A 72089-nucleotide genomic window follows, 5' to 3' on the forward strand; every position below is an offset into this window, starting at 1 on the left:
ATAATGAAGCTATAGTTAGTTTCCCGTAAAGCCAGATGCTGGTACAAAAAAAGTGTCTGTACATTTATTTCAATTGGCTCTGTACAACTTTACAAATTGGCTCTTTCGTGCTTTACAAAGCAACTGAAAGAAGTGGATCCTTCCAGTGGCGTATCATCAATGCGTGTAATGTAATTAACAATATTAAAATATATATTTTAGCGCTGCATTACTAATATTGTACATTTAAACCAGAGAAAGATCTCAGAAAGGGGACTTTTGAACACTTTCTTGAACAGATAAAACTTTTTTAGACTTTTTTCTGACCTCTGGAACAGATTAATTGGTTTTCAATGCATTTACGAATTAATTTTTAATCATATCCCTGTACAGTATTTATGCCTTTATAGTGCACTCTATAAAGAGTTTTGAACAGATAAAAGACTTTTTTTTTACTTTTTTTTTTTACCTCTAAAATGGATTAATTGGTTTTCAATGCATTCCTATGGGGAACCGCAATATGAAAAGTCCCGCAGAACGAATTAAATTCGTAAACCAAGGTACGCCTGTACTTAAAAGTACAATTTGTGTCAATATAAATTGCAACGCAAAGATTAGCATAACCTATCCAAATCGCATGCAGTTTTCCCACTGCTCCTGTGTGAAACCAGAGTTCACGCAGGAGCAATGTGGGAAACCTCACTGCAGGGATCCCATGCTGAATGGAGAGTGGACATGTGGGGATGTATACTATGGAAGCAGATGCTCAGTGGTATTCTCAGTAGTAGGAGAGGAGAAAAAGCAGTGGGGATTTGAAATCCCCACTGCATTCTCCCCTTTCCTTGCAGGAAGGACAGTTTGGGCTAGAGGACTTTTGATTGGTCAGCACCATCACGTGGGCGGTGCTGACCAATCAGATGCCATCTAACCCATTCTGTCATCGCTATGAGGAGAGAAAATTGCAGGGATTTAAAATCCCCAAACCTGTGAAGCGGCTTTCTCTCCTTTCATCCATGTGACGGTACTGACCAATTAAAAGCCGTCTAACCCAAACTGTTACCCCTGCAAGGAGAGGAGAGAAAGCGACAGGGCTTTGAAATCCCTGCTGCTTTCTCTCCTCTCCTACCACTGAGAATATGGAGCATCTGCCACCATAGTATATATCCTCACATGCCCATTCTCCATACATCTTGTATTGATGCAAATCATGCCACAAACTATTGGTAATTGGTATCGGCGAGTACTTGACCAAAAGTACCGGTGCATCCATAATACTATATATGCATATGCTGTATAGTAATCATTGATTCTTGGTGTTTTAATAAACTGTATATATACACAGTTATTGAGAATATCTGTAAAAGTGGTAATTTTTTTTTAGGACGTTGGAAGATTGTTTTTTTTTTTATTATTACTTACTTATATATATATTTTGACACATTTTGGAATATGTTGTGGGAGATATTTCTGAGATTTTAACAGCTGCCCTGCATTTATAGTGAAATACATATATTTAAAGGTGTGGGATTGCATAACTGCTGGAGGCAACATACACACATTTTTTTTTGTAATTAACACATTGCTGATTGCTCAGGTGTTTTCACTTATTATATTCGGTTAAGCTATTAACTAGTAGTATAAGTAGATTGGGGCAGAGCTAAAAACTGTGTCAGGTTTTTACTGCCATCTATGTCTTTCTGTACAAGTAACCCCAATTCTACCTGTTTTGTTGCTGTTGTCCAAAAATGTTAACCAATTAATAAGGGAGCACAGAAAAAAAAAAGTGTGTGGGGAGGAATGGAAGAATAAGGGGAGGAGTGTTCCAGTACTGCAATAAATTCTAACCTTTCCCCATGCTATTGAAAATGAAACAAAATGTTTGCCCTTTCAGTAAATGTTTCTGCTGTAGCAGATTTCAAAGAATTTAGGAGAAACACATATATTGCATATATATAGTGTAATGGTAAGTGTTATCATTCAGTTTGTTCAGTGCATTGTACAACAGCAGCACCTTCTGTTGGTTAGTAAGTATCACAAAAAATCCAAATCATTTTTTATCTATGTTACAAAGGAAGCCACAAATCAATATACAAGTAGGTAACAGCACGGTACAGTGTACATGTTTATGGAATAAACACAAGTAAACAATTATGCATTTATAAGCGGTTTCAGCTATTTTCCAGCGAAATTCTTTTTAAACCAAGGGTGCTCAACTTGTGACCTGTGGAGCCCTCTGATGTGGCCTGTGACCTTAATCCAGGGAAGAGCATGCCTGGGGTCGGCAAACTGTTGATCATGATCTAGGCTTACGAATGAGGCATCCCAGAGCACTAGAGTGCAATGAGCCAGCGCTGGCAGCGGACGCAGATGGAGCAAGAGCCACATAAGCCGATGCTTCCTCTGTAGGGCCAGCTCCTGTACCAGGTGGAGTGACACCAAGTGCACTCTGCCTCTAAACCTTTCTAGTAGCCTGGGGAGCGATGGCAGCAGAAGCTGGAAGAGAAAAGAAGGTCAGAGTATTAAACAACATACACTGCGCTTTTGAAATGAGCATATAAGCACCTATAAAAGGGTTAACAACTATAAGTCCTCATGCACACTAGATGTTTTTACAGCTGCTGTTTTTGGCTTTTGACATTTTTTTCTACAGCCAGTAAACTCCCCAGCATGTTATCCTATGTGTCCATGTACACATAGACTTTAATCAACATTTTTTGGCAGGGGCATTTTTTGGCTAAAAAAAAAACAAAAGTAGTGGGTTTTTGGAGGAGTTTTTTAGCTGTAAAAATGCTCTAAAGCTGAAAAACGCAGTAAAATGAGGCAAACTGGAGTTTTTGGATTTTTTTTGAGCAACAAACTTTCAGAAAGTGCACCACACCCGCAAGATATAATAGAATGCTTTGGCAAAGCACGGCTAACCCTACAGGAAAGTCTTAGGTGCATTGCACTGCATTAATGTGAAAGCAGCCTTATAGGGCACTCAGGACAGTAAGGACTACATTTGCAGTTTGGGTGGGGAAACCCTATGGTTGAGACAAGTTTTAACCAAACCACCCCCCCCCCCAAACCACTGATGTAGCTTCAGGGGTCGCAATGGCGACCCCACCCCATGCTCCAGACACTTGGACAGGAGGGGTGGGACAAGAGGGATCTTCTTAGTTTTCCTCCTTCAACTCCTTCAACCTCTCCTCTCCCTCCCACCGGCATCCAGTGGCTACAGGAGGAAAATGTTCATTACACTATTCAAAATAAAAAATTTGAAATTTGGAACCATTTCATTTCATTGTGGTTCGCAACTTAAGTAAGTGGCCCTCACTCTTCAAAAGGTTGAGCACCCGTGATTTAAACAGTAGTTAGCAAGGATGTGTCTAGTACAACTTCACACTCAGCTGCTCCCTGCACAATGATTATCCAGCTAATGCTCTACAATCTGTGCCTGCAGCCTGAATGCGCTTGTTACTGGGTCGGGTTAATCACGCAACTAACCCTCTACTGCCACCACCCCTTTTTGTACAGAGAAAGGGGAAACTCTCCTTATCAATTAATACACTATAATGATTGAAATAATGGTCGGTACAGAGATTAAAATAAACAGTAGCGTCTCTTCAAAGGCAGGAATTCGTGAATTGCAAGTAAGCGCTTAGAAACAGTTTAACACTTTCAGAAAGAAAGATTTATTACTAAAAGAGTCAAACAGGTGCAATAAAATATTTACAAAGAAGATGTAACTAAGATATATATATATATAGATATGTATATATACATATCTATATATATATACATACATAGAAAACAACACAGCACAGCAAACAGCATGTTAAGCCTTGAGGTAGCAGATCCAAGTTACAGAGCGAAAGGGTCTTTGATCTCCCAGGTGATATATTGATGTTAAAATTGGGAGATGTGTTTAGCTTACTTTTTAGGCTTGCCAGCCTGTCTTTTAAAGTCCCCCAGCAGGGGGGGTGGCTCGGAGTAACTGGCCAATACCCTGTTTTGGGCGGGATCGTCGGATGGACTCTGCATTAAAACCAACAGGTTCATAATCCATGATATGAAACATAGGTGACAACTGGATCTTTTAAAAATGTTATCTGGTTTGTGCTTCTGGGGAATGCCTTGAACTCTTGAGAAGGCTCTGTTATCTTTTTCCCAAGGTGTGAAGTTACACAGGTTTTTGGGACAGAGAGTCTCTGACTCTATGGGGGGGCTTTGTAGACTGGGCCCCCAGCTGCTCTAGCTGCCAGTGACTTTTAAGACACACACACTCATCTGTCACTGTGCCTCTCAGGAAGGGACTGGGGAGGAGAATAAAGGATTGAGGGAGAAATGTGTGCTCTTATCAAAATGGATGTGCCTTGACAAAATGGTGGCACTGCGTCCATCTCTAAGCGCAAGATTGCTACAGTAATGTATTAGCCTAATTATTTAAAGGTGTAAATCATACTTGAGCACTACAAAAAGTAAAAACAGGATGGCACAAACACCTATTGCAATACCAGCAATTTATTTGATGTAAAATCCAATAGGTGCCAAATGAATACTCACAGAAGTGGAAGAAAAATAGCATTAAAACACACAAGATGCCACAGTGAATGGAAATCACATGTAGTTATGCAACCCTGCCAAGCTGGCAAACTGACACATTTCAGAAGCGCGCCCCTTCTTCAGAGGTAAGCTATGTAATGCACTAGGTGTTTTATGCCATCCTGTTTTTTCTTTTGGTAGTAGCTACGGGTTTCCCCATCTGAGGAGGGCTGCACCAGCTAGGCATTACCGATGGTACCTATGGATATCCATTATGGCCCCTTCTGGCAGTGGCAGACCAATTATTAGGTACCTACTTTGGTATTGTAGCTAGTGATGTAACTGTGGGGAGTAACCTTTATAGAGTATCTTGCCCTGTAAACCTATTTCCAGAACAGAATGTCTGAAACTCCTCAACATAATAAGAATTCTGCAAGGCCTGCTATGAGATTTCAGATCATCATATTATGTACATCAATTGCACTATGGCTTAGAAAGAAGGTACATCTGCTACTCTTCAGATGATTTATAGAACTTTTGCTATGCCTTATAATTTACACAATATAAAAGTATGATCTGGGAAATTAGTTAAAAATACCACCATAAACCTTCCATGGAAAAAATATATTAAATTATCGTTATAGACAGATATTCACCCAAGGCAAACCTTCCTACTCCTACAACAGATATCCTAGCCCTAGAAGTTGGTAACAACATTATGGAGCTTACAATTACAATATAGATGACAACCACAGAAAAATATGGTATGAGTTATATAAGGAATTTTTAACACTCTTTTAAAAATAAGTAAATGTCCTGAAACCTACTTTCTTCATGTAAAGATATTGCCTGGAGTGGGATTGGTCCCTGGTTTAACATAAATAAACCCTCCTCTACTTTACAGCCAAGGAATTTCATGAAAAGTAGAGATATGTACAAGTAGAGGAACTGATGGCTTCTCACCACAATCAGGAGGAAAATATTTGCAGCACATGGTTTCGTTGGACAGAATTAATTTACTCCTTGATGTACAAAATTGGGAGAAAGATTGTTATAACTTTGTAAAAATGCAAATGAAAACAGTCTGGGGACAGATAGATTTTTACTAAACCTCTTATAGTTTACAAACCTCTTCTCCAGCAGGAGAGTGGGCAGAAGGGCCACTTGTGTGCAATGGTTATACCCACCCTACCCCCTTACCAACTTGCATTGGCCCTTTCCCCTCATCCTCCCCCTTCCTACTGATCCTATCTGACCTAACCTAACCTAATATTCAATTTCAGGACCCCAATTCAAAAAACAAAATAGACACACTACGTACACGGCCAATATAGTGGAATTTCCCACTCCAGGTAGGTACGATTGAACTATCACTAACCAATAACTTTATTTTTGTCTAGATGTGTACATTAATTGTATGCCTGTTATGTTGGATATATACAGTACTTGCACACATACTTTTATGAATGCCATGTTTTCAGATTCTAACATACCGTATATCAGATGTGTCTGAAATAAAGAGTTAAAAAAAAATGAAAATGAACATATGCTCCGATTCCTCCCACCCTTTTACTAGCTAGTACAAAAATACTTTCTGAAGCCTTTTTTACCTCACTTTTTTAACTCACTGGTGGATCCATTGTTGCATTTTCTACTAAGCACTGGCCAGTCAACTTTTCATGATGTCATCATACTGCTGCAGTCTTCTTAATGCTGGGATGATCCTACTGCTGGACAGCCAATAGTACATTTTCAGTTCACCCAGGCAGCAATGTGAAAACCCGAATAAGGTTCCTGTTTCTCTGCAGTGAAAATGAAAAAAGACTTGAGATCAGGTGAATAACATGATTATGGGTTTAGATAAGTAAAGGGGCATTTTTAAAAAAAATGAATGTAGTGACTTGTTAGGGGTGAATGACAAAGGGGCAGTGTTCAGCTTTAGATATAAAGGTATCTTAGATAGACATAGTATATGTCTGGAGTTTCAAAGAATTATACAGCTTGCTCTTGCTGTTTGAGTCTTTTCAATTTTTATTTTTTTGTTCCAAGCCCTGATAAAGGGGAAGTGTTGTTGCCTCCGATAAGTGTTGGTTGCTATTTTTGATCTAATTATAAATTGGATTTTGGATATTTTTCACCCTATGGTTTAGAGCCAATTAATGTATGTTTACAATTTAAATCAGCTTCCCTATGTCATATTTAATAGGCTCATGTCAGTCTTTTCCACCACCAGTACATAATAATTCTGTGTCTCTCACAAGGAAGAGACTCCTTTTGGGCTAGGAGGCCATTATTATCAGGCACCCATAGCTGTCACACCCCACTTCTTAGGAACCTCTTTAGCCTATGCATAAAACAGTCTTGGGCGTGGTCTGCCGCGGCTGGAAGATGGCCGCATAGAGAGGGAGCTCCCGCCGGCCGGATCCCTCTATATCGCCGCACGACGGAGCGGGGTGAGAGTGAGCTGTCAAACAATGGGGAAGACTGACCGGACCTCATCCGGTACCCGATCGCGCTCCCCACGGGGCCAGGGTGTGCAGGGGAGACACATAACGGAGCTCTTCCGCTCCCAACAGCAAAGGGAGGGGCCGCAGCCATCTCCTTCTCCTGCTGCGTCCCCCTCCGCCCCCCTCCTCCTCTCCACGGCTGCTAATGCTGTTAACCCTTCCTGCTCTGAAATGCAGGCAGCCACAGATACAGTGCCTCAGCATGATGTCCCCTCTGCCTCACAATCTCTGTCCCTGAGGGATCTTCAGGCTGTGGCTGCTGACATTAAGGCCACCCTGACAGCCACACTCACTGCAGCATTAGGGGACCTGCATAATGATTTAAGGGCCATGGGTTCACGATTGGATCACGTGGAATCCGCATCCAGGCAAAATGGTTCTGCGATTCTTGATTTACAACATCGGTCAACGATACACGTGTCAACTATCAGAGAGCTCCACAGGCATATTGAGGATTTAGATAACCGTGGCCGCAGGCGTAACATCAGGATCCGCGGTCTCCCAGAATCAGTAGAAAATACCGATATTCCCAAGGCAGCAATGGCCATATTCAATAACCTCCTTGGTCGCCCGCAAGCAACCCCGATTGACATCGAACGTGTGCACAGAGCGATCCGCCCCAGGAGGGGAGATGCAGACCCACCCAGGGATATCGTTTGCTGCCTAGTCAGCTTCCCGCTCAAAGAAGATGTCCTCCGATGTGCTAGAGACAGAGGGCGCCTTCTATATGAGGGGACAGAAATACAACTTTTTCAGGACTTATCCAGCACCACCCTACGCCAACGGCACGCTTTACGCCCTCTTCTGGACACGCTCCGATCGCGTAACATTCCGTACAGATGGAGGTTCCCCTTCTGTCTTTCTGTACAAGTTAGTGGTCGTTCTTACAACCTGCGCACCCCTGAAGAACTGCCCTCTTTCTGTGCCTCCATAGACATCCCGCTGATTGACCTGCCTGATTGGTTCAGCTCCATGAGATTGCCGCTATCCCAGGATTTGGCAGCCGAGGATAATGCTATGGATTGGTGCGGTCAGTCTTCTCGTAGAGGGCGGATGGCCCCATCGACCCCTCCAAGACCCCTCATGGGGGACGCCACGACTACCTTCAGTCCGACGGCCTCGCCAGCACACAGGAGGCCAAGACGCGACACCTAATGGTCCCTGTTCTTCCCTTAACATTGCTACTTTGATGCATACCCTGCTGTGTACGTTCTACTGTTACTGCGCACCTTTTTTCGTCCACCCGCCCCATATGTTCTAGTTGCGCACTTGCGCTCTCTGATCAATGCTCGTCGGACTCCTACTTTAACACCTTTACTATTTATCCGTCAAGACTGCAGCCTGTGATCCATGGAACTCTGTCACTGTCCTATGCGCACATAGTGGGTCTCCACAGCTCATTCATGCCTTACAAGGTGTTGGGAGTTGGCCCCATTCTAGCTGTCTCGTCCTCATACAAGGGGGATCAGTTTTTAGGCTCTGCCTTCCTAATCGTCACCTAATTCTCCGCACTCCACAGCGCGTCCTCCGCTTCCAGTTGGTTATCGATTGGTGCCTTCTCCTAGCCTTCTATTTCCTATTACCATCTGGAGGCATCCTGGGCGATGAACATCCTCCGACATCGTCTTACTGGCAAGCTCTGAACTTCGCCCTCACATCTTTGTGGACGTCCTGCTGTTCGCTTGGGGCTGTTCGGTGATGGATTGTTCGCCCCCCATATCCTCTCCGTGCACATTGGAACGCCTGGCCTTCCCGATCCTATGGAAGTGATCCCTGCTCAATTTGTAATGTATAATTTCTGCGTGAATATGTTAGTGTCTCTAAATTTCGACCGGGGGGTGGTTTGGGGGGAGATGGTTATTGTTTGCGGGGACGGAGAACTGCTTTTTTTTCGGGGAGTGTAAATGTTCTTTTAGTCAGTGGAATCTGATTGTGTGGACGAGCATCACCTTTTCCCGCTACTGGCTAGACATTTCAGAATGGCACCATGTCATTCTCTTCAACCCGGCTTTGACTTGGCCGAAATGGCATACCTGAGGGCCTGCGTGCCTTTGATCACTCCCATGCTCACTTCCCTCCTCCTCCTCCTCCCCACTCCTACGCTATTTCGAGAGAGGTGATGCTCGTACCCTTTGTTTCCCTGGGGACGCTAGGTACTATCCTTGTGTGGGGGGGGGGGGGGTAGGGGGAGGAGGGTTTTCTATGTCTTATTTAGTCCCCTTGATACTCATATATTTGTGGGATGATGACGGGCCTTGATCTTAGGGGACTCATTAGTAACGGTTGCATAGGGGCTTATTGATGTTTTATCTGATTTTGTCATGCTCATTCATGTTTTGATACTGTTGATTTGTTACGTTTGTGCCTTGTGATGTGGTTTGCCTGTAATATGTGCAGGGGTCTTCCGATATTCTCCGTTCAGTGAGGTGCCCCTTTACTATCTCGCGCCCACCTTGGCGTGGGCTGCTCTTCTCAATGCAGTCACTCTGTCAGTGCCTTACACTTATTTAATACTAAGCGTAGCTAGACCCCTCGCTCGGCAACATTTCACGTGTGATACTCCTACTAAAGTTGCCCAGGTCTTCTTCTTATGCATGTCACATACTACTTCATCTCCCTTGGAAGACCGGTACCCAAACCTTTATATGCCCCACCCCTGCGGACTTCTGACACCACTTACATCTCTCGAACCCCGCCCCCCTTGTTTTTGCCTTTTGTTTTAAAATTTCTCATAGGGGGCTACCGGCCGGCGGATGCGCACTTCCTGGTTTCACGCCGACCTCGTTCCCCACACAGTGAGCTCGGTGAGCTTCCACTGATCCTTTGCATTCGGCTTCTATCCGTCTCTTTTTTCTGAGCTTCTCTTCTTTCTTTCTGCTCCTCTTCTTTTTCCCCGACCCTTTCCCCTTTTCCTGTTTTCTTTCTCTCACGTAGAACAGCGGGTCTGTTCCTCTAGCCGTATACTATCTATATTCCCCCCTTTTTTTTTTTTTTTTCCCCTTCCCCCCTCCTGTTCCCATCCCCGGTTCCTCGGCATACCGAAGCCCCGGACTCAGGCTCCGCCTTCCAACAGCCATGCTTTCTTCCACTTCACAGACGGGACAACTGTCTCTGAAACTCCTTTCACTCAATGTCAAAGGTTTGAACATACCCGAAAAGCGCTCCATGCTCCTCTCTTACGTACACAAACAGAAAGCGGATGTGGTCTTTTTACAAGAAACGCATCTTCGGCAAGACTCCATCCCAAAGCTTTACAATTTCTACTTCCCCACGGTCCTCCACGCCGCCAACCCCCTGGCTAAGTCTAAGGGGGTTGCAATACTGTTCGCCAGACACCTCCAGTTTCATATAACGGATTCCATGGTGGATCCTGAGGGTAGATACCTGTTTATAAAGGGAGTGTTCGCTAACAGACCTATCACATTCGCCAATGTCTATGCCCCCAATGTTCAACAGGTCTCCTTCATGCGCTCAATCGTCTCTGCCCTAGCTGCTTTCCAGGAGGGGTTACTGGTACTTGGAGGCGATCTGAATGTCCCTTTAAGCCCTCTGCTAGACTCCTCCTCGGGAAGTTCTTTTCTGCCCTACAAGGCTCTCAGGCAAATACATATACAATTACAGCTTCTACAATTACATGACACCTGGCGTACACTTTACCCCACTGTTAAAGATTATACTTTTTTTTCCCCACCACACAATAAGTATTCTAGGATAGATTACTTTTTTTTGTCGCAACCAGATCTCCCTCTCCTCCATGCTGCTACTATTGAACCGATGGTCCTTTCCGATCATCATCCCATCTCCATGACGCTACGGTTCCCCATCTCGCACCCGCGTTCCAAATACTGGCGTTTGGATGCTTCCCTTCTTACGGATGTCGCTATTGTGCAGGAGCTCCGCTCTAATATGGCTGAATATTTTTCCTTGAACAGCTCGTCAGACACCTCACCCATCACACAATGGGAGGCCCACAAGTGTGTCATACGGGGTAGCCTCATTGCCCTTGCGACGAGACGTAAGAAAGCCAAACAGGAGCGTCTGAAGCTCCTCTCAGATAGGATCCGCTCTTTGGAGAGTGTACACAAACGGACTCTGGCTGCGTCGACCCTTTCGGAACTCACGCATGCACTCACACAGCTTCTCACGGAACTGGGTAAAGTGGTTAGAAAAAGATACATTCTTACACATAAGCTCTATTATGAGTTCACAAATAAGAGCGGGAAATTTCTAGCTAGAGCTCTTCGGGAGAAACCGGCTAGTATGATGGTTCATAAAATCAGAGGCTCTGATGGCATTGAGGCTACATCTAACCCCGATATTGCCGCCCATTTTGAACGCTACTATAAATCTTTGTACAACCTCCCTCCGGAACGTCCCCCCATACACTCGGACAAATCTAGAACTACCTTGATCTCTGAATTTCTCCATCTCTACGGTTCACCCGCCCTCTCCGAGGATCTGGTACACGCTATGGAAAATGATCTCACCCTACTTGAACTGCAATCTGCAGTGAAACAGATGAAACCGGGGAAGAGCCCGGGCCCTGATGGTTTTTCAGTAGCCTATTATAAATCATTTTTAGATATACTGGGTACTCCATTTCTTGCTGCTTTTAACACTCTTGCTCAACCTTCAGGGCCGCCTAACCACCTGTTGGAGGCTCACATTACAGTTATCCCCAAAGACGGGAAGGACAATACCCAGGTTTCCAATTATAGACCCATTTCCTTGCTGAACGTGGATGTCAAATTATTCGCGAAGATCATTGCTAATCGTCTTCTTCCCTCGCTTCCCTCCATGGTCGATTTGGACCAAGCAGGATTTATCCCTGGTAGAGAAGCAAGGGACAACACTATCAAGGCCCTTAATCTCCATCACTGGCTTCGCAGGTCTAACACGCCGGGTTTTTTCCTCTCCTTGGATGCAGAAAAGGCCTTTGACAGGATTGCCTGGGATTACTTGAACGCGTCTTTGGTGGCACTGGGTTTGGGTGAGAAGATGCTCAACTTTATCATGGCCCTCTATTCTGCCCCTACTGCCCGGGTCCGGGTGAACGGCCATCTGTCAAACTCCTTTCATTTACGGAACGGCACACGTCAGGGATGCCCCCTCTCCCCACTTTTGTTTGTCCTATCCCTTGAGCCCCTGTTGCGGAAAATTCGTTTAAACCCTGATGTTAAAGGAATCACGGTGACAGACAAGAAATATAAGCTTGCAGCTTATGCGGATGATATTCTTTTGTTCCTGACGGACCCTCACATCACTCTTCCGAACCTACTGAAAGACTTTGCCCTTTTCAGATATTTGTTAAATTTTAAAATTAATTTCTCCAAATCTGCCGCCCTTAACATTACTTTGTCTGCTGAGCTAGTCTCTGCTTGTGAGGCCCAATTCCCATTTCACTGGGAAAGGGATTCCCTAACTTATCTTGGTATCCAGCTCACCAGCAGCCTTGATGACCTTTACGTGAAAAACTTTCTTCCCGCTCTTCGCTCTATGCAAGAAAACCTCAATAAATGGCACCGTCCTTGTTTCTCGTGGTTTGGAAGGGCAGCGATCATTAAAATGAATGTACTTCCCCGTCTCCTGTATCTCTTCCAAACATTACCAATTCACTTGCCTCTTGCTTTCTTTGCTTCTTGCAAAAGACTGTGTTCACTGTTCCTTTGGAGCCACAAACGTCCGCGTATTGCCTACTCCCAATTAACCCTCTCTAAACTTAAAGGGGGTATAGGATTCCCTGATCTTTACCGCTACTATTGGGCGTGTCATCTTTCCCGGATAGTTGATTGGCACGTTCACACTGCCTCTAAAGACTGGATTTCTATAGAGAATGCTTGCTCGCCCTTCCCCCTGGCATCGGTTCCTTGGCTTTCGCCGAAACACACGCCACAAGTTCTTCTCACCCATTCCGTGGTGGGACCTACGTTAAAAATTTTCCGTTCGGCTTGTAGATCTGCAGCCATTTCTGGCATACCCAACCCCCTGACCCCCATACGCCTCAACCCTGACTTTCCCCCTGGAACGCATAAAGACTTTTTAATGAAACACTGGCCACACGAACAGATCTTAGTGCAACATTTTCTCCACAAGGGCAAGGTGAAAACACTCCGAGAATTGCAAGAAAGCCTGGGTATTCGCAAATTCCCTTTCTGGGTTTATTTCCAGATCAGACATTATCTGCTCTCTCATAAACCCCCTCATAACTGGCATCGCTCTCTTACCCCATTTGAATCTGCATGTGCGAAGGCTGAACCGCGGAAACATCTGATCTCGGAGATCTACCCACTTCTAGTGGAGAGCCGGTCTTATGACTCCCTCCCAGCATGTCGGGCTTGGAAGAGAGATCTTAATGCTGAGCTGTCGGACTCAGACTGGGACCTGGTCTTCCAATACTCTCATAAATGTTCCCTCAATGTCTCGACACAAGAAAACAGCTACAAAATAGCCTCTAGATGGTACCGAACTCCCTCAAGAATTCATCATTTTAACCCCGCCTTCCCCAACAGCTGCTGGAGATGCGGGACCCCGGATGGGTCCTTTCTCCACATTTGGTGGTCTTGCCCGATTCTTCAACCATTTTGGCAGGAGGTACATAGGTTAGTAGTGTCTATAAGTACCTTACCCTTAGCTCTCTCTCCTGCTCAATTCCTCCTCCATCATTCTTCCCTTCCCAGGGCTCAGTACTTTAAATCATTAGCCATGCACATGATCAACGCAGCCAGACTCTGTATTCCGGTTCTGTGGGGCTCCACTCGCTCTCTCTCTATACGTGAATGGCTCACCCGAGTGGGTAAAACGGCGGACATGGAAGAACTGGTTGCGACTGCTCTCGACACTCCTACGAAATTCTCTCACGTATGGGCCTGTTGGACCCATTTTCTGACTACCCCGGAGTATCGATCCCTCATGGACCAGCCCGTCTGAATTTGATTTGGACTTCTCGATAGTGTTATTTAGTAGTATTTGATCTGAGGGTGCCATCATGCTCCCCCCTGTGTTCCACGCGCATTCTTTCGACGCCGATGAAAGCGTAGGTTCCACCCACTCCCGCTACTGTTTGTATTGAGGATAAGGTATTTTTGACGGTTGTCCCATCTCTTATTTTACCCTCCATATTTGCTTCCCTTCCTCCCCCCCCCCCTCCTTTTTTTTTTTTTTTTTTCTCTCTCTCTCTATCTTTCTTTCCCTTTCTCTTTCTTTCCCTTTTTTCTCGCCTTCTCTTTTCTTTTCATATGCTTACACACGTTTCGGACAATTTTTCCAATAGAACATTGAGTAGGTGGTCAGCATCACCTCCCGCAATTCGTCAGCGGTTCCCACGACAATTACTCCTACATTCGCACAATTCCATCTTCGTATTCTGTAGTTTTGACTTCTACTTAGGCATCGTATTTGCTCGTCTCCCCCCTACAGATTTTTACCGCAAGACAATATGGTAGGAGGCCAAACGTCTCTTTCTTTTTAGCACTTGACAAGCATACCTGAATATTACAGGCACATCCCTATCGTGGCCTAGTTCATCCACACTGTTTGGTTTTGCATTGGACCTCTTTTGCCTTTGTATGATACATGCTTTGTTGTATGTCCTATGTACACTTCATCTGTACATTTTCGTGTGATCATTTGTATCTTGTTTTCAATAAACTTTGTTTTTTGGAAAAAAAAACAAAAAACAAAACAGTCTTACCCAAGGTTGATGTTTTTCTGTTTGCAGGGGTAGCCAGCTTTCCAAGGGAAACCATCACATCCAGTGTCTTTTGATCTGCCTATTTCACCATTGTACCTTAACTGGCAAAGCTCGGATGTAACAGTCACAGGCCACTCGCTCCACAGTCTGAGAAGGGCTGAGTTGCAACTCCTTGCTTGTAAGGTGGAACAAAGCATACATCAGGGGCCTGACATGTAGTTAGGTGCACATTTTCCTCTGTCCAGTAGGTGGCACTGTGCCATTGTACAGAGTGGAAACTATAGAGGAAGTTGTCCTCTCCTGGACTCTGTGTCTCAGAGGTAGCAGCTGTCTGTTTGGATACTGCAATGGCTGGTGAGGTCTGGCAGCCATCTTTGCATACTACCTTATAAATTAGGGTACCCGTGTCATTCTGGCACACCTGGAGTGAGTGGTAGGTCAGGGAAAAGTTCCTGGTAAGTAGGATCAGTAGGACAATGCCTGTGCAGAAGGAACATTCTAGTATCTAAAGAAGTGAAGAGGGGCTCCTCCCAGAAGCAGCAGTGTGCCATCCCAGTATACTGAAAATTGCCACCCTTCCAGCGAAACCCATTCTCCAGTAATACAGGCCCTCCCACACTGGGTACCCCAGCCCCAGGCCCTGCCTACAGGCAGGCTTCCCAGAAACACATAATTTGCCCAGATGGCCATTGTAACCCTGAGCCTGGCTAAGATTTCTCCCCGGAGTTTAGAATATTCCTTATCATCCTACGTTTGTAAGTCAAGTTAGGCCCCCTAGTAGGCTCCACTGTTAAAAAGGTTGCTAGGACATTAGTCCACTGGAGTGGGAATCTAGGGCAGAGGAGTAATGAGAATAGGCTACCTCTGGAATACAACATGTAAGCCTGGAGCCCATCGGGGTAGGCCCATAGAGACTCTGTAGCAGAACCCATCTATGGGGGACATATGGTATATATTGAGGAGGATGTTTGTTTATATGCTTGTACACTGTGGTGCATTATTGCAGCTGGACTTGAAGTCATGAAAAAGAAGAATGTGACGTGCAAATCTGTTGAGATTGTGGACATTGTTTTATTTCCAGAGGTGGGAGTCAGGCCAGGAGAAAGTGAGCAATCCAGGATAGTGGGGTTATTACCTCAATAAGTGTTTGCATACCCTATCTTGTCTTGCACATGAACAAGTTGGGAGGTATCCTGGCCAGCTTGACAGGATCTAGCAAAAAATCATGGTTCTGCTAACATGTATATGCATTGATTACAAAAAATATTAATGGCATGTACAGTCATTTCCTGTGCATGCTGATAAAAGGACTAAATGCAGAAAGGCCTAGTTACTTCATAGTATTGGGGGATTCTATCATCAGGAGGACCGATGACAAGGGCACTAAATAATTGTCACCAGGATCACTTCACCTGAATGATTTGAATGATGCCCGCCTCACCACCTGCCCCCTTGACCCTATCCCTTCACAACTCCTACAACCTCCTTCCCCCTCCATCCTATGCTCCCTCACCCACATTTTTAATCTCTCCCTCTCCTCCGACACTTTCCCCTCCCCTCTGAAGCATGCACACATCACCCCCATACTTAAAAAGCCCTCCCTGGACCCCAATGACCCGAACAACCTCAGACCCATCTCCCTGCTCCCATTCACATCCAAACTCCTCGAGCGCCTAGTCTACATCCGCCTAAGCTCTCACCTCAACGACAACAACCTCATCGATCCCCTACAGTCCGGCTTCTGTCCCCTACTCTCCACCGAAACTGCCTTACTCAAACTCTCCAACGACCTGCTAACCGCCAAAGCTAATGGCCACTATTCAGTGCTCCTACTCCTTGACCTTTCTGCGGCCTTCGACACAGTCGACCACCCCTCCTCAAAAAAAACTACACTCCCTCGGCCTCAGAGATTCTGCTCTCTCCTGGCTCTCATCCTACCTGTCACAACGCTCTTTGAGCGTTACCTATAATGCTGCTACCTCCCCCTCACTCCCCCTCTCTGTTGGGGTCCCTCAAGGCTCCGTCCTCGGGCCACTTCTCTTCTCCATCTACACCTCCTCCCTTGGCCAACTCATACACTCTCACGGCTTCAACTACCACCTATATGCCGATGACACACAAATCTATCTCTCAACCCCCCACCTCACCCCTTCGGTCTCCGCCCGAATCATACACCTACTGAGCGACATATCAGACTGGATGTCACTCCACTTCCTTAAACTGAACCTCTCCAAAACCGAGTTTATTGTATTCCCCCCAGCCCGGACACCACCCCCCATTGACTTCTCCATCATGTCCAACAACGCCACCATCAAACCCGCCCCGCAGGCCAGAGTACTTGGTGTCATTCTGGACTCCAACCTATCCTTCCAGCCCCAAGTCCAATCTTTAACAAACTCATGCAGACTCCACCTCCGCAACATCGCCAAAATACACATGTTCCTAACCCCAGAAACCACTAAACAGCTCATCCACTCCCTCATCATATCACGACTCGATTACTGCAACTCGCTCCTTACTGGCCTGCCTCGCCGCTGGCTATCCCCGCTTCAGTCGATCCTGAATACGGCTGCCAGACTCATTCACCTTTCCAACCGCTCTGTTTCCGCCACCCCCCTCTGCCAATCCCTCCACTGGCTTCCGATTGCACAATGGATCAAATTCAAAATCCTAACACTGACGTACAAAGCCATCCACCATACTGCCTCGAACTACATTACCGACCTAATATCCAAGTACCACCCAGCACGCACACTCCGCTCCTCACAAGACCTCCTTCTCTCTAGTTCCCTGGTCTCCTCCTCCCATGCCCGCCTCCAGGACTTCTCCCGGGTGTCACCCATCCTCTGGAACTCCCTGCCCCAACCCATCAGATTATCACCTACTCTCCTCTCGGCGCACCCAGAAAACCCACCTCTAACTTGCCGACCTTCTCCACTCTTCCTACCACTCCATCCCCCACAGCTTTCTCCTCCTGTGCCACCATCCCCTCCCTCCTAGATTGTAAGCTCGAAAGAGCAGGGCCCTCGATCCCCTCATGTTTTTCATTGTATTGTTATTGTTCTGTCACATGTTCTGTCCCCTTTGTAATGTACAGCGCTGAGCGAACTATTGGCGCTTTATAAATACTGTATAATAATAATAGTAATAATGATTTGCTGTTTCCCTGGTGCCAGAATTTGAAATGTTGTATATGGGGTAAACAAATTATTGGGAGGGGTTGGGCATAACTTCTGGGTTGTAACTTATAATGTAATAACCATAATATAATTGTTGTTAAAATTATTTTGTTATTGCAAATTATACATTGTAATGTAACACACTGCACTGTTATTGTTTGCACAATGTTAAACCACAACATGGTGGTTTTCCACAGTTTAGCTATTACAGACTTGTTATGCATGGAGAGGCTGAAGGCAGACTACATTTCCCAGAAAAGCTGGCGAAGGGGCGGGAGCCAACATAATCAAAAGCCCAGGAATTTCTGGGAGGGAGGAGAGAGACTGTGTGAGAGGAAGGACGTGTGATGGACACTGATGATGAGGGTCCAGGCCGGATCGAGTTGCATCGAAGACCCGGAAGGAAGGACACAGATTGCTGGTGTTGCTGACAAGCAGGAGAGCTGACCCTGCAGGCAGACAGATTGTGGAATCATGTCTGGTATTGTTCCCATCCCAGAGGGTCCAAGAGGATCCCGGAGCCCCCCCCCCCAAACAAGAGACCATTCTTCACTCTACTAAAGCTAAAGACTTGGTGAGAGGATTCCACATCCCAAATTGTCTTCAATTACCAGATATCCTGCTGTTTTTCTCAGTTACTTTAGTGCAGCACGCTTTGCATTACAGTCTATCACTTTAAAAAAGACTTCATAACCCAATTCAGTACTGCAGCCTACTGCTTTAGTGCCCCCCCCCCCCCATTGCTCTAAATGCAGGGCTACTCCTGCAGCACATGTGCTTTTGTGGACAGTGACACTGTTAATACCTAATCTCCACTAAAATAGCTATAAGGAACTTGCTTTATCAAGCCAATTCTCCACCTATTGGAATACAAATTCTACTGGAATTTACTCCAACCCCTTCCTCATCTATAGTAACCTTTTGTCTTCACCTATCTCCACAAAGGGACCTTTTCAAGTTTTACTACCAAGAGTCAGGGTAATTTTCCTGCTACTTTGCTTTCTCTTTTTTAACAAATCCTGCTCTCAAATAGGAAAGGGTCTGAACCTGTATGTGCACCAACTAAGGCCCTGACAAGCGCACAGAAGAGTTGTTGTTCTTATATTCTGGGTTGGTATTAAAGGGGACATTATTATCTGCATACAAATCTTCAGAGTTAAACCTTGTTCTCATTCATTGAGAACCCAAAAGTGAGCCAAAATTCTTGATAGCCCATTTCAGCTAATTTTTGGGAAAATATATCTCAGTGCAGGGATTTAAGTTTAAACGTTGGTGCTGCAGGACATTTTGGATTTGTTTTAAAGTGGTACCATGTTTGATCATTTGGCTGACCCTTGCAGAGTGTCTAACTGTTGTACATGCTCACTGTTATCACTTTTGTGCTTGTACTATTTCTTTTACTTGATCTCAATACATTCGAAATATTGGTTCACCTTTATGTTTCAGGGCTAGGGGATTCTCCTGGCCAAGGTGGTGTCAGCAGGGGCTGTGCTTCCAATTAAGGCTCAGGACAGACAGGGAACCCAAAAAATATTTAGTGGCTCTTAAGGGGGTAGTGCTACAGTACTAATACAGTGTATTTATACTATACATTCTATGTCTATTTTGTTATTTTTAGTGTATACCTAGTCAGCCTTATCTTGCTGTTTGGCCTCTGTCTGCTATGTGGGGACCATATAAGCACTCTGGTGTCATATTTGCTTTCTTGGGGTCTCCACTGGGGTATGAGCATGCACATCTTTTATGTAAGTTGTAGATGGGTCACTCTTTTTATGCGCTGTCTTAAGGAATAGGATTGCTCAGTCTGTCCACCTGCTGTTGCTGCCATGTCATGATGTCGATGAGTGTGCACCGCACTCCAGACATCATGATGTTCCTGGGCACAGAGCAGGAACAAAAAGGAGGCAGCCTGTCAAGAAGTTCAAGTCCATGGCTGTGTCCCAAGATCTGTGCATGTGCATAATACAGCCTGTTGCCCAATACATATAGCAATCTGCACCGATGAGTTCATGAATGAGCGTACATGTTTGACATTGGCATTGGTGCAGTCAAAATAAAAAACAAAAATTAGCACAAAGGATATAACTTATAGTCACTAGGATGTGTCCTTTGTGCTGATGTCTCTTTTTTAGGTGAAATCTTCCTCCACTCTTGCCGCCATAATTTGTGGTCGACGTCTAACTTTTGAAGGATATTTGATGTAGTTAATTCAGAATGCACCCATGACTGGAATATCAGTTTTAGGTTTGACAATAAAAGTATCTTTGCAGTCTAAACAGACCTGAATTTACTAAAGAGAAGTGTACACATGCTTTTTGAGAATGCCCGAGCCACCCCTGCCCGTCTGAACAGTTCTTAAATGTTTTGCTGAGCACAGCGGAAAGCTTTCAAGATGAACCTCTTCTTTTTCAGGTTTCAAGAAAGCTGCAGATGGGCCTTTTATAGCATCCTTCCTTCTGTGTTCAAGTATCTACCCTGCTATTTCTGACAACTGCAAGCTCTTTTTCTTCCAGGCCTGGGTGATGTACATGGAAGTTTCTCTTTTAAAGAGACAGGCTAGTCTCCTGTCTGATAAACCGTGCAGGGACAGGGAGCAATTGGAGGAATTGTTTGTTCTGCTCAATACAGAAAGGTAGGTTGTCACTGGTGGCATTCTGTTTACCAAGAGGGGTACAATCTGGATAGGTCATAACTCTTTTGGTAATGAGGATGCTGCTGGTAACAACTTCTCGAGCAAGTTGGATGCTCATTTCAGCAAGCACTACCACTGACCATAGTGAGTGGGCTCCTATGAAAAAGAAAGGTTTTGCTGAGCCACTGGCACACACTTCTCTCTTCAGAACATTGTGAGTGCACTTATAAAGGGGTTTACTAATAAATCCTTGTCATACGACACAAGATCGTGTGCTCTTTCTCTACTTTGCATTTTCAGAGATAGAAACATACTAATCTACTTGAACAAACTGTATATATTAATTTATTGCAGCACAGTGGCTAAAAGGTTAGCACTTCCGCCTGGTAGTACTAGGGTCGTTGGTTCGAATCCCAACCACGGTACCACTTGCATGGATTTTGCATGTTCTCCCTGTTCCTTGGGTTGGTTTTCCTCCGGGTACTCTGGTTTCCTCCCACACTCCAAAGACATACTGACATACTGGTAGGTTAATTGGATCCTGTCTAAATTGGCCCTAGTATGTTTATGTATGAATGTAAGTTAGGGACCTTAGATTGTACGCCCCTTGAGGGTTAGATACTGATGTAAATGTACAATATATATGTAAAGTGATGCATAAATTAACGACGCTATATAAGTTCCTAAAATAAATAGACCTCAACTACTCTAGTGCTACCATTTGGGGAACTGCTAGTATGAAACAACTATGTTGCTATGAGCACAGGCCAAGTGTTTTGAAAGAAAGGTATTGTTTAACGTTACATAGTAGAATCCATATTACTACATAGATTTCAGTCTATAAGCCCAGTGTGCTGTAACAGAAAACATTTTTTATAGTCAGTAAAAAAAAATTAATACATTCAAAAATGTAAGCTATCAAACAAAATGTCAGCACTTACTGGGTCACAAAACAAAGCAAATCGCTGAGAACAAATTTTAGGGTTAAAAAATATGGCACATACATTCATTTATTGACAATAATATTAACAACATATCCTTAAAATATGATCTTGCCAATCTTTCATGAAAAGCATTTACGTTACACTTATTTACATGCAAAGTGTATATTATAAATGATGTATATTATAAATGATGGATACATAACTATGGCAGTTGTTGAAGCCTTGTGAAATCTTTTTATCTGCTCAGAGAAAAAAAATAAATACAATATTCATCTTATACATATAATCAAAGCCAAGGTCTACCTACAAAATATAGAAGGCAAACTCAGGTAACTGTGCAAATGATAAGCTGGTTCAGGAAAAATGGACCCTCTTCTCCGCAACCCAGTATTCTAGTACTCAAAGCTCAGACATAAGCTGTATCCAAATTCTCAGAAGGGTAGCCATAAATATGGTTAGAGACAGACCTGCAGACAGAAGGATATTGTCAAACAAATCTTGGGGATAGTAGAATGACACAGAGTGGTAAGGCAAGACATTTTGGTCGAGATTTTCTAAAACTGGTGCACACAGAATCTGGTGCAGGTGTTCATTGTAACCAATCAGCTTCTAACTTCAGTTTGTTCAATTAAACTTTGACAGTAAAACTTAGAAGCTGATTGGTTACACAGCTGCACCAGATTCGGTGTGCGTCAGTTTTAGTAAATCAAGAGTTTGTGTACAAGTATTGTCAGTACTTCTCTAGAAATGTGCATTCCACACGACTAGTTCTGAGACTCATAGCATAGCCCCATTCTATTCAATTAAGTATAGAAAAAGAGAAGGAGAGTCTGGTCATATGGGCTTTCAAAGACAAATAGGCCTCCCTAGTCTTCTGCTTCAAGTGTATCTATAGCCAAGACTTTTTTTTATTTTGGATAGAGTAGGGAAGGGTTAAAACCCCCATCAGATTATTTTTTGGTGTCTGTGAACCACTGGAGAAATTTCCTGTCCCAGAGACACAGCAGGAGCTTAGAAGAAAATTTCCCAAAGTGACTGGAAATCATCATTAAGGGTCATCATACTTGTTACAATCTTTGCACAATCAACTTTAGATTAACAAAACTATTTATTGTAATATCTACATAAACTAGTCAATCAATTTGTATTCAATCATACAGGTCCTTGAATGACATAGTTGTTGGTAGATATAAAGCAGATTGTCCAGTGTATGGTATGCTTTAGACAGATTTCCCCTTACCTCTTGTTATGGGGACAAGTATAAAATTTTGTATTTCCCAATTTCTTTCTCGCGACAAGGGGTATAACCTTACCCCTTATTTGAAAATGAAAAAAAAAAAATTTTGAATAGAGATACACTTTAACATTCCTGCAAAATACAAATCTATTGCATACTTAAATAGTTTAAATAGTTTACTGTGTTTACTAATTAGATGGATTGATATAAAAAAGAATTTGAATACACAAAGAGTATGGAATGTTGTTTCTTCCATTCAGTGGATTGGTCACCCACACCAGTTTTTCTCCACTTTTTGAGGCTACATGCACACTAGCATTTTTTTAAGCTCAAAAAGCATTGGAAAACATGCTGGATAAAAACGCTGGTAATTGCGTTTATTAGCATTTTTGCAGTACACATAGAGGAAACAAAAAGTGTTTTAGTAGCGTTTAGCAGAGTTTAGAAGCGATAAGCATTTTTTTCTGCTTCAAAAACACTCCAAAAAACTCTACAAAAACTATTTTTCTTCTGCTCCTAGACACTGAAGCTCAAAAAATTGCCTATAATAGTGTTCATGGACACATAGGATAACACTATTTAGCTTCTAGGAGCAGAAACAAATGCTCTTAATAGCTTCTAGGAGCTTAAAAAATACTAGTGTGCATGGAGCCTTAGAAAACTACCTACACTTTTAAAGAGAAACAGTGTTTATCTATATATATTATGGTACAGGCCATTCTAAAAAAAAGGCATATTTTTGCTAAGCTCTGGTTTAAAACAAAATAATAAGTATGTATTTTTACTCTCAGCCCTCTCCAGATTCATTTTTTGCTGCTGTGATCTGACTTCCTTCCTTAGAGGGTAGCTACATTCATCCTCCATAGTCCCACTGTATGTAGGAACACAGCTACCCTTTCTTGCTCACTCCCAAGATGGACTAGTGACTAAAGACTAAGGGATTTTAGAGCAGTGCAAATTACTTCAACTAACATGCACTGCTCATTCCAAACAAATGGAAGTGAGGAAAAAAAGGTTGGAAGCTCACAGTGGATGTTACAAGGAGGCAGAAAAACACAGTTTGAAACTATTTCATGTAAAATAGATTACAGTCCCATTAAGCACTGGATGTTTATGGATTATGTTTGGAGAATAACACACAGTGTCATTTTAAGTTTAACTGGTTGTAAAGGTTGTTTTTGTTGCACAGAATGGCCCCAAACCTCCTCTTCTGGGGTCCCCCACTAGCTCTGTTGGCTCTCCCTCTTCATCATGTGCCTCCATAGCACATGTGGGTTCAGTCCCAAGCCAGGCTGTGTGCATTCATCTGAATCTCACTGCTCCCAGCCAAGCTTGTGAGAGAGGGGAGAGAAGACCCACAAGGTGGGCACAGTGCTGGATTGATACAGAACTCAGGTAAGTTTTTAAGGGCGGGCTGGGGGACACTAGTATTGGAAGGTTATTTACCTTAATGCAGAGAATGCATTACAATTAAAAAAACCTCATTTCCTTCACAACTACTTTAAGATTAGCTCTAAAAACTGGAGATCCACTACTAAAAACTCAATTGCACTGCACCTATGACAAAATATAAGATTACATAGAAAGAGGGTGGGTCTCTGAAAAACAGCATGCATAACAATTGTTCTTTTGATGATAAATTCATGTTGCATTCCTTAAAAACTCATGTGTATGTTAAAGTCTACCACAGCGTTTGAATTTTTCAGAAAGCATATTTTCAAGTTTTTCTTACCTTTGTGGGAGACAGCAGAACTGTCCTCGGTATCTAAAGACAAAATATTATTATTATTATACAGGATTTATATAGCGCCAGCAGTTTGCTCAGTACTTTACAATATAACGGGAGACAATACAGCAACAATACAGTTCAATACAAGAGGGTTAGGAGGGTCCTGCTCCTTGGAGCTTACAATCTAAGATATTAAAATATTTTACCCATCTTGGTGTTTGCACTTTTCAGAGCAACTAGGAACTCCGTTATCCCAAAGCCCAATTTAAGCCACACTAAAAATAACAAAACAGGTTTATACCCAGCTAGCAATCTCTAACTTGTACCTAAAATGTAAACATTGCAACACACAGTAATATTCACCTTAATCAACAGTCCCACGATCTTGCGCGTCAACGGCTCCAGTTGTGATGACTGGTGTGTTGAAGCTGCTTTTCATGTCATTCTCTGAACCAGTCTTATTTCTGACATTCTAACCAATATCATCATGCATGCATGCACTGTAATCAGTTCCACAAAAGTGTACACCTCAACACATTGGGACATGGCCACTGGTAAGGGTACTAGCGTTCCACCATGAAGACCAGAGGTTTTCATGGAACTGTTGCATAAGATAAGTTTTTAGGCTGGCCATACATTATACAATTTTCTTGAGAATTTTGTTTAGATTGACCGAAAACCATATAATATAAGGTCAAACCTAAAGAACACTTTCAATTGTATCTAATTAGGCAGTCCCTTGCACTACATAGTTGAAGGTACATCTAAAGGAAATTGGGTAGAAATTGGACAGAAAATTGTATAGTGTATGGCCAGCCTGAGTATCCATACTTTAGAAGGGAACTAGAGCTTGTTCAGGAGCTGGAAAGGAGAGGGGTTTGGGGTGTAAGGCAGGATTTTTTGTTTTAATCTAAAGTGGTCATATTTCAGGTTTATGTATAGCAGAACAAAACCTATCAACAAAATATCAACAGAATAGGGGTATATTTTGCACAAATCTAGCAACCTTTTATTTACCAAAATTGTTTACTCTGCATTTATGACTCCTACATTTGCAGTCAAGAAAAGCCATTTCCAACAGTTTCTGTGCTAAATTCACCAATATGCACGCAATAGTTTTTCACTTGAAACACGCACAAAGTATGGTGTTGTCAGGGATATATTTTATATTGCCATTCTGGCTTATTGCACAGCAAATTTAACAGATCTCCTTAAACAGTCACATCTGCATGCCTCAAACTGACAGGTCAGACAATCACGTTTATGCTTTGGTAACAAAGCAAACTTTCCTAATGCCATATCATATGTGACAACTTGCCAGCCACAGATTTCTTAAAAGAGAACCACCATGATGTCACTCCATAGCTGTTCTCTTGTCAGGAAGGGATCATCTGCAACATTTTAACCAACCAGCCATATAAGCAGGTGAGTGGTTTCTTTATCAAATTGCCTCCATCCTCAGGATCACTAATGTGACATGGCCCCTTATAATGTATTATTTAAAGCTTGAAGTAAACCTTTGCAAGCCAAGGGCAAAACTCCAATGATGTCACTACTTGTAAAGCACTTTAGCAAGCTTAAAGGGACACATACTGAAGATTCACTATTGTCCCTTACTGGTTTCAAGCCAAAGTCTCTTCTTAAATCACACCAGTAATTCATGGACCCCTTATGTTTGTTGTAGCTCTACATTGCTAACATTTTTTTATTTATGTGCTGTATAAGACCTCCCTGTCCTGACCACCCCTGTCTCTACAATTAGTTGCAATACATGGAGCAGGGTTGGTCTCCCTTGGCCACCACCTGATATGCCAGGGGCTGGTCAGAAGGGATGAGTGGAGCATTGGAGTAGTACTTTTTTTTTTTAATTCTGCTAATTTGGAGTAAACTTTGCTGCTCTTTTAAAACAGAGCTGATTTAAATCTAAGCAGCTTATATAAGAAAACACTTACCTATACTAATCAAAGACTCATCATGAATTTTAGCAATGTTAGTATTGCCACTCTAGGTCTGGAATGTACTTTAGACATATTATATTAACTATGACCTAATTAGATTTAAATCTGGATGGGGTCAAAGCTGTAGCAATTTTAAATAAAGAGTACAGAGTGCGTGGTATGGGCTGTAGCCCATACCACTCACTCTGTAATCTTTATTTATTTGCATAAAAATGTCATGATGATATGTGTGTATCCACCTATTCCTTGTTTTAATGATTAAAAACTGCCTACTCTGCAAAGATACTTTACAAATTGGCTTTGTGTTCAGGCAGGTTGGTAGATGAAGTTTTGATTAAGTCATTTAACAATGTAATTTTCTTTGTCTTTCCTGGATTCTTGCTGTCTTTATTGCATCTGTAACACTTTCACAATTTTGTTATTTTGTAAAAGGATAGTAATAGAAAAAAATGTCAAATTTACAAAACATGAAATTCAATGCTCCACCACATGTTGTGCACAACAAATTTAGCAACATGCCTTCCTAGAAAATATAGCTTTCATACATTTTGTCATATTACCAGTGTTTATTTCAGTAACACGTCCTCTTGTATCTACAATGCACTAGGAATATAGAAGGTTTAAATCAATCTAGGTGGGGGCAATGGGGCTGATTTTCCACAAGAATATACTGATTTATGTACCTGTCTCTGGCAGATACATGAGTAGGGTGCAGGCACCGACAACTTTTATGGGACGCCCTGTCAGAATTCTAAAGGGTGTCTACAGCACCCTTTATGAATTCCCCCCGGTAATGTACATATACACAGTTATTTTATATTCCCTTTGTAAAGTGAATAAAAATTGTTGGTGCCTGCACCCGACTCATGTACCTGCCAGAGACAGGTACATAAATCAGTTAGGGCCGGGCACTGGGATCAGAGTGTCCATACTGGAGACACCTTCCCCAATACACTCCATTCCTAGTCACTGCGCCCATCTGTCAGGAGCCTGATGGGGAACTGAGTAATTGGCTGTTGAGGCCGTTGAATGACAGCACACAGCAGTGGGCGGACCCATAGCATTTTTTAGATGCAATAGTGGCTTTCAAAGGTTGTCAATAAAAAGTAAGGGTGACCTGATGGCTATCTAGCTTCCAAGTGACCCATTAGGCTCCTCCCACCCAATGACACAAGTTATTTCCCAAATACGGGAATTGCCATATTTGGGTAATGACATCACCACATCCATGAATGCTTCATAGCAAAGACATCTGTCAATCTGAGCACTGGTGAATTTGTTGCCCATATTGGTAATGTTACTGAAACTGGCACAAATGCTTGCCTGAATTAGGTGAAGGTCGTTCTAAAGGAAACTACTGCCAGAAAAGTGACACACATATTTTATTGCATTTCACAGATTAAGTTTAGTAAGTAAAATGAAGCTATGTTAACTTCAATCAACCAGTTGTGCATTAGTAAAAATCCTCACACATGACTTGGTAAGTAAACACAGGGTCAGCTAATTTATCATCATTTATTATGCAAAGTCAATGCATACTTTTCAAAGGGAACATGCATTTGCAAAGTGAACAGTCTCTATTTTTTTAGTAAATCAACACCAAATCATCAATACCCATAATTACATAATGTAAAATTACAGCCATCAGTGTAAATAAGAAATATTCTAAAGACCTTAGGGCATGGGTGTCAAACTGGCAGCCCTCCAGCTGTTGCCAAACTACAAGTTCCACGAGGCATTGCAAGATTGACAGTTACAAGCATGACTCCCAAAGGCAGAGGCATGATGGGACTTGTAGTTTCGCAACAGCTGGAGGGCCGCCAGTTTGACACTCTTGCCTTAGGGAGTCAGGCTTTGAAGGCTTGAAAAAAGTCAGCAAAGCTCAAATATAAGAAGTAAATGTATGTAATGTGTTCCAGGGAGCCTTATATAATTAAAGATACAGCTTGATGGGACTATACTTTATATAATGAACATCACTAGGTGAGCTGGGAGAAAAAAAAGAGTCTAATGAACAGCAAATTATTGCTAATGTATCAATGAAAAAATAAATACTTACCAACAAAAGAGAAAGGGCCCACAGAGAACTGTTTAGGCTCTTCAGAAACATCACGAGAAGATACGCACTACAAATAACAACAGAAATGTAAAGATGTTGCTAAATATTTTTCAATTGCATGTCATATACTGTAGATATGGAGTGATAATATATCAATAACAAATTCAAAGAACACTTACTGATGAACATGTTAAAGATGCTTTGTTACACAGCCGAGCAGTACAGAAAATGTAGACAGAGTCAAAATTCCTGAAGGAGAAGGAGGATATGCTGAAGCGGACCTCACTGGATAGACCGTTTCCTATGACTTGGAGACTAACTGCTCCTGTTGAACAGCTGAAATAAATAAGGCCTCAAATCAAAAATCTGGGTGTTTTTAAATGGTCTGCCTTAGAACCATCCATGATATATTTATTCTGACTTACCCTCCTTGAATCAGCTGAAGTTTGATGGTGCCAGAACCATCAGATGTTGGGGTTGCAAAGCATTGCTCAACTCGCAAAACAAAAGAAGGGTCAGGGAACTGGGTGCTCATCCCAAAATAAAGACTTGATCCTAGAGGCAAGTTTTGTTGTTGTGATTCTTGTACAGGCACAGAATATGAAGGGTTGGAATAAGCTGCCAATGATGTGAGTGCACTGGCACTAGTGCTTCCAGAGTTCAGGTTCTGTGTGCTGTGAGAAGAAGAAGAAGCTATTTAAAAGCTTGCCTTTGTTATCACAGTCGCAGTAGTATCAAAATACAAAGTACTGTTTGTAATGTGACATTAGTACTGAGCAAAATCAAACCTACTGTATTTTTGTGAATATGTAAACATCACTACTGTAACTGCAAAATGTTTAAAGGGGAAGTGGATACAAAGATCTTTTGGCCCTACTTCTCCTGTTGGTCACAGGAGTGCACAGTTCTGCACCCATATATAGGTGACAGCATGCTAAAGTCTGTTGTTGGGTGCTGTCACTCAGCTGGTCCAGACTCTGGAGGAATCATGACTGTAATGTTGGGATCCATCCAGATTCCTGACTGGCAGCTGGCTCAACCTCTCAGTGCATCTCTGAGAGCTCAAGCCAGCCGCTCCCACCCCTTCCACAGCCTGGTGCTCCAGTGAGCACTGGAGGGGCAGAGCAGAGAGCCAGTGACTATGTTTTTCCGCCTCCTTGTACTGTTCTCTCTGAGCTCCCAAACTACTGCTTTTCCCTCTCACTTTTGATTGTTTGGAACAAGCAGTGCATAGTAGTTGCTGTCATGTGCTCTGCTCTATGCACATTAAGAGAAGGTGGCTACCTTCCTATATATAGTAGGACCATGAAGAACAAACAGAACCACCCTTTGCAGGAAGTCAAAACACAAAAGCAAATAAAAGAAAGGAATTTGGAGATTCGGAGGAGCCTGAAAGTAAAAGAAGGTACTTTTTTGAGTTAAAAATACATACATAAAGGCTAATTCCACGGTCATGGGAAAAACTAGCAAATAAAAAAAAATTGTATAGCATATACAACTGCTACAAAAGACATATCGTAATATATTTTTTTTAAATTACATGTCCTTTTCCGTATACAGCTCTGAAAATGCAACACCATACTCTAAAATGCAAACTCTAAAATGCAACACCATATTTCATCCTGGAGACCTTCTGTACATGGTGTATAGAACATCGCCAAGAAAAGCCATTTCCTGCATGTGTAATTGGCTCACTGATTTTCCCAGACTAAGATACAAGTCAGACTTTGGGCATCTCCTGCAACAAAAATGTCATTTAAAGTGAGATACACCCAATGGGAAATCTCGTCTAAAGGGGTCCAGACCCTGCCACTTTCCTCATTAGAGCACTGCAGGTGCACATACACACACAGCACATACAGTTTCACTTTTCATGTGGACACATTGATTTCTTCAGAATAACAAATGGTGGGAATCTGCAACAAAGTGTGTTAAAATCCTTGCAAAGTACATAGATTACCCAGAGTTACTCTTTACATGGTTTTTTAAAGCAGAATTTTGTGTCACCCCAATTACCTTAGTAGCTGCATTTTTAATCTACTGAATGAAGAGGACCTGTAGTGTTTTAGATGTACATGTACCAATTCTAAAAACAATTTAACAGGTGCTTTAAAAACCTTGTTTCTATGAAGTTTGTAGTTTTATATGTACTTGGGGGCAGCCATATTTGTTTCTTACATTTGCATTCTCTTTTAGCGTTGCACAAATGGAATAGTAAAATATATTTTGGATTGTTTTTTGGTTGTGGTTCATGGTAATGGCAATAAATACACAGCTAAAGTTATAAGTATATACTTTTTTGCTATTATGGGACAATTTTTCTTTGATAATGTAACAAATTTGAAGATATCCATTACCATTTACCACCAAATTTGCCCTGAAATTTGAATAAAACAAGTTATAATCTATGTGGATACACAAAGTAGTTGTGAATATATGTATACATTTGTTGCTACATGCCACAGTTCCAAAGTCGTATTCAGATTTTAAATTGTATTTCCACTTTTGCAACCATATTGGAATAGCACCAACTTTATATTAGTTACATGTTCCTTTAACATAGCAGAACTTAAAAAAAAAAATCTAAATTGCTGGTTACCTTTTTAACCAATAGACGCCCGGCCAATAGCCGTTTGGCGGCCGGAAAAAATACATTAGATTTCCGGGTGGACGCCATATGGCGTACTCCCAGGCATGAACAGTTTGCACGCTTGCATAGCCACGCAGCGGCGCGATCTGTCACCGGCCGTGTACCTTGGACACGGCCGATGACAGATCTGAGTACCGACCCCGTTGCAGGTACCATGTGACCTGCTGTGACCAATCACAGCAGGTCACATGATAGTTGTATACAATGGATGGCTTCATTCATGCCATCCATTGTATACTAGTGTCTAGCTGTTAATGGTCACATGTCATGTGATTAGCTGTAGCCAAATCACAGCTAAGCACAAAAAAAAAACCCCTGAATGAATCGATGTCATTCAGGTATTTACTTGCTTATAGCGAAGTAATTCTTTGCTATAAGCAAATTGTGTAAAAAAAAAAATACTGATCACTTCCCCAAAGTAGTATAATCTTACTATGGTAACATTGTACTACTTTGGTCATAGTGAAATATGAAAAATAATCTTAAAAAGAAAAAAAATATAATAAAAATGTAAAATTAATTAAAAAAAAAATTATATATTTTTTTTTCATACTGTCAGTGTCCCTGATCACCGCCATGCCAGTTATATGATGACGCTGTACTGCACTGGTGACAGTATGTAAAAAAATAGTGAAAATAATTTTTTATATTTTTTAATTTTAGGAAAAATTCTGACAAAAAAATACAACTTAAAAAAACTCACCATGCCACTTTTGTAGTACATCGGACTGTCTACTCTGCAAAAAGAGGTCATTTGGGGGATATCTGTACTGTTCTGACATTCTTGGACCTCAATAAATTAGATTGGCCGTCAGTACTTCAGGTTTGATCAATTTTCAGATCTATACCATAGTTTGTGAACTCTATAACTTTCCTACAAACTAACAAATACATCCTAATTTGGGTTATTTTCACCAAAAATATGTAGCAGATCACATCTTGGCCTAAATTTATGAAGAACAATTATTTATTTGCAAACTTTTATAACAGAAACAAAGAAAAACGTGTTTTTTTTTCAAAATTTTCGGTATTTTTTTTAATTTAGCAAAAAATAAAAATCCCAGCGGTGATTAAATACCACCAAAAGAAAGCTCTAGTTGTGTGAAGAAAATGATAAAATTTTAGTTTGGGTAGAATGTTGTATGACCGCGCAATTGTCATTAAAAGTGTGAGAGCGCTGAAACCTGAAAAATGGCCTGGGCAGGAAAGGGTAAAAGTGCCCTGTATTGAAATGGTTAAGTGCATTTTTCTTGCTTAAAATCCTTACATGTTTAAGAGGGGGCTGTAGAATATTGTTTTACATAATTAATTCTACTGTACGGTGTTAACAGTTCTTCATTATTAGCTGTAAGCTAGATTTGAACATTGTCACTCCTAACAAAGGTTAAAAATGTAGAAACCACCATCCTGGATTGTATGGTAATGAGGTATAGCTTAAACTAGCCATAGATGGACAAACAGGTTCAACAGAAACCAGACAAATTTTGATCCATCTATGGGCAGGCTGGTTGTACTGAAGTTTATCTATTGCTCAACTTCAGTACAAGCAGCCTATCGGGTTTTTTTCATCCTATCACTGCTGGCGGCTATAGCCAGCAGCCATGATCATTGTATTCTGCCAGAGGAGAAGCCTCCCTGCTGGCAGAACACAATAGTGCTGTGGGAAGGATTCCCCCATCCACACTGACTGTGTTAATGGGGAAATTGAGCAGTTTTCTTTCTTTCAACTCGTGGTTGAAGGAAAGAAAATTGCATAAAGTATGGCCTGCTATATGCCCCATATACACGATCAGAAAATTGGAGGACAACAAATTGTTATCGGAGGGATAGTATGATAATCTGATCATTAGTACACAGCTTTTAACAGCCAATCATGACAGTTCATGCGACAATATCCGAAGGAACAAGCACAAAGCTTTTTCTCGTACGATAACAGTGCAAATGATTTCCGTTCAATCAGTACATTATTCATACGAAAAAAATCGAGAGACCAAGACCACGCATACTCAGAAACTAAAGAATACAATACAATACATTACATTACTTCCAAAGTTGTATGCTGTCGTAGGAGAATTTTTGTAACTTTAGTAACCTCTTCATTTTTGATATGAGACTAGCATGCAACAAAAAAACAAAAGAGAAGTCATCCAATTATCTGATCGTGTGCACTAGACATTAGACTGTGTGGGGGCAAAGACACTGTGCGCTCAGTTCACAATGAGTTATTTTCCTCTTAAAATATGAGATAAAATAACTCATAGCTTTTTTCAAACTTTTTGTTTGCAATTCACAAAAATAAAGCATGAGTTATTTTATCAAAATGTGAGGTATTTTACTCATGAAACCATTTGGTATTTTATCTCAAGTGATATCCAGTGGAATGGATATCAGTTTCTATTGCTAATAAAGAGGTAAAATGGTTTAAACTGTAGAAATATGCCAACTCAGTAAATCAGTATGGTCCCTGAAGCATATGCGTTATTACAAAGAAAAGAGGTGACTGGAATACCAGTCAAAGGGATGCTACTTTCACAGGACACACGTGGTGTATCAAAAAAACAACTAAATTCAATTGAGTAAATAAAAAATATCTTTATAAATCTCAAATATTGAATGAAAAATCACACACACATAAATACCCTTCTTCCACCAATTAAAAAACCAACTAGTGTTCCCATTGGAAGATTTCCCATTTATTACTTTTCTGGGCATAATCCAAAATTTGGGATTCTCTTTCACTTTCAATTAAATTGGTAAACAGGACAAATAGAGAGGGTAAAAGTTCCTAACAAGGGGTACAGACAGCAATAAAAATCTGGCAGGGGGTCTAATCGATCTCAACTCTATCCAAAACAAAAAAAAAATTGCCTTTAGTTATACTTTACGTACATCAGCCCCAATGATTCTGTGTTTTTCCATATTTAAATTTCCACGCATTACTGTTGCGAGAACTGATCCGAAAAGGCAGAGACCATTCCAAATTGGCAATTATATTTTTACATTCCTTAAATACCTCATGCCTGGACCACTGCTTATTCAGCTTATGCATTTATTTATTTATTTCCTTAAGGCTCCATTTACACTGCACTGAGCATTTTTCAGATGTGTTTTAAAGCATTTTTTTCAGGTGTTTTTGAGTGTTTTTTTTTAGCAGATTTGCAAATATTATAGGTATTTTTCATTTAGGCATTTTTGCTGTGGCCAATAGAAATAGAAATAGCTGCTGTTTGGACTGAAAACACTTGAAAAAACACTTGAAAAAACGCTTATTCCCACTGCGCAGGCATTTTCCATTCAAGTCTATGGGGACAAAATGCTCAGACCTGCCTGAAAAGTAGCGCAATAACTTTTTTGAGCGACAGGTGTTTTGCTACAGGCAACAAAAAGCTCAAGTGTGACCAGGGGCCATTGACACCTGTCACTCAAAAACATTCTTGCGCTACTTTTCAGGCAGATCTGAGCATTTTGTTCCCATAGATTTGAATGGAAAATGCTTGAACAGTGGAAATTAGCATTTTTTCAAGTGTTTTTTCAGATGTTTTCAGCTCAAACAGCAGCTATTTCTTTTTCTATTTGCCACAGTAAAAACACCTAAATGAAAAATGCCTGAAAAAACACCAATATTTGCAAATCTGCTAAAAAAAAAGCTCAAAAACACCTGAAGAAAAGTTTTAAAAAATACCTGAAAAATGCTCATTGCAATGGAGCCTTGACTTTAGCACGAGTTATTTACCTCATGTTTTTGGTTTGTGAGGTAAATACCTCATAAGGCGATAGTGAATTGACATTTTCATTAGCTCATGACATAATTGGAAAAAATGTGTGACATGATTCAATTATCTCAAGAGATATTCTTTAGTGAAATAAGCCCGCTGATACTGTCCAGAAATTCTTAGAACCAGCCATGACACTTTCTCCTTAGAAACACCTACAGGTAAAATGAATGAAATATATATTTTTAAAAACATTTTAGGCATGCTGTATGAACGGGAACACATAACAAACATATATTGGGGTTTTCTCAAATTTAACTGCAAAAGTGGAAATAAGCTTTAGGATTTGTTTCTCCTTCCACATTGGGGAATTAACTAAAGTACCAAACTGTCATGAAAATGTGACACAATGATTATGAACAAAATGTGAAAATAATTTAATAAAATTACTTCTTTGTATATTTAACAGCAATAATAAATACGTACTGCAAAAAATACTTTCAGTGCTGTGCAATATAAAAAAGGTCCTTCAAATGGTGTAACCTAATATACAGCTGTGTGACTCAAACAGTTTTTTGTATGATACACACATGAAAAGGAATGAAGACAATGCACTCACCTCATAACTGGCTTAAACACTGTGAACAGAGACGTCCACATGGAAATATTGTATGAGCAAGTAAAAGCAATACTAACATTAGGAACTGCCACAATTCCTTTGTCAGTGTTTGCAGGAATGGTAATAGCATTTGTGTATGACACAGTAGTTGTATTTTTCTGTAAATGAAAATGGTAAAAAGTTATTTAAAATGCTATAAAGTCTTACATATAATAATCAGCATTATAAAAGCACCCAAACAACTGAAGAGGTACAAGCAAATTTCACCGTGTGTTATATAAACAGTAAAACAATAAAAATGTATAATAAAATGAGTTATACTCTGTAAATATTCAGTAATCAAATATGATCTAGAACAGGGATGTCAAACTGGCATGCCTACAGTTACAAGTCCCATCATGCCTCTGCCCTTGGGAGTCATGCTTGTAACTGTCAATCTTGCAATGCCTCATGGGACTTGTAGTTTAGAAACAGCTGGAGGGCCGCCAGTTTGACACCCATGATCTAGAATATCATCTAGAGTCATGAGAGAAGTACCCATATTTATTTATTTCATTATGCTTAAAGTGGTTGTACCTCTGTTATGAAAAATGAACAAAGCATACCCTTCTATTGTGTGTACCTGCTTCAGTCTAAAGCACTGAGTGTGATTTCTGTCTGCTGTCTGGTTCCTCTGCATGAGTCATTTCTGACAGGTTGTGCCAAGTCCAAGGGATTGATGGGGAGAGGGCCTCCAGCAGACAGCCTGTGTTTTACAGCCTTAGCTGTGCATTTTCCCCTATGAGGTTGTGTAGTGGGGGTGTGTCCCTTCACTCAGGTGTCAGATTACACTCAGCTCTCCTCCCTGGCTCTGGAAGCTCAGAAAAGCTGTGTAAATTCTGGACATTAACAGCTGTATAGAAGAGAGGGCTGCAGAAAGTAAGGTACAACATACTGTATGTAGGAGGATTTGTTTCATCTCTGTATATCACCTGTGGCTAGTCACTTCATTGGGTATATGTAAGGATTTATAACCACTTTAACAAAAACTGTATCTGTTTTATATTGGCATAGTTTCAAAAACCCCTAGATACTCCAGAAAACAGCTACATTCTTTTGTGTAATATGTCTCAACAGAACAAAATCCCTCATGATCTCAAGCATTGTTCAGAAGTTTGAAGCTACTTTTAAGACCAATGTCAACAGGCTTTGTTCATGTCAGAAATGTTTTGCATTACTATAGGAATGAAAAGCTTGATTACCTAAAACCCATGTCAAACTGCCTCCATCAACACAGGCCCAAAGCCCTTCAACACAGGCATGTAATCACCTTAAAGTATGCAGCTGCCACTACATTTTATATGGGTTAATCAATTTACAGAGAAGTTATATCCCTGGTTAAGAGTCTCTTTTTGAATGTAAGTTGATCTAGTTCAACATTTAAAAAGATTTTTTAATATTCTTTGGTGAAGTGACTTCGTCACTGCATGTTCAAAAATAAAATAAAGCCAGATGCTACTGTATTTACTTACTTTTCCAGTGGCCTTGGTTCACACTAATGCGAATGTGATGCGGTTTAGAATACTCCGATTCACATGTCAAGTGATTTTACATACTGTTGTATGGAGGTAGTTCACATCCATGCGTTAGGCATATGATGCGTTAAAAAAAACCCTCCTGTGCGTGTGGCTCTGGCCTTTAGTGATCCCCAGCAGCAGCGCTTCTTTATGTAAATATGAAGGCTCATACATAACTACAGGACATAAGAGCCAGTAGAAAGAAGCAAAGCGTTGGTGGTGGAGCAGATTTTTCTTATTTTTCTTTTTTTTTTTTACACACCTGAAGTATTGAATACCTGCAGCAGGGCACAGTTTTAACACATGACCACTGGAAAGGTAAGTACAATGTAAATAGCATCTTTTTTTTGCAAGCTAGCTTTATGTTACTGCATGTGCCTTTATAGGATAATTTTTACCTAATTACCGTTGTCTATTGCTTCCATTTCCAGGGTAATTTTTTAGGTAGTATTTAAAAATGCTGCCTCTTTTGCATTTTTTGTGCTGTTTGATGCAAGACAATATTGTTTTGCTTTAGACACTGTTGATTGGCACAGAGCCATTCAAAGTAACTTCTGAGATATAAATATTTACTATCTGTAATATAGCACATAGGATGGGAAGATTCGATCAAATACCTGCACCTGTCCATGCACTTTGGGCTCGTTCACAGTTGACTTATTTCTAACTCTTGTCAAACGCCCATATAGCATTTGACAGGCGGTAGACAGGCGTTTGGGAAGTGTTTTTAACGCTCCTCAAATGCTCCCCAAATGCCCTATGCGTGGTTTTGAGGCATTTGATAGGCGTTTGCCAAGCGTTAAAACCGTACCACAAACGCCTATAATGAAGTTAAATGGTATTAACGCTCCACAAACACCTCACAACCGCCTCACAAATGTCTGCCAGGCGTTTGAGGAGCAGCACCATAGACTTGAATGGGAGGCTTCAACTCCTCCTGACTTGACATGAGGCGTCAGTTTTGCTGGGACGCGACACTAACGCTTCAGTGTGAACAGCACTGTGTGCTGCCATGTGCAGAATTTTCATAGGCATTTGAGAAGCGTTAAAAACGCTTCCCAAACTCCTGTCTGACGCCTGCTGACAGGAGTTCACAGCTAGTGTGAACGTAGCCTTAATCTCCCAGATTGTCATGGATCCCAAATTAGCTCTATGAAGGTATGGTTCATTAGAATGGACTGCCTGATATTCAGTCCAAGTTGGACCAGGTGGAATACTCTGCTAATTTATATGAATTGTGCTTTACTAATATGTTGACATTGTATAAAAATAAACAATTACACATTACTATTGCTTATACCTTTAATTTCCCCACTTACCACCATATTATTGCCACAGACGCCAATACCGGTCTGCACAGTCAATGAATACACACGCTGCCCATTCAGTATACTTTCTACAGCTCCAGAACAGTTGGATTGCAACAAATTGGATGCAGATGGCTTGTAACCGAGGATCTCCAGCAAATTCTTACCCACAGAGATTGTCATGTTTGAACTGTCACACTGCACTGAATAGCTTACATTGTACACATCTGTCAATAACAAAAAAAAAACAGAGAAAGTTAACCAGTCAAAGAGCCAAATAGACTATATCTAATTGTAGAACAATCTAACCAGATTAAGACATGTAATAGGTATTTTACGTATGGGAAGGAAATATGGAAAAGCAACTTACTCAGACCTTGAGATGTATAGTAAGTCGCATTAGCCACACAAACTGCTGTCTGATTGACATATTGACAGATTTCATCTGCAAGGCATGCTGGAGAACAGTATGGATCCGCTGTTATGTGATACAAGGAAATACAAGGTTAACAAGGTCCACATACGGAAAGGATTCTTCACAGTAAGAGCTGTGAAAATGTGGAATAGACTCCCTAAAGAACTAGTTCTGGCCAGCTCAGTGGATTTGATTTTAGATTGTTTTAAAAAGAGCTGGATCCATTCCTAAATGCACAAAATATAACTGGTAAAAATATTTACAGGACATAACACCAAAGATTGTTGATCCAGGTAATATCAGATTGCCTTCAGGGGATCAGGAAGGATTTTTTCTCCATGTTTGAGCAAATTGGATCAAGCTTTATAGGGATTTTTTGCCTTCCCTTTTGTATTTTCTATTTATTCTATTCTATGTTTTTTTTTATATATTTGCTGAACCAGATGCCCACTAGTCCTGATTCACTATTGTACCATGTGATCCAGTGCAGGCAACCGCACTGCGTTTGCAACCAACCTTTGGGGTGTCATTAAGTTAACACTGAAACCCACTGCAGATGGTAACTGCAATGTGTTTTTAATGCAGTGCAGGAAAAGTGCATAGAATGCAGGTTACTCGCCCAGCATTCTGATGTGAACACGTCCTTAAAACTAAACTCAACAGGTCTAAAAACAAAATTTATTCCACTTATTTTTTCATTTAAAAATAAACACATTTTGCATACATCCAGCATAAGTATCCGAATGTCTCCTGAACTGTATTTGAATATTTCCCTGTAACAAATCTCAAAACTAAGGGGAGGGGCTCTACAGGAGCCAATCAGGGTCTTTTTCAGTGCCAAGTGCTTTCTATCCAACACTGGAAGCATTCTGACAGGACAAGAAAGCAGAGTTACATCCTTATTAGTGTGTTGCTGCAACTCCTTCCTTGTCCAGGTACAGAATAGGATGGATGCTCAACTGCCAGGGGGACCAGTAGGCTTTTAGTGTAAGACTCATCCCTTCTATGCTTACATGTAGCCTGCATGCAGAGGGTTTCATATACTTACCTAATACTCGGCTCCAAGTTCAGTCCCAGTGTACGCTATATGATATGTATGCGTGACATGATAACTGAAATCAGCCATGTCCTATGCTGAGTGACTTTCCCTTCGCACATTGACCACAGGAGGACATCTCACTTGGCACTGCTGCCTTTTAAAGGAGGTCTTGTATTTTTTTCACTGAATACAAGGCATCTTCTGAACTGGAGGTTACTTCCCCTCCTCTCCAACTTGTCCAACCAGAGAATGACTTATATTCATCAAAAAAATTACAAGGTGTTCTGTGAATGGTGGCAAGGCTGGATTGGCAACCCTCTGAGGTCAGTGTGCAGAAGGCACAGGACATGAAGGATCCTGGTTTTCACTGCAGTACATATTAAAACTAAACTCCATGTATCACTGTACAGCCAACTTTTGCAGTGATTGTCAGCTTCCTCAGCTCCCTTAAGGTATGTCGTATGTATACTTAAAGAGGGGCTCCAGGCTCCCCTCGAAAAAGTAAAAGTCAGAAGCCAAAAATACTGTAGCTGCTGACTTTTAACATATGCACACTTACTTGTCTGGGGGTCCAGCGCTGTCATCACCTGGGCTAGTTCTTCACTAGTCTTTGGGTTCCTGGCACCAGGATTGCAAATACGGGAAACCTTGCGGCTTCACAGACGGTTTCCTACTGCTCATTGGCAAGTTGTGCTGCTCCTTGTGATTGGTCCCGTAGTCTTCTGGGATCTGTGAAGTGTCCCAGAAGAAGTGGGAACTGTTACCTGTCAAAACAAGGTACAGGCTCCCAAAAGTGACAAATGTGGAAGTAGAGGAGAGAGGGTGCAAATAAGCAGAGCTTTAAACTGGCCATAGATGAATCAAAATGCAGCAGAACCGATCAGTGTGTGACTGTCCCTGTTCAACAGAAGTCACAATCATTTGATTGTTAAAGGAGAGTCCTGAAAACTGTTCTTGATCTGTGGCTGCAGCCAATATAACACAATGTCACCTTGTTTGTGTGGATGGAGGAATTTGTTTTCAGCCAGCAGGATGAACAAAAAGAAAAGTTAACCATTTATAACCATTTTGACATTGTGTTACATTGTGTCAAGTTGGACCAATGTAAGTATACACTACAAATCATACATAGAGTTTTGTTTTATTATTTGAAAAATTAAACTAGAAATGAGTGTTTCCATAGATTATTAGGTATAGATAATGAAATTGTAGAGGGTGTCATTAGTATTTTCCAAGGCCATGATGCTTTTATTTCATCCTTGATGTTAAATAGATGTTCCCTGCCTCTTATCTGAGTCAAACAGCTAATAATTAGATTACAATCTGTAGACTCATCCAAACATCTGAGTATGTATGTAGAGTAAAAGAAATCTGTTTATAAATGATATCAAAAAAACTAGTTCAGTGATGCATGAATAATATATTTTCTTGTATCCTTCATTCACCTGTGCAACAGTTCAAATTTGGGTTCCAGGAAAGATTCACAGGGCAGCAAGAGGAGGAATTTAAGGGGCATCCTACATCAGGTAGACATGATGTGGAATTTGAGCATATGCACCTAGAACTTTGCGTACATGTCCCACTGCATGTGGAACACAAAGGAGGATTCCCATTTACTCCAGCTGAAAGAAAGAAACAAGCATTAGTACAATGCTCATACATAAAATATAGCTTGTATGTGTTTTATTTGTGTATTTGATAACGCACAAATGGACATTTTACTACAAAATGAGATCACGTCAACTGTATTACTGAGCTGAGTGGGAAGTTAGGATATGTATGTATGGTTTTATATAGATATGTATGTAAGTTAGGATATGTATAGTATAAAGCTGGCCATGAACCAGTGAATTTCCAAACAAACATTAAATCCAATATTTGTAGGAACATTCATACACAAATTCTCAATACTTGACGTTCCAAAAATCTTTCAGTGTTGTTCTAAAGTATTTCAAAATTCCATTTGCTTTTAATATTTGATTTTAACGTGAAAGGACTTTACCCCACGAAAACCACACACACTGTTGAAAATCTGTTCATTGGAGAAACATTTTCCATCCTGTTTTTTTAGATTTTCTCATCACTGCAGTAAAAATTGAAAGTCAACTTGACCCCACTAATGAAAATAAAATCAAATGAACGTTGCTATAATGAACCATTTCAAATAAAATTCAGCTAGTGTATGGCCAGCTGAAGTCTCTCTTTCCTCTTTGACACCCTTTACTGCTGCATCTGTACCTGTACATACTGTGTGTTATAAAATAAATTGACTCTAAGAGAATAGCTGGAGACTATGATTTCCTTTAGTAATTTACATCATCATCCTGTTTACATTTTCCTTTTTTAAAGTGCTATTAAACCAAAATGTTATTAATTAATTTGCAGCATACTGATTCTTAGATACAGTATGGTGTAAAACCTTTATCCCAAAAGGAAAAAAGCTGCTTTAACTGCTTGTAAAGTGTTTGGAGAGCCATAGATGATACAATCTTCTTTCCTGCAACTCTGCCAGGGGAAAAGGAAGGAGGAATGCTACCCTGCTGGCAGAACACAATGATTAAGGCTGGTGGCTATAGCCAACAGCAGTGATTGCATGGAAAACATCTGACAGGCTGGTTGTACTGAAGTCAATCAATAGGTTGACTTCAGTACAACCAGCCTGCCCATACATGGATCAAATCTCAGCCAGTTCCTGCTGAAGTTGAAGTTCAGCTTCAATTTGTTAGTCAAGTCCATCTAAATTTGCTAGTTTAACATGACCCTCTCTCTAGGCTGCTAATGCTGCTGTCCAAAGGTGTCTGTACACTGTAACATGCCTCAAGGCAGTGCTATGGCATGAACAGGGCACATAGAAAACAATTGTTTGCTTGCTGTTCTTGCGGGCAGCCTGCGTTGATCAATGCAGATCAGTGAAGCTCAACAGACATTTGTGAGCAAGCCCTAAAGGAGATTGTACAATCCGATTGTAATGTATAGGGCAATACCAGAGTTGGGAAAACTAGAAGCAAGGAAGAGTATTTCAGTTATACTGTCATATTGTAATACCTATAGAAAACATTATAGTATACTGCACGTTTTAAAATAGATAAAAACAAATTATGTAGGCTCAATTTAAAGTGAAGCACCATTCAAAACATTTTTGGATAGAGTGGAGGATGATAAAAAATTGTGGTCAGGCTTTTACTCTGTCATGAAAAAGTGTTTTTACTTCACCTGCACGAATAAATATGCAAGTAGAGTTATTGTTGTTACAAAATTATTTGTTTAGTATGTAACTGCTTTTATACTTACTGTAACACGATGGGGCAGAACCTGTTAATAAAGAGAAATAAAAACTGTCATAATAAGTACAAAATGCTTACATGAAAATGGTATTTTTTTAAAATTCTTACATAGGCAACTTTTCATATTTTTAAGCAACCATTATTAACTTATCTTTCAAGAAAACCTGTGTAGTGAGATACATTACTCGGAGCAAACTAGATTTTACTTAAATTGCATATTTTGAAGATTTACGTTTAAGTCAGCACAGATATTTTAACTACAAATATTATTTTATTAAAATTGTAATAAATTAAATAAAAATTTTGCTTGACTCTAAATGATCAAGGAACGCAATGGAGACAAGACATTGGGGTTGATTTACTAAAGGCAAATAGACTGCAGTTTGGTAGTACAGTTAGACTAATTTTCCCCAAAACTTTGTGAATGTGGTAAAGCTTCACTTTTAAAGAATACCCAATCAGGTGCAAAGGAAATTAAAGAAAAAAAAAAACCTCAGAGCTTCCTCACATTCACTAAGTGGGGAAATGTGTACAACTGCATTTGCAAAGTGCACAGTCGATTCTCCTTTAGTAAATCGCCCCCAATGCCTCACTTGAAATTAAGCAGTCACTACAGGAAGATTTGATGCGTGCTGAAAACTCTTAAGGCTGAATGTTTACAACTGAAACTTTATGAAACATTATGAACGGATACTTACTATACTTAAAAATAGATAGACCGTGCACTCTGCAAGTAAAGTTGCCCAGAGCTTAGTAAAACAGGGTTAAGCTATGCTAACTTCCATCATCCGATCATGTAAGGAAAAAATTCTGTTTTTACTTTTCTTGCATGTGATTGTTTTTTCTTTCCAAAATGAAGCTTCGCCTCATTTACTAACCTCTGGAGCAACTGCACTTGTGAAGTGAAAAGTCTATTTGCCTGTAGTAAATCAAACCCAATTCTTTCCCACCTGCTGCTTACAATATGCAGCATTTAGACAGCAAGGGGTCTTCCTGATACAGTCAGAGAAGGAGTGACAAGTACAAGCAAGGCAGTGTTCTTTTCACATTTTAGCGATCCTTTACTTCTCACCAGTGACAGGACCACAAGTGTGACATGAGACAAGTTTCCAGGTCAGCACAATGGCTGTAGCCTTTATGAGTGGCTCCAATTTTTTTGTTGTTGTTGTATTTTATTGTTATTGTTATGAAAAAAACACCAGGAGATGCTAAAACAAGGAAAGATGGTGAGGGAACACCAAAACTCTCAGGTGGATGGGAATTATTAGAGAGATTTAGCTTTTGGAGTATCTATTGTTATTGTTATGAAAAAAACACCAGGAGATGCTAAAACAAGGAAAGATGGTGAGGGAACACCAAAACTCTCAGGTGGATGGGAATTATTAGAGAGATTTAGCTTTTGGAGTATCTAAAACTTGTAAGATGCCAGGGGCTGACTCGACTTATCAGGCAACACCATTAACTAAAATATCCCTTTTGACTGAACTGACCCTTTAACAGAAGGGAACTTTGACTGAATCCAGGCTGCTCTAAGGTTGGAAACAATCTAGACCTTTACAGAAGGGTAAATAAAATATACTTCAAGAGCCTGACATACTATACACCCTAACATCAAGCTCCAATGGCTGATCCATTTTAATATGTTGCATTTACAAGCCTATGACCTACAGTAAACTTATCTGCATGCGTCTACATTATTACGGAACCCAAGGTGTAAAAGTGAATTTTTTTGTAGCACTTGTCATAAAAGAGCATGAAGCATTCAAAACATGTCCAACATAAAGTAACAAATATGCATAGCCTCACTCTTAATATCTTCCGTGTCTACCTCTAATGAACAAAGGACTGCTTACATTCACCACAACTGTATACTGTACTGTATTGTAAATATTTTACTCAAAACAATTTAAGCAGGGCTAGTGACAGTTGGGTAGTCAATAGAAGTCATTGAAACTGAGCTCTGATGTCTGAATCAGCTTTCAATCATGCTTGAAAAGCTGTTATGAATTATAAAGCAAGTTTCCATTATTATCTACCATCCATCACTTGTTAACTTCTCGATTTCTTCTGTTCATGTTAAATGATGGCTTCTGTTACATTTTAAGCAGCAGTAGATACAAAATATCCCCATGAAAACTCATCACTCTAAATTGGCAAATCTAACTCTTTGTTTTAGTGACACATCCATAGACATGATCCACATCTGGTACACATTCACCAAAGATTCATTCCTTGATTTGTATATATCCACGTAAATATTCTCTAGCCAGGTTTATAAGCATTGGCAATGTTCCTGAAGAACCCTAATTTCATAACCAAAACCCCATTTGGTAATGTCAACCTTTCAGCTAGCTAATTCATCGCTATATTTACTAATCACTTTATTATCTCTCTCTCTCTCTCTCTCTCTCTCTTTCTATATATATATATATACACACACACATACATTTTTTAAAATTATTATTTATATATATATTAAAAGTGAGTGAAAACATAAATCATAAATTACTTTTTTGTACCCTTTTTACATAAGATCTCTTTCCCTGCTGCTCATAACCTATTCATTATTTTTTATGCTTATAGTTTTAAGCCTATTTAATATTTGGAATTCTGACAAAGATAAACCTTTCTGAGTTATTAAAAAAAATGCAGTTAATTTTCTTTCAGCCAACTGCGGTATCATCTTTTAATATTACTATTACTAAAAGTCTTAGATTTCACTGCTTTTAAAATAGTTGAAAATTAGATTAGATTGCAAATATTCAAACTTACACGTATCACAATCATTCAGGTGCTGTTCTTTTGTTCCATAGAACAAACAATTGTGTATTTTTAAATATTTAAAAAAACTATATTTTATTAAATAGTTTAATAACACAGGTCCAAATTAATATATTTAATTTTAGTTAGCACTCTGTTAGACTACTTTTATATTAGTAAGTCTAGATATATGAAACTATTACATACCAGCAATCCCCAGTGCAGCAAACAATGTCACAAAGCCCAAGAACAACATTTTCCTGTGTCTTGATTGAATGGTAAGTAACAAGTGACCCAGCATGTTTCTCTTATACTTTTCCAGTGTCCCTGAGAGGGTGGGTCTTAACAGAAATACCTTTTTAGCACACAATAAACTTAAAAAATAGCTAGGGGCAAACCCATATGCAAATACAAAGTAATACCTATGATTTCCAGAAAATAACACCCTTTTGAAAATTCTGGCCTTATAAACTTCTTGAAACAATTAGTTAAAAATGCCTCTGGCTTGACGCCAAACTTTTTTTTTTCTTTGGGTAGGGAAGAGAATTGTTGAAACTCTTGACATTTTTTTTTAAATCTGTGCCCCACTCAAAAGGTTTGTCTTTACTGCTGTCTTGAGGCACAACAGGAGATAAAGCAAACCTCACCAAAGTAAGGAAAACCCTTTTTATGGATGGTACACATGGGCTGAATATTGGTCTGTTCAACAGAAACTGGACGACATTCAGCCAGTGTGTACAGTCGCCTGTCTTGTTTCTGTTCAACAGGCATGCTGGAAAACCAGCATCCAATAAATGCTGCCTGCGAGTGCTGGTTGGTGTGTTCTGCTGGGGGCATTCCCACTGTCAGAACTCAATAACTCAGAGGGGAAGATTGCCACGCTAACATCACATGGTATACCAACCTCTCCGGGTTTTTTCTCCCAGCCCGCTGTTGAATGATAAAAATTTAGCATGTGTACCTAGCATTAGACAGCTTTCACTGGTATGTGCCTCCTTTGGAAGATTTCCATTTTATGCCTGATCCAGAGACAATCAACATGTCTGATTTTCTTTCACTTTCAATGCTGGTGACATTGATGACAAAAATTCTGTACTTACAGAATTACTTTTCCCTGACATATTTTAGGTTTCCCATACATAGCTCAGTTTTTCTCATTCAGCTGTTTCTCCCATCCACACATTCAGTTTGGATGAGAGATTCCTCCCCACTTTGTCATATTCTGACAGCAGGGAGACTCCCCCCCCATCAGGATACTGGCTTCATCACTGATGGAACAGAAAATTTTCTAGCAGACCTATTCCTGAGAAGTCAATTGATAGATCAATTTTTCAGGACAGCTTGTTCTGTTGAAAAACAACAGACTTACTAGCTGGATCAACAGGTGATCGAAAACTAATGCAGCTATCACATCTAAAAACTGATAATCTGCAATATAATAAATGTTTGCATTGGGGTTTAATACTACTTTAGCCCAGGTCCACACTGATGTGAAGCAGAATTCGTACCAGTTTCTGTGTGATTTCCGCAAAGCATCATGATCGCACCACTGTTCATGTGAACTGCTGCGGGTGTGTATGTTAACAACACCCCAAAATCAGTTTGCAAAACGCGATGTGATGTGCAGAATTGGATCGCATGGGTGTGAATACCCATGCGATCCAATTCTGGTGTGGACAAAAAAAAGGGTCCTGCACTATTTGGTGCAGATGCAGTGCAATCTGAGCTATACATAATGTATGGCTCAAATTGCACCGCACAGAAATTGCATGTGATTTGCACAGGAATGCAGTGCAGTTCCTTTGTGAATCATATGTGATGTGCCGCACTGCATCAGTGTGAACCCAGGCTTAATCTAGATTAGAAACATAATTACAGGTATTTGTGCAATTCACTTATCAGGGGCGTAGATAAAGGTGGGGGTCAGGGAGGTCTGAATCCCCCCCAAAGGAGAGTTGCCAACCATCCCTACAGCCCTTGAAATTTCCACTCACCCACGAGTGGAAATAAGGTGGGGGCGGCGAACAGTGCCGGGACTAGGAGTGTGTGGGAGGGGTGGCGGTGACAAGCAGTGATCTCCTGTATGGCTTTCAGTAAAGCAGCTGGAAGCTGCAGGAGGGAGAGGAGGAAAACCGGCTTCCAGTTGCTTCATGTCAAGCCATACAGGAGATCGCTGCTTGTCACTGACCCACCACAGCACAGAATATACCTGATGGTTAAGTTTTCTTTCTGGCCCCCCTCCCACTGCTGCTGTGTTCTTCTCACTGCTCAGCCCCTCCCTCCATCCTCTGCACCTATAGGAGAAGAGGGGAGAGAGGCTGGATCTACTCTGCCTCCCCCTGTGCCCGACCACATTCCAGTCGGTGCAGCTTCAGAGGAGGTGAAACTAAACACAGCAGCTGACAGCTCTAATGCATCTGCAGGAGTCATGGTGATTCAGACATAACCTTCCTTCCTTCCTTCTACCCACCCCTCCCTTCCTTCCGCCCACCCCTCCCTTCCTTCCTTACACCCACCCACACCTCCCTTCCTTCCTTACACCCACCCACCCCTCCCTTCCTCCCTTCAACCCATCCCTCCCCTCCCTTCCACCCACCCCTCCCTTCCTTCCGCCAACCCCTCCCTTCTCTCCACCCACACTTCCTTTCACCTACCCCTGCCTTACTTCTTTCCACCCACCCCTCCCTTCCTTACACCCACCCACCCCTCCCTTCCTTACACCCAACCCTCCCTTCCTGCCACCCACCCCTCCCTACCTTCAACCCATCCTTCCCCTCCCTTCCACCCACCCCTTCCGCCAACCCCTCCCTTCTCTCCACCAACCCCTCCCTTCCTTTCCTCCACCCACCCCTCCCTTCCTTCCACCCACCCTTCCTTCCACCCACTCTTCCTTCCATCTACCCCTGCCTTACTTCTTTCCACCCCTCCCTCCCTTCCTTCCTTCCGCCAACCCCTGCCTTCTCTCCCTCCACCCCTCCTTCCACCTACCCCTGCCTTACTTCTTTCCACCCACCCCTTCCTTCCTTCCACCCCTCTGTTCCACCCACCCTTCCTAAGTGAATATTAGACTGTTCAAAAAAATAGCAGTGTTTGTATTCTTCTTTACAAACTCAAACATTCACTATATAAACTGAAAAATGCTTGAAGATTTTGCTTTCCTTTGAATCACTTAATTAATATTTAGTTGTATAACCACTGTTTCTGAGAACTGCTGTACATCTGTGTTGCATGGAGTCAACCAACGTCTGGCACCTGTGAACAGGTATTCCAGCCCAGGATGATTGGACTACATTCCACAGTTCTTCTCTATTTCTTCGTTTTGCCTCAGAAACTGCATTTTTGATGTTACCCTACAATTTTTCTATTGGATTAAGATCCGGGGATTGGGCTGGCCACTCCATAACGTCAATCTTGTTGGTCTGGAACCAAGATGTTGCACGTTTACTGGTGTGTTTGGGGTCGTTGTCTTGTTGGAACACCCATTTCAAGGGCATTTCCTCTTCAGCATAAGGCAGCATGACCTCTTCAAGTATTCTGATGTATTCAAACTGATCTATGATCCCTGGTATGCGATAAATAGGCCCAACACCGTAGTATGAGAAACATCCCCATATCATGATGCTTGTGCAACCATGCTTCACTGTCTTCACAGTGTACTGTGGCTTGAATTCAGTGTTTGGGGGTCATCTGACAAACTGTCTCCGGCCACTAGACCCAAAAAGAACAATCTTACTTTCATCAGTCCACAAAATGTTGCGCCATTTCTCTTTAGGCCAGTCAATGTGCTCTTTGGCAAATTGTAACCTCTTCAGCACGTGGGACTTTGCGGGGGCTTCTTGCAGATAGCTTGGCTTCACATAGGCGTCTTCTAATTGTAACAGTACTCACAGGTAACTTTAGACCTTCTTTGATCTTCCTGGAGCTGATTGTTGGCTGAGTCCTTGCCATTTTGGCTTTTCTTCTGTCCATTCGAATGGTAGTTTTTTGCTTTCTTCCACGTCTTTCAGGTTTTGGTTGCCATTTTAAAGCATTTTCAATCATTTTAGCTGAGCAGCCTATCATTTTCTGCACTTCTTTACAGTTGCAAGAAAAAGTATGTGAACCCCTTGGGATTACGTGGAGTTTTGCATGAATTGGGCATAAAATGTGCTCTGAACGTCATCTAAGTCACAACAATAGAAGAACACAGTCTGCTGAAAATAATACTACACAAACATTAGATGTTGCCATGGTTTAATTGCACATAACATGTAAACATTTACAGTGCAGGGAGGAAAAAGTATGTGAACCTTTGGACTTAATAACTGGTTGACTCTCCTTTGGCAGCAATAACCTCAACCAAATATTTCCTGTAGTTGCAGATCAGACCTGCACAACGATCTGGAGTAATTTTGGACCACTCCTCTTCACAAAACTGTTTCAGTGTAGCAATATTCTTGGGATGTCTGGTGTGAATCGCTCTCTTAAGGTCATGCCACAGCATTTCAATCGGGTTGAGGTCAGGACTCTGACTGGGCCACTCCAGAAGGCGTATTCTGTGCTGTTGCAGCCATTGTTTTGTTGAATTACTTGTATGCTTTGGGTCATTGTCCTGTTGCATCACCCATCCTCTGCGGAGCTTCAGTTGGCGGACAGATGGTCGTACATTTTCCTGCAAAATGTCTTGATAAACTCTGGAATTCATTTTCCCATCAATGACAACAATCCGTCCAGGCCCTGAGGCAGCAAAGCAGCCCCAAACCATGATGCTCCCTCCGCCACGTTTTACAGTGGGGATGAGGTTTTGATGTTGGTGTGCTGTGCCTTTTTTTCTCCAAACATAGTGTTGTGTGTTCTTCCAAACAACTCAATCTTGGTTTCATCTATCCACAGTATATTTTGCCAGTAGTGCTGTGGAACATCCAGGTGCTCTTTTGCAAACTTCAAACGTGCTGCAATATTCTTTTTGGACAGCAATGGCTTCCTCCGTGGTGTCCTCCCATGTACTCCATTCTTGTTTAATGTTTTCCTTATTGTAGATGTGTCAACAAAAATGTTAGCATGTGCCAGAGATTTCTGTAGGTCTTTAGCTGACACTCTGGGATTCTTCTTTACCTCATGCAGCATTCTGCGCTGTGCTCTTGCAGTCATTTTTACAGAACGACCACGCCTAGGGAGAGTAGCAACAGTGCTAAACGTTCTCCATTTGTAGACAGTCTGTCTTACCATGGACACATGAACATCAAGGCTTTTGGAGATACTTTTGTAACCCTTTTCAGCTTCATGCAAGTCAACAATTGATCGTAGGTCTTCTGAGAGCTCTTTTCTGTGAGGCATGGTTCACATCACACAGTGCTTCTTGAAACCAGTAAACCCAAAACAGGTGTGTGTTTTTCAAGGGCAGGACAGCTGTCAGCAACACATCCAATATCATCACACTGACTGGAGTCAAGGTTGGCTCATTCTTGGCTCCAATTAGCTCTGGGAGAAGTCATTAAGCTAGGGCCTCACATACTTTTTCCTCCCTGCACTGTGAATGTTTACATGTTATGTGCAATTAAAGCATGGCAACATCTAATTTTTGTGTAGTATTATGTTCAGCAGACTGTGTTCTTCTATTGTTGTGACTTAGATGACGTTCAGAGCACATTTTATGTCCAATTCATGCAAAACTCCACGTAATCCCAAGGGGTTCACATACTTTTTCTTGCAACTGTATATGTTTTCCCCTCTCCAATCAACTTTTTAATCAAGGTATGCTGTTCTTCTGAACAATCTCTGGAACGACCCATTTTCCTCAGAATTTCAGAGGGAAATGCACTGTAACCAGCATGTGCAACATTTGCTGCCTTCCTTCCTTAAATAAGGGCAATAATTGCCATCTGTTTTTCAAAGAATGAATGACCTCACTAATAGAACTCCACACTGCTATTATTTTGAACATGTCCCTTTCAATTAGTGATTCAATTACACAGAATCAGCAGCATGCATGTCATGACTGTTAGGTCTGTTGGATTTCTATTACTCTACTACACCTGCTAGTAAATTATTTGCCATGTAGAAATATCATTTCTACCAAAAACAGTGATTGATCAGGTTAGTGATGTCTGACTGCTATTATTTTGAACACAACTGTATATACTTATGTATACTGATATGTTTTAAGACATTAACACTTTAACTTTTTTGGGTTAGTGTGTTCAACAGACACCACTACCATTAGATATATGAAACTGGGGAGAGTTAATTTACTCCAGTAGTTCAGAAAAGGTCATTAGTCTCTCAGATGTAAAGTTGTAAATATTAGAACACCAATATAAAGCTCCGATGACTGTAATGGCAAGTTTAACAGTTCCCTTTGCTGTAAGCAGATGGGGGGAGGGGGGAATGGGGAGACAAAGGCTGTAGCGAGTTTTCTATCCATTTACAAACTGCTTTTTTCCAAGCCTGTAGAATTTACTTTACACATTAGCCTATGTGGGGAATTGTGTCAAATGCTTTTGCAAAATCCAAGTATGCTACGTCCACAGGCACTCTTTTGTCTAAGGTTTTGCGTACCTTCGCATAAAAACAAATTAGATTTGTCTCACAACTTCTGTCTTTCATGAATCTATGCTGTCTTATTACTTAAAATATTTTTAGAACGTATTGATGTGGTAATTAAACTCTTCAGTATCTTCCCAACTATATAAGTTAAACTAACAGGTCTATAATTACTTGGTAAAGATTTTGACCTCTTTTTAAATATTGGCACCGCATTGCACCACATTGCGCCTTATGCCAATCCAGTGGTACTATGTCAGTCATTAAAGAGTCCCTAAAAGTTAGAAACAATGGCTTTGAAATGACAGAGCTCAATTCTTTAAGGACCCGTGGGTGTATGCCATCCGGTCCAGGTGCATTATTCACCTTTATACTGTCTAAATATTTCTGGACCACATCAATGTTGAACTATTGTGGATCATGTAGAGCTGTGTCAATACCATGCCTATTATGGACAGGAGCTCTCCCATGATCTTTTTTATACACAGATCTGAAGAAGGTATTTAATACATTTACCTTCTCTTTGTCCCCAGTCAACCACTACCATGCTCCGACCTGACCTATTTACTATTAATATATTTGAAGAATTTTTGGGGGTTTGTCCTACCATCTTCTGCAACCTGTCGTTTGTTTTGAATTTTTGCAGTCCCGATTTCCTTTTTGCATATACTGTTATATTCCTTGTAACAATTAAATGATGATAGTGCTCCTTCATTTTTATATTTTTTTAAAAGCGCTTTTCTTATTTTTTTTATAGCTTTTTTAACTTTGGCTGTGAGCTATATAGGTTTTACTTTTAGCCTTTTAAACTTATTGCACATGGGAATATATTTTGCAGTGTGTTCACATACAGTCTACTGAATTCCCATTCCTGTTCTGTGTTCATCGATGACAATATTCCCTCCCATTCCAAGTTGTGGAGAGTACCTTCCACCTTGGAAAATTTGCTCTCTTAAAGTTGAGTGTTTTTATCTTTCCAGTATTTGTTTCTTGTTTACAGCTAACATTAAATTATAATGTTATGGTCACTGCTACCCAGATGTTCTTTTATATGAATATTAGTAAGAAGCGCTGCATGGTTTGAGATTATCAGGTCAAGCAGAGCATCATTCCTAGTAGGGGCCTCTGTGAACTATACCATAAAATTGTCTCTTACTAGGTTTATACATTTTTGCCCTTTAACTGTTCCTGCAGTGCCATTACTCCACCCAATTTCCAGGTAGTTGAAATCTCCCATTATTATCACTGTCCCAGCCTTTGCAGCCCTTTCTATCTGTGCAAACAGCTGAGTCTCCACCTCCTCATTATCACTGGGTGGCCTATAGCAAACTCCAATGATTACCTTTGTAGTATGCACACCCATGTGCAGTTCCACTCATAATGCTTCAGCCTCTTCATCACACTTTGCATCAACTACTGTAGGTCCTTTTTTACACTCACTTTGAGATCACTTCCCACATACGCACCTCCAGCTTTCCTTTTAATGCATGCTAATATACTGCTGGCCTTACTTGCTGCAGCTTGGCATTACATGCTATTGCTGAGTCTGTGATCTTTTAAGACCTCTCCCCTTTTACATCATTGATTTCCACAGAGGTTCTCATGCTATCAAATAGCTTGCATTCATATTTTTAGCCCCCAAGTGCATTACTTTTTCAAAAATGTTTCGATTTTAAACTTTATTTGCCATTTTTTTGCCCACACCTCTATCTTATGGAGGTCTTCTCTAACGTTTTGTATACCTTCCTTTGAAGTTATTGCCCTGCTTAGCTTTGTACCATCAGCAAAAACTGAGATTGAATTACTTATACCAACCTCTATATCATTTATATACAAATTAAACAGCATTGGTCCCAAGACAGAGCCTATGGATACCCCACCCATGACTCTACAGTTTCCATGGTGCTGAATGTGATTATGACACCAACCATTCTATGGCTTGACAGTCAGTTGGGAGCACAAGCAAATGTGATATTTATTTATCTAAACATGCCTTGGATAGAAGTGTAGAAGGGAAGGGAAACAGTGTAACACCCTGCTATAATGCAAGTTGCAGAACGTTAAGAGAAACACAAGATGGCAGTGTCCTGCATTTCAATGGCACTCACACTCTGCAGAACAACCCCATAGACCTGAGTGATACCACAGAATGGCTGAGAGAGTTCCTTACACCAACCAACAAATGAACACTGGCATTCCTGTCAAATCTGCTACTTTCCCGCACACAGTTGCAGGCACTGCATATAGTTTACATGTGTTGCGGCCTCGTTCCCCCATCCATTACTATTGAATACATTTACAGCATAGTTCAATCATTACAGATGACCTCCTGCAGGCCAGACCACATAATTTTCCCTTAACCATTGGCCTACCCTCTCTAAGGAAAATATACCACCATTGCTATTCATTACTGCAGTCCAAAGAGGAGTTGCCCTTTGCCAGCAAGTGCTTCTGCTAACTTCTAACACCTTTTTTCCTAGATATTTGTAACCTTAGTGCATTAAAGGGACACCACCCAGTGCAGTGCCACTTAAAAGGATAGTGCTTGTCCTTCCTTCTTGTTCTTGTATTAATCCTTTAAGGGACTGTCACCTTCATCTCTTCCCACCCTCTGGGTGAAAACAGAGGAAAAAAGCCAAAAAAAGAAGACTAATACAGCCACCACATCTAATGATTGGTAAACTGCATTACATTAAGTTTTGGGTTTAATACAGATATAAATCAATGGGTTTAGTTCCTCTTTAAGGATGCTTAGTGTTGGTCAGCATTATTACAAAACGAAAATTGCAACTTTAAAGGGTAAAAAAAAGTCTCTTAAATTAGAAGTTGAGCGTTGACTTGACCACCCACTACACTATGCAGAAATGGATCAATTGATCTCTTTATAGAAGCCTATCACGCATCTGACTAATACACTCTCTTTTTACTTTCTCCATCAGCTCATCCCCCACAGTTTTATCTTTTGTATCACTTGACCCTCCCTCTTCGATTGTAAGCTCTAAGGAGCAGGACCCTCTGATTCCTCCTGTATTGATTTGTATTGTAACTGAAATGTCTACCTTCATTTTGTAAAGCGCTGCGCAAACTGTTGGTGCTTTAGAAATCCTGTAAAATAATAAGGCTGTATAATAGCAGTTCAAAAACTGTGATACATTATATTTTGGGGTTCTGAATTTTGAAAATAATCTGGGGTCTTGCTTATGTAAAAGTGCACATTTTATGAAAAAAAATTATTTTTTTCACATTTTATGCTTTCTTCCATACTAAACTCTCTGTATATAGTACATATATATATTGTGAGGCGCTGGTTAGCAGAGTTGTGGTCGGAGTATATGCGTCACAAATTATTTGTATTTTCAGATCCTAATAAGTTCCGGTCTGGGTCCTGGAGCCCAGAGTTTTTGGGTGGGATAAAGTTTTCACCCTAAGGTCCACATCTTACCCATTAGCTAGACCTCATTAATTAATCTCAGCTGTGCACAGACCTTTTTATATGTGAGCTAAGGCTCAAGAACTTTCTCTCTGCTGCTAGAGCGAGCTTGCTGCTGAAAATGTTAATGCTAAAATGGTACAAAGTGCTGCTTGTTTGTTTTGGGGAACGTTTTAGGGACTGCCCTATTTGTTAGGAACTGACAAGTTTAGATAGTGTATCGGACAAGCAGATTTGTTTTATGGCACTATGGACTTGACATAGAAAGCTGTCCTGCATAGGACGTTGTTTGTTTAATGCCTTGCTGAATAAAAGTGCATGACATACCTGCTTGGAGTGTTGCTGGGTCTCCCTGTATTGTGAATTGTTTACCACTGCCATTACCAGTTGAGCCACTTCCCTTTACAATATGTACAGTATATGCTAAAATTAAAGCTCTATTTCTCCTTTTTCAAAAATGCATAATACTAAATGTCAAGACATACTACCAAGGCAAAAAAATGATTTGGGACAAAATGATACATCTCTGAAATAACAAAAGTGTGGTGGTCCTCAAATAGAGAAACATTGTGGTGAAGTGGTAGTATTATGAGCCCATGACAGTTTGTTCAGTGTCTTTCTTCTATGTGTGAGAGATTTATGTGAGATGGTCTGCATGTAGGTTAATAAAGACTCAATTCAATAAGCTATAACTTATTGGGCAGGAGCTCCGCCGCCCAAGTCCCCATCCTATGCCATCCGGGCGGCAGCGGACTCCGGAGGGGCCCCCACGACCCTGTGGCCCCCGATAAGCACCCAGGGTCACAGAAACCTGGATCCAAACCACTGACTCTGCCTCCCCTGTGGCACTCTCCTATGGAGGTCTCGTCTGGACCCATTCACGGTCATAGAGGTGGTGGGGTCGGCATGCTCTTGTCACCGCTAAGCACCTTCCAGGTCCTCCCAAACCCCCCCTCTCTGTCCTTCTCCTCCTTTGAGGCCCACTGCATCCGGCTATTCTCTCCCACCCCTCTGAGGACTGCAGTAATCTATCGGCCTCCTGGACCCGTATCCCGCTTCCTTGACGAATTCTCCGCTTGGCTTCCCTTCTTCCTCTCCTCTGAGCTACTCACCAGCATCCTTGGAGACTTCAATATCCCTATCAATGTCTACATCCCACCTCCACCACTTAACCTCTTCTTTTGCACTCACACAGTCCTCCACCCACTCCGACGGGAACACCCTGGACCTCGTTTTTTTCTCATCTCTGCTCCCTCCACAACCTCACTAACACACCTTTGCCTCTCTCTGACCACAACCTCATTACGTTCTCCGTCTCCCCGTCCTCAAACACCCCCCCCAAACGTCAAACCATCACCAGCCGTAACCTCCCCAAACCTGAACCCGGCCCCTCTCCACTCCACAGCTGAACGTCTGTACGACAGTATCCTTCCACTGTCCTGCCGTGACCTGGCCACTACTGCGTATAACGACTCGCTGTCAGCTGCCTTAGACTCCCTAGCACCCCTAACCACATGCAGCATTAGATCCCAACCGCTTCAACCCTGGCAGAACAACCGCACCAAAAATCTTAAATGACGCAGTCGCGCGCTGGAGCGATCATGGCGCAAAACCAGATCCTCTCAAGCGTACACCCTTTACAAATCCGCCTTCCTCACCTACACCTCCTCCCTCCACGCTGCCAAACAAGCCTACTTCGTAACCCTCATCAATTCCCTCTCCTCCAATCCTCACCGGCTCTTCTCTACCTTCAACTCTCTACTCTCTCCCCCCCACCTCCCCCAGCACCACACTCACCACCCACGAGATTGCCAACCACTTCCAAAACAAGATCGACGCAATCCGTAGGTACATCGCCACTGCTCAATCTACCTCCCCACCTAGCCTTCCTTCCAATATAACCCCCGCAACTCTCCCCTCCTCCGACCACACCTAACATCCCGAATGCTAAAGCCTCCCCAACACTCCAATCCTTCAGCCCTGCTACCACCGAAGAGGTCACTAAGGTCTTCACAGAAGCCCGCCTCACCACTTGCACCATTGACCCTGTCCCCACACAACTCCTCCGGTCACCCTCCTCCTCAAACCTACGCTCCCTCACCCACATCTTCAATCTCTCCCTCTCTACTGGCGCATTCCCCTCCCCCTAAAGCACGCACACATCACCCCCATACTCAAAAAACCCTCCCTGGACCCCTCCGACCTGAGCAACCTTAGACCCATCTCCCTGCTGCCATTTACATCCAAGCTCTTTGAGCGCTTAGTCTACAATTGCCTAAGCTCCCACCTCAACGACAACAACCTCCTCGATCCACTTCAGTCTGGCTTCCATCGCCTACACTCCACCAAAACCGCCCTACTCAAAATCACTAATGACCTGCTAACCGCCAAAGCTAATGGCCACTACTCAGTCCTCTTACTCCTCGACCTCTCCGTGGCCTTCGAAACAGTTGACCACCCCCTCCTCCTTAATAAACTACACTCCCTTGGCATCAGAGACTCCGCTCTCTCCTGGCTCTCCTCCTATCTATCCCAACGCTCCTTCAGCGTTACCTATAACGCTACCCCCCCTCTCTCCCCCTCTCTGTTGGGGTTCCCCAAGGCTCTGTCCTCGGGCCCCTTCTCTTCTCCATCTACACCTCCTCCCTTGGCCAACTGATACACTCCCACGGCTTCAACTACCACCTCTACGCCGATGACACACAAGTCTACTTCTCCACCCCTCGCCTCACCCCCTCAGTCTCCTCCCGTATCACCCACCTACTGAACGACATTTCAGACTGGATGTCGCTCCACTTCCTCAAATTAAACCTTTCCAAAACTGACCTCCTAATTTTCCCCCCAAGCCCGCGCCCCCACCCCCACCCTCTCCATCACGACCAACAATGCCACCATCAGTCCCACCCCGCAAGCCAAAGTCCTAGGTGTCACTCTAGACTCAAACCTGTCCTTCCAACCCCATGTCCAATCGCTGGAAAACTCATGGAGGCTCCACCTCCACAACATCTCCAAAATACGCTCGTTCCTAACCCCAGACACTACTAAACAACTCATTCACTCCCTTATTATCTCACGACTCGACTATTGCAACTCCCTCCTCACCGGCCTACCCCAACACAGGCTATCCCCGCTTCAGTCTATCCTGAACTCACCGGCCAGACTCATCCACCTTACCAACCGCTTCGCATCTGCCACCCCCCTCTGTCATTCCCTCCACTGGCTTCCATTTGCCCAACGCATTCAATTCAAACTACTAACACTGACGTACAAAGCCATTCATAACACTGCCCCGAACTACCTCACCGACCTAATACCCAAATACCACCCAACCCGCACTCTTCGCTCCTCACAAGACCTCCTACTTTCTAGCTCCCTGGTCCCCTTCTCCAGGACTTCCCCCATCCTCTGGAACTCACTACCCCAATCCATCAGACTGTCAACTACCCTTCTCACCTTCAGGCGCAACCTGAAAACCCATCTCTTCAGTGAAGCCTACCCCACCCTCACCTAACAGCCGATCTCCTCCACTCCTCCTACCACTCCATCCCCCACAGCCACTTCCTCCTGTACCACTATCCCCTCCCTCTTAGATTGTAAGCTCGAAAGAGCAGGGCCCTCGAACCCCTCATATACTGTTTTGTTACTGTATTATCTCCTGTACTGTCCCCCACTACTCTGTACAGTGCTGAGCAAACGTTTTGGCGCTATATAAACACTGTATAATAATAATAATAATATTTATTTGACATATTGACTCATATTGTGATCCAAAGAGACAAAAAATAAATATTATGTAAAATTAAACATACATTATAGCTTCCTGAATTGAGCCTTATATCTGCTCACCTGTAAAAATCAGTATGTGGTTGAAAATGTAATCGGTATTGTTATAAATAATAATAATAATAATAGTACTGTAGTATTTAATTCACATTAAAAAGACTTCCTCCTGCTGCAATAGAAGACACTTTGGTGGGCTACCAAAAGCCAATTAACCTTTATATTCCTCCATATTCACCCCATGGCCCAAGCCTGGAATTTGTATTTAGAAGTATCTAGATATATGGAAATGTGTTTAAAACGCCAAATACAAGAAAATCATTGTTTTCATAAAGATGACATTGGTGCTTACAATAAACACTTCAATCATTGTTAAAAAAAATGTTGCTTACTGGTAGCACAGCACAAGCTAGTGATGTCAAAGAGCTTTAGCAGTGACATTTCTTTCATAGCAGCTGAACCATGAAAGTGACATTTTCATTTAAAAAAAAGCCTGTTTGTTGGTGGAAGATAACTGGTTTTCTTGTTACTTTGTCACCTTTGGTAAATACGGTAATTTTTCTTTATATTTAGGACAGACAAACAAAAAGGTCTTTTTCAGACTTATTTTTGACACTTGGTCAAGTTATCCAATTTCCCACATTTGTGCTGTTAGTGAAAAAGAAAGAAGGGCTACACAAAGTCACTTCTCCTGTTCTGTCCTGTCACTGGCACAGTTAGGGAAACAAACATAGGTTACAGGTTGCATAAATAAAGAAAAAACTGTGCGCTGATCATGCTTGATACTTGTCTGGTAATATGTGTTGAATGCCAAACTGTACAAATTTTTATGTTTTTTCTGGTGACACCTGTCACCAAAACAAAATGTAAGGGTAATTTTTCCAATAATGTCTTTGTTTTGGTGACAAATGTCTCAAAAGCAATTTCATTCTAACTGTAGAGATTTCTTCTCACTTCATGTTGTGTCTCCGGTGAAGAAGAAACTGAATCTCCCCAGTGGAACAAAAACAGAAAAAAAAAAAAAAAATTGACAAGTTATAACTGTTTACTACTTCAAAACAAAAAAAATTGGCTATACATATGCTTCAATTTATTATAGTCCAGAGTGCACTTGGCTGGCTAGTAATAGCTCACTATGGCCACATGTAGTGAACATGAATATTATTTATTTTTTATAAGAAGGCTTTTGAGAACAATAAAGATGTCCATCTGTAAGTCTTCATTTACACTTGAACATTTATCTTTCATTTTCCCTAAGCCTGACTATTCTCAACATGCAGAATCCTATTCTCTCTAATTGTCTCTGTTCACACTTGTATGCTCAGTCACCCTACGCTTTAAGCCCTAGCTCACATTAGTGCAATCTGATGTGAGGCTGCCGTTGCACTGCAATACACAACAAAGGAAATTTTATTATTCTCTATGGTGCTTATTCACATCAATGCAACATGATGTGGTCTGATTTTTGAAACGGTGCATGTTTGGTGCTAGCCCCTGCATTTTTGGCCCCCCTAGACATCAATGGGAGCATATGAAAAACACATGTACTTGCATTTTTGGTGCTTTTTTTGTTTAAAATCTAGTCTTTTCCTCCCCGCAACAATGTCACAGCAGATTTAGCTAGTTATTGGCAAACGCAACAAGTCTTAAACTTGAAAACAGATCAAAACATGCATAAACACTATACAAAAATGCACTGAAAGCTGCATGATTATACATCAACACTATTGATAACCTAGGCTAAGCCTTATACTCAAAAGAGTACATGAGTTTTTAAACTGTATTCAGGCATTTTTTTGCTCCATAGACCTCAATGCTAGTGCCTGTAAGCGCACTATATGTGCATTTTTTTTTATCTGAAGAACCCCTCCTATAGAACTGCTCTGCACTCTCCAGCCCAGGAAATAAGTGCCTGAAGCTTGATATATGTGCAAAAACACCTGCAAAACGCTTGAAGTAAATGTTTCACAGTCAACAGGAATACACTCTGCTCAGGTGTGAATTCAGGCTCAGCAGGATTACACACAACATTGTTTAAATAGAACAAAATCATAGCGCTCTCTCTGCACACCAAAGGTCATAGCGCTCTCTCTGCACACCAAAGGTCATAGCGATCTCTCTGCACACCAAAGTTCATAGTGATCTCTCTGCACACCAAAGTTCATAGTGCTCTGTCTGCACACCAAAGTTCATAGTGATCTCTCTGCACACCAAAGTTCATAGCGCTCTCTCTGCACACCAAAGTTCATAGTGCTCTGTCTGCACACCAAAGTTCATAGTGCTCTGTCTGCACACAAAAGTTCATAGCGCTCTCTCTGCACACCAAAGTTACTAGCACTCGCTCTGCACACCAAAGTTCATAGCGCTCTCTCTGCACACCAAAGGTCATAGTGATCTCTCTGCACACCAAAGTTCATAGTGATCTCTCTGCACACCAAAGTTCATAGTGATCTCTCTGCACACCAAAGTTCATAGTGCTCTGTCTGCACACAAACGTTCATAGCGCTCTCTCTGCACACCAAAGTTACTAGCACTCGCTCTGCACACCAAAGTTCATAGCGCTCTCTCTGCACACCAAAGGTCATAGCGATCTCTCTGCACACCAAAGTTCATAGTGATCTCTCTGCACACCAAAGTTCATAGTGCTCTGTCTGCACACCAAAGTTCATAGCGCTCTCTCTGCACACCAAAGTTCATAGTGCTCTGTCTGCACACCAAAGTTCATAGTGCTCTGTCTGCACACAAAAGTTCATAGCGCTCTCTCTGCACACCAAAGTTACTAGCACTCTCTCTGCACACCAAAGTTCATAGTGATCTTTCTGCACACCAAAGTTCATAGCGCTCTCTCTGCACACCAAAGTTCATAGTGATCTCTCTGCACATCAAAGTTCATAGAGCTCTCTCTGCACACTAAAGTTCATAGAGCTCTCTCTGCACACCAAAGTTCATAGTGATCTCTCCGCACACCAAAGTTCATAGTGATCTCTCTGCACACCAAAGTTCATAGTGATCTCTCTGCACTGCACACCAAAGTTAATAGTGATCTCTCTGCACATCAAAATTCAAAGTGCTCTCTCTGCACACCAAAGTTCATAGTGATCTCTCTGCACATGAAAGTTCAAAGTGCTCTCTCTGCACTGCACACCAACGTTCATAGTGCTCTTATCCTGAAAGATTGCAAAGTGCAAAACCACAACTGGGGAATAAAAAACTGGGTAAGTGCATACTAAACACTAGAACTTGGAAAACTGATACTGCCTATGCAGACACACATTTGTAAACTTAACTGGAAAAGATAATCCCTACTGAACAGGAGAGGGAATGCAGCATAGGAGTGACTCCCAATTATACCAGCTAACTTGACATGTCTGACAGCGAAATTAAACAGGCTCTCTCTAGACATTAGCTCCCAGATGTTTGGTTGCATGCAGCAGCTGATTATGTTACTGGCCACCCTCACTGTCCATGCCTGTCCTGACACAACTGGAGAACAGGTACAGGTCTGCATGACCAACAAAGTTACAATGCTCTGTGCAAAAGCAAAAAAAATTCAACACAATGGCTACAATCATTTTCAACTGCCTTAGCTGACTAAAGCTGGCCATACATGAATTACTTTTTTTTTTGGAACAGCCAGCAAGCTGTTCCAAAAAAAATTAACAGCATCCTCCCCATTAGAAATTTTGCTTTGATCCACACTACAGCAGAATTTCGATGTTTCACAGTCAACAGGAATACACTCTGCTCAGGTGTGAATTCAGGCTCAGCTGGATTACACACAACATTGTTTAAATAGAACAAAATCATAGCGCTCTCTCTGCACACCAAAGTTCATAGTGCTCTCTCTGCACACCAAAGTTCATAGCGCTCTCTCTGCACACCAAAGTTCATAGTGCTCTTTCTGCACACCAAAGTTCATAGCGCTGTCTCTGCACACCAAAGTTCACAGCGCTGTCTCTGCACACCAAAGTTCATAGCGCTGTCTCTGCACACCAAAGTTCATAGCGCTGTCTCTGCACACCAAAGTTCATAGTGCTCTGTCTGCACACCAAAATTCATAGTGCTCTCTCTGCACACCAAAGTTCATAGCGATCTCTCTGCACACCAAAGTTCATAGTGATCTCTCTGCACACAAAAGTTCATAGCGCTCTCTCTGCACACCAAAGTTCATAGCGCTCTCTCTGCACATCAAAATTCATAGCGTTCTCTCTGCACATCAAAGTTCATAGCGATCTGTCTGCACACCAAAGTTCATAGCGATCTGTCTACACACCAAAGTTCATAGCACTCTCTCTGCACATCAAAGTTCATAGTGATCTCTCTGCACACCAAAGTTCATAGTGCTCTGTCTGCACACCAAAGTTCATAGTGCTCTGTCTGCACACCAAAGTTCATAGTGCTCTCTTGGACACCAAAGTTCCTAGCGCTCTCTCTGCACACCAAAGTTCATGGTGATCTTTCTGCACACCAAAGTTTCTAGCGCTCTCTCTGCACACCAAAGTTCATAGTGATCTTTCTGCACACCAAAGTTCATAGCGCTCTTTCTGCACACCAAAGTTCATAGCGCTCTCTCTGCACACCAAAGTTCATATCGCTCTCTCTGCACACCAAAGTTCATAGCGTTCTCTCTGCACACCAAAGTTCATAACGATCCCTCTGCACACCAAAGTTCATAGTGATCTCTCTGCACTGCACACCAAAGTTCATAGTGATCTCCCGGCACACCAAAGTTCATAGTGCTCTCCCTGCACACCAAAGTTCATAGTGATCTCCCTGCACACCAAAGTTCAAAGTGCTCTGTCTGCACACCAAAGTTCATAGCACTCTCTCTGCACACCACAGTTCATAGCGCTCTCTCTGCACACCAAAGTTCATAGCGCTGTCTCTGCACACCAAAGTTCATAGCGCTGTCTCTGCACACCAAAGTTCATAGAGCTCTCTCTGCACACCAAAGTTCATAGAGCTCTCTCTGCACACCAAAGTTCATAGAGCTCTCTCTGCACACCAAAGTTCATAGTGATCTCTCTGCGCACCAAAACTCATCGTGATCTCTCTGCACTGCACACCAAAGTTAATAGTGATCTCTCTGCACATCAAAGATCAAAGTGCTCTCTCTGCACTGCACACCAAAGTTCATAGTGCTGTTATCCTGAAAGATTGCAAAGTGCAAAACCACAACTGGGGAATGGAAAACTGGGTAAGTGCATACTAAGCACTAGAACTTGGAAAACTGATACTGCCTATGCAGACACACATTTGTAAACTTAAATGGAAAAGATCATCCCTACTGAACAGGAGAGGGAATGCAGCATAGGAGTGACACCCAATTTTACCAGCTAACTTGACATGTCTGACAGGGAGATTAAACAGGCTTTCTCCAGACATTAGCTCCCAGATGTTTGGTTGCATGCAGCAGCTGATTATGTTACTGGACACCCTCACTGTCCATGCCTGTCCTGACACAACTGGAGAACAGGTACAGGTCTGCATGACCAACAAAGTTACAATGCTCTGTGCAAAAGCAAAAAAAAAAAATTCAACACAATGACTACAATCATTTTCAACTGCCTTAGCTGACTAAAGCTGGCCATACATGAATGAGTTTTTTTTTTTGGAACAGCCAGACAGCTGTTCCCAAAAAAAATTAACAGCATCCTCACCATTAGAAAGTTTGCTTTGATCCACACTACAGCAGAATTTCGATGCGTCTATGGCTGTTCCCATTCAAAAGCAGTAGATCTAAAGACTGACTGCTCTTGATTGGGCTTGTTGGAAATATTTGCTTCAATCAGTGCTGCAGCCAACTGGTGAAGTTGAGCATCACAAACAATAAGCAGTATAATTAACATTGCTATACACTACAGGTTCTTGCTATTAATGATTGTTAAAGTGATACTAAAGACACTTTTTACTAAAGAGTGCAAAATCTGATGCACCTCTGCATAGAAACCAATCAGTTTCCAGGTTTTATTGCCAAAGCTTAATTGAACAAGCTGAGATTAGAAGCTGATTGGCTACCATGCACAGTTGCACCAGATTGTGAGTGAACCAGCTTTAGTAAAACTCCCCCACTGTTTAATTGACATTATCCCCCTTCTTTCTGTATATGGATAATGGAACTGTATTTATTTGAATAAAAAAAACTAATTATAAGTACCTGTTTCCTAATCAATATACAGCTGTCACATGACCCAGCTCTTTCCCAGAATACAAATAGCAACTCATCATTGTTAGGATGCTGGCGGGTACTACCTCCTAACAACCAATGACTCATCCCTGCTGGCTGACACTCATTAAAAACTTATCAAATTGCAACAAGTTGCACTGCAGCTCCACTAAAAAAATCACATTGATAATAAGATCAAAATCACACTGCGCCTGTGTGAACCTAGCCTTAGTTGCATGTATCATCTAAAAATGTAATACATCAGGAAGTTTAAAATGACACTTTTAGGTTATGTAAAAATCACTTTACACGGCTTACAGTAATGGTTCGCATAATGCTAAATGTCAAGACATACTACCAAGGCAAAATATGATTTGGGACAAAATGACACATCTCTGAAATAATAAAAGTGTGGTGGACCTCAAATGGAAAAACATCGTGGTCCTGAAGTGGTAGTATTATGAGCCCATGGCAGGTTGTTCAGTGTCTTTCTTCTATGTGATAGAGATTTATGTGAGATGGTCTGCATGGAGGTTATAAAGACTCAATTCAATAAGCTATAACTATATTTATTTGCCATATTGACTCATATTGTGATCCAAAGAGACAATAATAAATATTATGTAAAATAAAACATACATTATAGCTTCCTGAATTGAGCCTTATATCTACTCACCTGTAAAAATCATTATGAGGTTGAAAATGTAATAGGTATTGTTATAAATAATAATAATAATAGTACTGTAGTATTTAATTCACATTAGAAAGACTGCCTCCTGCTGCAACAGAAGACACTTTGGTGGGCTACCAAGAGTCAATTAACCTTTTTATTCCTCCATATTCACCCCATGGCCCAAGCCTGGAATTTGTATTTAGAAGTATCTAGAAATATGCAAATGTTTTTAAAACTCCAAATACAAAAAAATCATTGTTTTCATAAAGATGACATTGGTGCTTACAATAAACACTTCAATCATTGTTAAAAAAAATGTTGCTTACTGGTAGCACAGCACAAGCTAGTGATGTCAAGGAGCTTTAGCACTGACATTTCTTTCATAGCAGCTGAACCATGAAAGTGATATTTTCATTTAAAAAAAAAGCCTGTTTGTTGGTGGAAGATAACTGGTTTTCTAGTTACTTTGTCACCTTTGGTAAATATGGTAATTTTTCTTTATATTTAGGACAGACAAAAAAAAAATGTTTTTTTCAGACTTATTTTGACACTTGGTCAAGTTATCCAATTTCCTACATTTGTGCTGTTAGTGAAAAAGAAAGAAGGACTACGCAAAGTCACTTCTCCTGTTCTGTCCCATCACTCACACAGTTAGGGAAACAAACATAGGTTACAGGTTGCATAAATAAAGAAAAAACTGTGCGCTGATCATGCTTGATACTTGTCTGGTAATATGTGTTGAATGCCAAACTGTATGAATTTTGATGTTTTTTCTGGTGACACCAGTCACCAGAACAAAAGGTAAGGGTAATTTTTCCAATAATGTCCTTGTTTTGGTGACAAATGTCTAAAAGCAATTTCATTCTAATTGTAGAGATTTCTTTTCATTTCATGTTGTGTCTCCAGTGAAGATGAAAGTGAACCTCCCCAGTGGAACAAAAACAGTAAAAAAAAAAAAATAACTGACAAGTTTTAACTGTTTACTACTCCAAAAAAAAATGGCTATACATATGCTTCAATTTATTATAGTCCATAGTGCACTTGGCTGGCTAGCAATAGCTCACTATGGCCACATGTAGTGTAAATATGTATATTATCTATTTATATAAGAAGGCTTTTGAGAACAATACAAATGTCCATCTGTAAGTCTTCATTCACGCTTGAACATTTTTCTTGCATTTTCCTTAAGCCTGACTATTCTCAACATGCAGAATCCTATTCTTTCTAATTGTCTCTGTTCACACTTGTATGCTCAGTCACCCTATCCTCTAAGCCCTAGCTCACATTAGTGCAATCTGATGTGAGGCTGCCGTTGCACTGCAATACACAACAAAGGAAATCTTATTATTCTCTATGGTGCTCATTCACATCAATGCAACATGATGTGGTGTGATTTTTGAAACGGTGCATGTTCCTCTTTTGGTGCTAACCGATGCATTTTTGGCTCCCCTAGACTTCAATGGGAGCATATGAAAAATACATGTACTTGCATTTCTGGTGCTTTTTTTGTTTAAGAGCTGGAGAATTTATTTTGGGTTGTTCTTTGGTGGTAGGTCATGGTAGTAACAAGAAACACATAGCTAAATAAAACATTTTAATTTTTTTTTTTACTATTTTAGGCCAGTTTTCCTTTGATAATAAAAAAAAAAATTAGGAGATATCCATTACCAACTTGTCCTGAAAAAAACAAGGTATATTTCACCTGGATGTACAAAGTAGTTGTGATGATATGTATGGTTTTACTAACACATGTCAACGTTGCAAAATTGTGCTTAGGTATTTAGCTTTGTTTTTCCCTTAGCCATGAAGGGGTTAAAATCTAGTCTTTACTCCCTGCAAAGATGTCACAGCAGATTTTGCTAGTCATTGAAAAAAAGAAACAAGGCGTAAAGCATGAAAACAGATCAAAACATGCATAAACACACTACAAAAATGCACTGAAAGCTGCATGATTATACATCAGCACTATTGTTAAGCTAGGCTAAGCCTTATACTCAAATGAGTACATGGGTTTTTAAACTGTATTCAGGCATTTTTTGCTCCATAGACCTCAATGCTAGTGCCTGTAAGTGCACTATATGTGCATTTTTGTATCTGAAGAACCCCTCCTATAGAACTGCTCTGTGTCCAGCCCAGGAAACAAGTGCCTGAAGCTTGATACATGTGCAAAAACACCTGCAAAATGCTAGAAGAAAATTTTTCAAAAGAAACAGGATTACATTCTGCTCAGGTGTGAATTCAGGCTCAGCAGGATTACACACAACGTTGCTTAAATAGAAAAATCATAGTGCTCTCTCTGCACACCAAAGTTCATAGCGCTCTCTCTGCACACCAAAGTTCATAGCGCTCTCTCTGCACACCAAAGTTCATATCGCTCTCTCTGCACACCAAAGTTCATAGCGCTCTCTCTGCACACCAAAGTTCATAGCGTTCTCTCTGCACACCAAAGTTCATAGCGCTCTCTCTGCACACCAAAGTTCAAAGTGCTCTCTCTGCACACCAAAGTTCATTGCGCTCTCTTTGCACACCAAAGTTCATAGTGCTCTTATCCTGAAAGATTGCAAAGTGCAAAACCACAACTGGGGAATGGAAAACTGGGTAAGTGCATACTAAGCACTAGAACTTGGAAAACTGATACTGCCTATGCAGACACACATTTGTAAACTTAACTGGAAAAGATAATCCCTACTAAACAGGAGAGGGAATGCAGCATAGGAGTGACACCCAATTTTACCAGCTAACTTGACATGTCTGACAGGAAGATTAAACAGGCTCTCTCTAGACATTATCTCCCAGATGTTTGGTTGCATGCAGCAGCTGATTATGTTATTGGCCACCCTCACTGTCCATGCCTGTCCTGACACAACTGGAGAACAGGTACAGGTCTGCATGAGCAACAAAGCTACAATGCTCTGTGCAAAAGCAAAAAAAAAAATAATAATAATGGAACTGTACTTATTTGAATTAAAAAAAACATATTCCAAGTACCTGTCACATGACCTAGCTCTTTCCCAGAATACAAGCAGGGATGATTCATCATTGTTAGGATGCTGGCGAGTACTAACCCCTAACAACCAATGACTCATCCCTGCTGGCTGACACTCATTAAAAACTTATCAAATCGCAACACGTTACACTGCAGCTCCACTAAAAATAATCACATTGATAATCAGATCAAAATCACACTGCGCCTGTGTGAACCAGCCTTAGTTGCACGTATCATCTAAAAATGTAACTCGTCAGGAAGTTTAATTTGACACTTTTGGGTTATGTAAAAATCACCTTACACTTCTTACAGTAATGGTTTGCTAATTTTCATGGCTTGGACTTCCTTGTAAATCAAAGCCTTGGCCATTGCAAAAATATTTGTTCAGTCTGTGAAATGCATATTTTGATTTATGCAAACGTCGCCAGGTTATCTAACTAGTGCTAACATACTTACTCGAGTCTTTGTCTTCTGGGCAATTTTGGGGCAAAATATTAAAGTAAGTCTTTCGTAGACTGTCATATTACAGAAATGAAGAATATACATAATATGTCCTCATACATTGTATAAAACATTACGTACATATCATTATACAGTACTTAATACCAGGTTGAAAGGGGAAAAGCTGTCATAGTCTAGGTTTCCCCACCATCTGTTTCTATTATGATTAATAGATTTTGTATTTGAACATGTCTTCCAACATGAGAATGATCCCAAACATACCGCCCGGGCAACAAAGAAGTGGCTTCGTAAGAAGCATTTCAAGGTCCTGGAGTGGCCTAGCCAGTCACCAGATCTCAACCCCATAGAAAACCTTTGGAGGGAGTTGAAAGTCTGTGTTGCCCAGCGACAGCCCCAAAACATCACTGCTCTAGAGGAGATCTGCATGGAGGAATGGGCCAACATACCAGCAACAGTGTGTGCCAACCTTGTGAAGACTTACAGGAAACGTTTGACCTCTGTCATTGCCAACAAAGGATATATAACAAAATATTGAGATGAACTTTAGATATTGACCAAATACTTATTTTCCACCATAATTTGCAAATAAATTCTTTCCAAATCAGCCAATGTGATTGTCTGGATTTTTTTTCTCATTTTGTCTCTCATAGTTGAGGTCTATCTATGATGCCAATTACAGGCCTCTCTCATCTTTTTAAGTGGGAGAACTTGTACAATTGGTGGCTGACTAAATACTTTTTTGCCCCACTGTATATGTATGAATGTAAGTTAGGGACCTTAGATTGTACACCCTTTGAGGGTTAGGAACTGATGTGAATGTACAATATATATGTAAAGTGCTGCGTAAATTGACAGCGCTATATAAGTACAGGAAATAAATAAAAAATTTAACACCCTTCAGCAATCATTTCTAAAATATACTTGCAAGATTTGATTTTTAGGTGCTTGTTTGCACTAGCATAATTGGGCAGCATTGCCCAACACAGTCCCAATGCATAGACAAGGTAATTTCCCTAACGTCCTATCACTTTAGTTCACACCAATGCAGTCGGTGTGTGCTGAAAAAAAAAGCAAGCACTGTGTTATGTGCACATCAGCACACACATTAGGTATGAAATAGTAAGGTTAGCATAACAGGACAGAAAGGTATCAGTCGTAATATATCACTTAGCTAGTCCATTATTGTTTCACAGGGTAGAGCAAATTGCCACTGCACTTGCAGATACTCACAGGTCATGCCAGTCAAATTGACCTGAGTACAGTATTTTGCTTCTTGGAGAGAACACAGTCACTGAATCCTCTAACGATTCCACCCGGGAGGTTCTCAGGTAACAGAGAAATTAGTGCTTAGGGTACTGTGCCCTGGTCATGAGTGTTACTCCATGAAATTTTGATCAGGCCAGAGCATTAACCTGTTATCTCTGCTGAGTTCTGCTCTGCCATCAGGATCAGGGCTTAGCTTGTAATGGATTGAAAGCACCCACACCTGTAACTGCCTTGATGTAGTCTCCAACAATCCTTATACTGCCTCCTGTTGCTTCCCACAACTAAGAACCCTGGACTGTGAATTATCCAGCTAATGAGCACTATCTGTACCATTTACTTCACTATGTGTGTATGTATGTATAAAAGAAAACTGTAGTCTATACTATTATGCCTTTTTTTATTTAAAAATCCTTCAAACTGGAACAGTTTACAAAAATAGGCAAACATCCCCTAAGAATCCTGCTCGCCAATGGCGAGTGGAAATTATGGTGGGGGCAAGTGTGTCCCCCAGGGCCGTCTTGCTGAGCAGGTTTGGAGATCAGGCCGAATCTGTCATTGGCACTGGGAGCCGTCAGACTGCTCAATAGCTGAGCGCAGTGAAAGCAAAGCAAGGAGTGTGTGCTGTGCTCTCTGCCTCCCCCTAGAGTGCAGTACCCAGATCTGTGAGTGAACAACAAAATACTGCAACTTTTTATGGGGGGGGGGTGTTTGTGTGTGTCTGTGTATGCATGTACAATTGTACATGTGTCTGTGTGTATGTGCATGTGTATATCTGTGCATGTGTCTGTGTATGTATGTACATGTGTCTGTGTGTATGTCCATGTGTCTGTGCATGCGTATTTCTGTGTATGTACATGTATCTGTGTGTATGCGTGTCTGTACGTGCCTGTGTGTGTATACATGTGTCTGTATGTGCATGTGTGTACATGTGTCTCTGTGCGTGTGTGTACATGTTTCTGTGTATATGTGTGTGTGTGTCTAGGTGTCTCTATTTGTGTGTGTTTGTTGGTGGCGGGTAACTCT

The 72089-nt window shown here is 41.3% G+C and overlaps 1 protein-coding gene across 1 annotated transcript; it reads right to left on the reverse strand.

The window, feature by feature from the left end:
• Positions 1 to 21487: 21487 nt before the first annotated feature.
• LOC149462015 (uromodulin-like) lies at positions 21488 to 46108 on the reverse strand. Its single transcript, XM_089677574.1, has 11 exons — positions 45989 to 46108; positions 43029 to 43049; positions 41183 to 41359; positions 38654 to 38761; positions 38296 to 38510; positions 35421 to 35578; positions 28864 to 29112; positions 28618 to 28774; positions 28439 to 28505; positions 24425 to 24457; positions 21488 to 21922 (listed from the first exon to the last, which is right to left on the reverse strand). The coding sequence occupies exons 1-11, from the start codon at positions 46080 to 46082 to the stop codon at positions 21855 to 21857; spliced, it is 1347 nt and encodes a 448-aa protein (XP_089533700.1). The 5' UTR covers positions 46083 to 46108; the 3' UTR covers positions 21488 to 21854.
• Between the last annotated feature and the right edge of the window lie 25981 nt (positions 46109 to 72089).

The sequence above is a fragment of the Staurois parvus genome, unplaced genomic scaffold (genome assembly GCF_062004578.1).
Source record: "Staurois parvus isolate SC_StPar_1 unplaced genomic scaffold, SC_StPar_1.0 ptg000188l, whole genome shotgun sequence".
Classification (NCBI taxonomy): domain Eukaryota; kingdom Metazoa; phylum Chordata; class Amphibia; order Anura; family Ranidae; genus Staurois; species Staurois parvus.

Bases quoted from the DNA above. Each gene is read 5' to 3' on its own strand.
- LOC149462015 (XM_089677574.1), bottom strand. From the start codon at position 46,082: ATGCTGGGTCACTTGTTACTTACCATTCAATCAAGACACAGGAAAATG. The intron at 29,113-35,420 runs GTGAGTGCATTG...TTCTTCTCACAG, and splicing joins GTGTTTAAGCCAGTTATGAG to CACACAGAACCTGAACTCTG. The intron at 24,458-28,438 runs GTAAGTATTTAT...TTTTGTCTTTAG, and splicing joins GGGCCCTTTCTCTTTTGTTG to ATACCGAGGACAGTTCTGCT.